General features: G+C 39.9%; 2 protein-coding genes across 5 annotated transcripts; both read left to right on the top strand.

Moving 5' to 3' along the window:
- Window positions 1-888: 888 nt before the first annotated feature.
- Window positions 889-28,067, top strand: cpeb4b (cytoplasmic polyadenylation element binding protein 4b). 4 transcript variants are annotated; one of them, XM_058087108.1, is made up of 11 exons: window positions 889-1,273; window positions 1,927-3,149; window positions 13,589-13,679; window positions 17,687-17,737; window positions 19,478-19,501; window positions 20,033-20,203; window positions 21,310-21,399; window positions 21,474-21,592; window positions 21,686-21,800; window positions 22,914-23,095; window positions 24,039-28,067. In XM_058087108.1, the coding sequence occupies exons 2-11, from the start codon at window positions 1,974-1,976 to the stop codon at window positions 24,264-24,266; spliced, it is 2,247 nt and encodes a 748-aa protein (XP_057943091.1). In that variant the 5' UTR covers window positions 889-1,273; window positions 1,927-1,973; the 3' UTR covers window positions 24,267-28,067. The 4 variants fall into 4 exon arrangements, with proteins under 4 accessions (XP_057943091.1, XP_057943093.1, XP_057943092.1 ...); XM_058087110.1 differs by lacking the exon at window positions 17,687-17,737; XM_058087109.1 differs by lacking the exon at window positions 19,478-19,501.
- Window positions 28,068-29,287: 1,220 nt separating this feature from the next.
- On the top strand, window positions 29,288-59,083 carry nsg2 (neuronal vesicle trafficking associated 2). Its single transcript, XM_058086809.1, has 5 exons — window positions 29,288-29,500; window positions 30,448-30,597; window positions 42,710-42,820; window positions 56,628-56,738; window positions 58,240-59,083. Exons 2-5 carry the CDS (start codon window positions 30,469-30,471, stop codon window positions 58,438-58,440), a joined length of 552 nt encoding a protein of 183 aa, XP_057942792.1. The 5' UTR covers window positions 29,288-29,500; window positions 30,448-30,468; the 3' UTR covers window positions 58,441-59,083.
- Window positions 59,084-60,948: the final 1,865 nt, after the last annotated feature.

The raw sequence follows: 60,948 nt of genomic DNA, 5'->3' as shown, positions 1-60,948 counted from the left end.
AAAACCTAATTTAGCTCGTTGAGTGACAGTAATGAATGCTTACAAATGATGATAAAGGAGGATGACATAAACCTCATATTTTGCTATTATGAGTGCTTGAAATACTGCGTAAATTATTTGCCTTAGTATCCCTGAATTGGCCGCACAGTGGTCTAGTGGATAGGATGTCCGTTTGGACATGTGGAAGATGTTGGTACGAATCTCCGATGGATATCTCTTGTGTGGAGTTTGCATGTTCCACTTGTGCATGCGTGGGTTTTCTCCGGGTACTCCGGTTTCCTCCCACATTCCAAAAACATACACATTAGGTTTTATCTGGCACGCTGGCTTACTCCCACATTCCAAAAACATACATATTAGCTTAAGTGGCGATTATCCATAGGTATGAATGTGAGTGAGGAAGGTTATTTGTCTATATGTGCCATGTCCATGTTGCCTCTCGCCAACAGTCAGCTGGGATAGGCTCCAGCATACCCCCCACGACCCTAATGAATATCCCTGAATTCAAAACATGAAACTAAATTATGATATTCCTAAAGATCTGATTCCAGTGTAGATTTTGCCATTTGTCAGATTAAAATATTAATAGAATAAAGTACACTGCCCCCTTCAAGTGTCATGTTTTTTACACGACTGATTCGTGAAAAGACAGGTCGTGCTGAGAAAAAAAAATTCCATCAGATCATTTGTGCCCTCCTTGTGAAAAAAAAAAAAAAATCATGGGTGTATTGTTCATGTAGCTTTGGGCGGGTGGTAGGCGGGGTCAGAGCAAAGCTACCGGTTTTTCAGCCAATAAAATGCCGAGGTGTGGCTCTCTGTGGGCGTAGACGCGAGGGAAGGGGCGGAGACACAAGCGGAAGTGTGTTTCGGCTGATCCTTCACTGTCATTCGGCCACGGTCGGCTTCAGTAGAGGGGGGGCAGCCAAAGCACACACACATACACACACACAAGGAATCAGGCAGATAAAAAAAATACTGAAGCGAAAAATGAAACCGACCGAATAAGGCTTGTGACACATCCGTATCCGAGTGCATTTGACGCGTTGCCACGAAGCCCTTGGATGACACGGTCCACAGTGGAGGCATAGCGGTGTCATTGAGCAGGCAGGACACGTCAAGAGAAGGGAGGAAGAGAAAAAAAAAAGCTGACCGACAGCACTCAGCTTTTTAAATCGCCTCTGCCTGCATTTAAAACATCCTTCCAGGGACGACACCTTGCTGTCAAGCGGACGGAAGGTTCTCGACAAAAGAGGTCGGAGGTGGTGATCAGAAGGTGAAACATTTATATTCGACCGCAGCCAGCTAGCATGCTAAGCTAGGAGCTACCTTGCTATGGCTATTAACCTATATTAGCTAGTTAGCTACATTTTTTAACCGGTTGTCAACCTTTTCTTTGTCATCTCTCTTTGATCAAAAATGATTACTACATCTTTACGTTGCGTATTTAGCCCATGAAAGAGGAGAGTCTTGACAGCTGTCAAACAAGGTCGTACGTTTTTTTCAGTTATATCGCACACGTCATGATCGTTAGTATTTTAAAATGACTTCAATGTATTTCCTTTTTTTTTTTTTTTTAATGCATGGCGTGTCAGTTTGCGTCAAGGAAACGTCTCCAAAAAGCAGAATGTGTCGCCTCGTCAAAGCAGAGCTAGGAACTAAAGCAGCATATTGGCTGCCAGCAGCTCAGCTGTCCGTGGACAGGTTGGCAACGTCATGCGGTTATAATTAGCCGGAGATGTATAATGTTTGCTTAGCACACAAGCGTTAAAAAGATAGAATGTTCAGGGAAAAGATGGGCCCATTGGGCTGTGAGATGGTTATCACGTATCTAGAAATTCTATGAATGGGTAAAGCAAAACCGGTATAGAGATGTATAAGTCTGTAGTGACTGCTAACCGTGCATGCTGTGTGCTCTTTTCTCCATAGGACCAAACGATCACGGGATACTATTTGTGTGTGGGGGGAGCAAACAAATGGGGGATTACGGCTTTGGAGTCCTAGTTCAAAACAACACTGGCAACAAGTCCGCATTCCCGGTCCGGATCCACCCGCATCTGCAGCCCCCACACCACCACCAAAATGTGTCGCAGAGCCCTGCTGCGTTCATAAACAGCACCACAGCCGCGGGGAATGGCACCACGGCGAGCTCACCCTGGCTCTTCCCGGCCTCTGCCACCCACAGCAGCGTGCAGGACGAAATCATTGGGGGGCCTGACAAGCCCAAAGCACAGCAGCAAGAAATGCAAGAAACGCAAGAAAAGCAGCTCTCCCCCGGGAGTCACCAAGAGGGCGGAGGTGGCGGCGGCAGCATCATCATCTCAGAACTGGAGAAGAGCCGGTCGGAGGATGGCAAGACGGACAACGGCGCCCCCGACGCGGGGAAAGATAAGCAAATCCGCCTCGAGTCTCCTGTGCTGACAGGCTTTGATTACCAGGAGACACCTGGTCTCGGGGGCCCGGTTCAATCCAGTACCACGTCATCGTCACTCACTGGCTTCAACAACTGGTCGGCGGCCATCCCGCCGGCGCCGTCAACCATTATCAACGAGGACGTCAGCTTCTTCAACCCTGCCTCTGCCAGCAACGGGCCTCTGCTGTTCCAGAACTTCTCGCATCACGTCAGCCCGGGGTTCGGCGGAAACTTCTCCCCTCAAATAGGACCAGCCGGCACCCTCTCGCAGCACCACCCGGCACCCCCGCCGCACCCCCACTTCCAGCATCCACACAATCAACACCAGCAGCACCGGCGCTCGCCCGCCTCGCCGCACCCTCCTCCGCCCTTCCCACACAGGAATCCGGCCTTCAACCAGTTGCCGCATTTGTCCAACAGCCTGAGCAAGCCTCCGTCCCCCTGGGGGCCAGCGAGCTACCAGAGCCCCTCGCCTTCCCCGGGCTCCTCCACCTCCTGGAGTCCCGGAGGTGGTTACGGAAGCGGTGGGGGTGGCTGGGGTGGATCTCAGGGCCGAGATTATCGCAGAGGGCTCAATGGCGGTATGACCCCTATCAACTCTATCTCACCGCTGAAGAAGACCTTCCTGAACAACCACGTGGCCTCCCAGAAGTACCCTCGCAACAACCCCGGGGGCTTCAACCCCAAGTCTTGGATGGATGATGGAGTTGGACGCAGTGATAACATCTTCCCATTCCAGGTATGTCTAACCTTCATACGGCCCATCCATTTATCCATTATACATTTCCGGTAAAGCATAGGGATTATACATTTGACTTTAATGCCTTTCAATTACTACATTTTGAAGAATTAGGACAGTTGTAAGCTTTTACTCCTGAACTACTGCACACTCTACTGTCTTTGACCCCATAAGTCGGAGGAACTGGAAATTTCTCATACAGCTTTCGGGTGTTTAGCCGAATTGCAATGAAATTTGATACACATCTTTCAGGGGACTGACAATCCTGTAAAATTTGAGCAGTGTTGGTTGGGAAAATATGGCCGCCATCAACCAACCATTTTTGCATGGGCACGGCCGGTACTCGGCATTGACCCTTTGTCTACTATATTATTGTAAAGCTTTGATGATGTCTGTATTACATGTCACGTACGCTATGATGTTGTCCAAAGCATTTTGACCACAATCTATGAGGGATGGCACATACATGACAATTAAACAATAGCCCACCCCATTTAATGTTAATTTGCTACGGTAAAGGTGATATTGCTGTTATGTATAGACATTGGGAGATTAAATTAACAAGGCGATTCACACTTATAAGTAAGGTTTTTTTTGTGCTTCTTTTGGAGTCGCTTGCATTGCTTGTCCGTGATGATGACTAATGTGCTTGTGTCACTGCAACGTTGCAGTGTGCCACATATGCGAGCTGAGGGGGGGTTTATCAAGGATGCAGAGAAGGTTATAGAATAAAACCAGCGAGATCATACATTTTTTTTGTGAATATTTGTGTTTCACTCCTTTCACATGACAAAGTCTCAATATCATATTCCCAGAAATGGAGCCTAATGATTTTCTTTATTAATAAACAAGCATGAGTCTGTTATTAAGCAAGTCCACTCATTAAATTTTTATAGGAAAGACTTAAGAGTGCACAAATAATTGTAAAAAGGGTCTGATTAGAATTGACGGAAAAGGCGTAAAGAGAGCATGAAGAAAAATTCATTGTATTGATCTGCCATGGTGATTGATTGTGTAGGTCATTACAACGAGGGCGGGGCCTGGGGGATAATGCTCGCCATAGGCCCCAACCTCAGCCTCATGACCTCTCTAAGCACTGTACATAGCCATTGTTCCTTTTTGTCTTAATTTCCTGGTAGTGTTCTGTCAAAGTCAGGTATTTGAATTCATTTGAAATAAATATATATGCTCTTAAAGTGAGTGGACGATCACTTCATTCGTTGCCTTAGCTGCTGATGCCCTAACGGCTCCACTAATTGGCCTCAAAGACCACCATCTGTTGAGAGTTTAAGTTAATTTTATTCAAAAGTTTTACACATGCCAAAATTAAAAAAAATTGAAGCCTTAAAGTTGCCCTTGCAAGACTAAAACAACTGCTGTGAGACTTAAGATCAGTGAACATCTAAATTAGAACCTAAAGAACTGTGATGATAACCAAAGAGCCGGCAATGGACCTTATTGCAACGTAGCATTAGCTGGGTAGTCCAACAGCAAATACAATATGAGCTATGAACAATAAAACATTGGGTATGACGTGAGTATTTTGTGTATATATTTATATGGATACACTCCTGCTACAGTAGGTTACTTTTTTTGTTGTGGTGTTTGGGTCGCTTTTTTTCTTCAAGCGATAGATTGCATCTATTTCCTGTATGACTCAAGCCTGCCACAATAGCGTTAAAAGTCATACAACCGCATACAGCTTTGATGTTAAAAAAAAAAATCAACGCCTAGTGGGCCAGATTAAGATGCTTGGCGAACCTGATGTGGCCCCACAGTTTGCCCACCCCTAATCTACACACTAGATGCTGATCTTTAGAAGAAGTGTGATGATAACCACAGAACAGGTGCTGACCGGAAAATGGCCCGTATTTTTTTAATCCCCAGGTTGACCAGTTCTGACGTCTCAACATGTCCTTGCCTTGTTGATGTTATTGTGTTTATTTTTTATTTTTTATGAACAATAATATAAACTCCAATAATCCTGCATTCAACTTGACTCCTGACACAATGAACAATCTCGTCATGAAATCCCCTGTTGTAGTTTAAGCTAAAGCTACTCCCATCTGCAGTATGTGTGTCTCTCTTATGTGATGAATCAGATCAAGCAAAGTGGCATTGTCCTTCTGCCCTCTTCATAGCAAGGACACATGGAGGATGGGCACTAAATGACCTTACTGTGTGCGTGCGTGTGCAGAAGTGCTAGAAATTATGCAAGTCTAACCCACTTACAAACAACAATTGTGACACGCAATCTAGAGTTTTTCTCCAATAGATTGGTACCTTTTTGTAATTTAGTTCAATTACTGCAACGGAACATGAGCATGCGTTATTTATTTTAATAGAAGAATAGGACACCCAAGATATATTGGAGCCTACATTATTGAATTGGAAAATGTGCCATTGATATGATACATTTTTTATTTCCTCGATATAATTACTGAGGAATTGTTCACACCTTTAAATAAAGTCAAAATAAAGCTGTGTACTATGGGTAGTCATAATGCACTTATAATCAAAATAAAGTTGGAATATGCTGAGAAAAACCACAATTTCACAAAGAGAATGATGTAATTAAGTTTAAAAAAACAACACAATCTATTTGTGTGTCTGACCTGATAAAAATTGTGATTGTGTTGCTCAGACACAGTTGCTAGACATACATTGCACAAGGCAGCCACCAGTTTGGTAACCACTGTAGCATTTATCCAAGCACGTCTACATTAAATGGAAAACATGAGGAAGTGTCGCCACGCTACCTTGTTTTTCGTCTTGAGCCTTATGTAGTTTCCTTTTTAGCACTGACTGACACAGCACATTTAGGGCTCCCTCACACTGGGCCATGTCAACTGTGCCAAAACCTGGTCACTCACAGTGCTCTACAGGTCAGCTTATGTGTGCCAACAACACAGAATGACAGTAAATGTACTCATTGTGTTGCGTATTTTGACTTATTTTTATTACTCGAGGTGGTTGTATCATTAACTGGTCCATATAGAAACAAGACATTAGTTTTTGGATGATTTTTGTTTGTATATTTGTCCGTCTTTTTGTTGTGTTGTGGCTGTTTATCCCAAAGTAACAGGAAGAGCCATGCAGGGCACACCATGTTCCTGTACTGTAGCACAAGCTGCAGTATAAGCAGGCGATGCTGGTGTTATTAGAGCAGATTTAGTATTTGGGCTGGGCTGTGGGCCAGCGACACTCCTGCTAACTGCTATTAATGCAGCTAGTGCCAAGCTTTTACCCCACCACCCCGAAATGTGTGCGCTGTTGTTTAATGTCCTATATATTGTTGTCTTTTCGTGTCTCGCAGCACACACACTCCTTCCCAGAGAGCTGCTGTTGTGTCAGGTGTTGTGTACTGTAAGCCAAGACAGGATGTCGTCTTTAGAGAACCACCTGGTCAACTGTTGGTTAAAGCTTTGGCATCCTCACTGTAACTTTTGGACGTGGTGCAAATATAGTGTGCATTCATATGCATTTCATTCAAATGAGTGTTACAAAACATCGAGCTTCAACACATCAAACCTTATCATCCACTTGAAATGGCAGCATCACAACAACACAAGGGGCCCGGGGTTTGTTCCTATCGCCGTGGTGTTGTTTTCCACAGACGACCCGAAGCATCCTATTAGAAAAGTTAGCCAATTTGAGAGTGTATTTCATTATATGGGTTAAGGTTTGTAGCTTTTCATACAAGACACTGTGGAACTTTAATTTTATATCGTTTTGTATCATCATATCATGATACATCAAAAAAATATTGTGATCTAAATTGTCCATAGGTATGAATGTGAGTGTGAATGGTTGTTTGTCTATATGTGCCCTGTGATTGGCTGGCGACCAGACCAGGGTGTACCTCGCCTCTCGCCCGAAGACAGCTGGGATAGGCTCCAGCACAACACAAGGGGCCCGGGGTTTGTTCTTATCGCCGCGGTGTTGTTTGCCACGGATGACCCGAAGCATCCTATTAGAAAAGTTAGCCAATTTGAGAGTGTATTTCATTATATGGGTTAAGGTTTGTAGCTTTTCATACAAGACACTGTGGAACTTTAATTTTATATCGTTTTGTATCATCATATCATGATACATCAAAAAAATATTGTGATCTAAATTGTCCATAGGTATGAATGTGAGTGTGAATGGTTGTTTGTCTATATGTGCCCTGTGATTGGCTGGCGACCAGACCAGGGTGTACCTCGCCTCTCGCCCGAAGACAGCTGGGATAGGCTCCAGCACAACACAAGGGGCCCGGGGTTTGTTCTTATCGCCGCGGTGTTGTTTGCCACAGACGACCCGAAGCATCCTATTAGAAAAGTTAGGCAATTTGAGAGTGTATTTCATTATATGGGTTAAGGTTTGTAGCTTTTCATACAAGACTCTGCGGAACTTTAATTTTATATTGTTTTGTATCATCATATCGTGATACATCCCAACAATATTGTACCCCGCTTCTGGCCCGAAGACAGCTGGGATAGGCTCCAGCACCCCGGCGACCCTTGTGAGGAAAAAGCGGTAGAAAATGAATGAATGAATGAATGATAAGGTCCATATCACCCAACCCTACTCTCCTTCTATGAAAGCCTGACCCAGTAGATGCCAGGTACTTTCTGAAGTTGAGTAAAGGACACTGTCCACTATATGAGGAAACTCACTCAATTCACTTGGCTGTGAAGCTCTGTCTGAAAACGGAGGTGCTACATTTTTATCAAGCACACATCCTGGTTGTTTTCATTCCATTCCACTTCACATGGAGTCATTTCACCAATTAGATGTTCATTTCACTGCAGACCTCACTTGATTGAAACAGGATAATGTTGAATGTTTAAAAAAAAAAAAAAAAAAGCTTCATTCATTAGAGATAGCTTTTCATCCTTTATCCATGACATGCACATGCAAATTCCCTTGCACATCTACGAGCACTAATTCTGACTGAGCCATTAAGCTGCAGAAGGCCCGAGGTTTCAGTCATTACCCCTGGTCTTTGTCACGTTGGTGCTAAATGAGGGAAATGTTTTTAGACTAATGAGGGGCCTGAGCCGGGCTGCACACAGCTCATACTGTAGCTCTGGCTCATACGGCTTCATTGCGCCCTTCTCACACCCTTGACAGAAGCAGTACATGTGTGTGCACATGCCTATGGCTGCACGGGCCCTCATTAGTCCCCGCCATATCTACACATGTGTCCGAACAAAGCAACAGAAGACAAAGCAGTGTCTATGTGGAAGTGTCTCTATTTATTTCAGCAGCTTGCATACAATGAAGTGAGTTCAGCCTAATCCCTGAGTAATCCCCAAAGCAGAGGAAGGTTTCTGTTTCTCCATTACATGCACAACAATTACCAGCACTCGGCTAACAATTGTTAATAAGTTGTTTTTGACAGTTGAGGTGTTAAATATCCTAGGAGGGCTTTGAAATATTTTGGCCCGCTGCAGCCATATTCACAGGCATCAAAAGCCCAACCTGCTTCCCCTTCCTGCCCCCCTGGTAAGGCAGGCAGGGAGAAAAGACCTTTTCTCTTTTTTCCTTTTCTCCATCATCCTCTTCTTTTCATCTGCCCTTTTGCCTTCTCTGTTTTGGGCTTCCTTTCTCTCCTTGTTGTTGAGGATGTGATTAAAAACACAATAAGAACGAGTGAAATGGACAATTTCCCGCCAATTTAAATGTAGATGTAGAGGTCAAAATCTTTGTATTGTTTCTCCCTGTTATCCTTTTATCCCTATGTTAGTTATTTACCTTTTCATACAGCCTCCATCTTTCACTATAAATCCAGGTGACATGAAAGGACAATGTTGGAATGACTTATCCGTAGCATGCTCTATTGAATAGTATATTACAGTACACGATATGTTTTAGTAAGTTTGCCTACAAGTGCAGCCAGCTAGCATACAGCATCAATCGGCACCATCATCAAAAGTACATATTACTATTACTTTAATATTAAAAATGTTATAATTCAGTCAGGGATGCACGGCGGTCGTGTGGTTAGCGCGCAGACCTCACAGCTAGGAGACCCGGGTTCAATTCCACCCTCGGCCATCTCTGTGTGGAGTTTGCATTGGCGACTCCGGTTTCCTCCCACGTTCCAAAAACATGCTCCAAATTGTCCATAGGTATGAATGTGAGTGTGAATGGTTGTTTGTCTATATGTGCCCTGTGATTGGCTGGCGACCAGTCCAGGGTGTACCCCGCTTCTCGCCCGATTACAGCTGGGATAGGCTCCAGCACCCCCGCAGACTAAGTTCAGTTTAATTTTCAGTCCCACTACTCAAGTTTAAAACTTGCTGTTAATAATAAAAAAAAAGTGTACCAAATAGTTTTAAAACTGTAAAATATTAAACCAGGACTTCAGCTCCCTGGGCTCTGCCAGGTGCTTTACCCTTGGACCTCACCCAAAAAGCTTGCTCACTCAGTTTAAACACTTGCTGTTCTTGCTATGGAAAAAACTGACATCAAGTGTTGGCAGCTCTGTGTACTTCATATTATGGCTGGTCAGTGTATATTATTTACTCTTATTTCTGAGTATAGTGGCTCACGTTATATACTCATCTCCAGAGAATACTTGGCATCTTGAGTTTTCTAGGGAACATGAAGTCCTTCATTTGTACAAATGCATATTAAAATAATAATAAATACCTTTATGAACAATACTTAATTGTGTTTGTTGATGTCACTCGTTTTTTTTTTTTCTCGTCAAAGTTGAAATATAGTATTTAGCAACTTTTGCTTAAACTTGCTTTAGTGGCACTTGTTGTAATAAAGACATCCACTGCAACACATGGTGGAATCGGTCTTTGAGATCACCACTTGTAATAAATGTTGCTTGTATTTGTTTGCACCCGGTGACTAATGTAGGCATGGCGTCTATTACAGATGCATTCTTCCACATTGGTGAAGCGTCTTTTGGACAGAGATCCTGCAAAATTGCGGCATCAGAGTCACAACAGTAGCTGCGGAATTTATTCACCTGCTTTTATACATAACCTGATATTGTCGTAACTGAATGCTTTCACACAGCGACACGGCATCAGATAATCATCACATGTGTGACGGCGTCATCATCAAACAGCAACAATTGCATTCAACACAACAGTGCAGGCGAAGCATGTGCTGGGTGTTAATTTACACTTACCTTACAACATCTTCACCTCTATAAAAAGGAGACCTCTTATGCTTTGTTCACTTTTCTGAGATATAAATGTAGGTAGAATGTTGTATTCTTGTGTTCAGATAATTTTGTAAGGTTTGCGCATTTGGAAGTGAGCCCTGAAAAAACGCTCGGTTTCTGAAGGCGTGGTAAAACCGCCCCTTTTGTGATGTCACAGAGGGGTGGAATTCCTTATATGGGCGTATCTGTAATGAGCATATGGATAAATGCTCTGCCCTCCAAACAGTCAATACAAAGGGACAAAAAATGAGCATTACGGTCCCCTTTTAAAGCACTGAAGCTACCTCCGAAGGTGGACCATGGTCCGATTGACTTCACCACACCCACTTCATGTCAGAGCTGTATATTCAGAACAGTGGCACGGGAAAAAAGACCATGTCCCTTTTTCTCAGTGTGAGAAACGTTTGATGTTTATCCACACTTTCCGTTCCTAAGACGATAAATTATGGTCGTTATTGAATTTTATTGAACATGTGACCCCCCACATTCGAGTTCATGGTGTATCATTGTACTGTGTTAGCTATTGTTCTCCTGAAGTGGCTTTGCCCTCAAATTGTTTCCAATAGCCAGGGTGTGACTGACCTGTGTGATGCATGAATAAACGCACACTGAAGATGTTGAGCATTGAAGAATTGATTGTCTCGACAACATCCACGTTGACAAGTACAGCTTTTGTGTTAAGAGTATCTGGATTGTCAAGGCCAACCATTTCAGTGAAGCTTTGTGGACAAAAGTGTGGCCTATAATATTTCTTTTTTATATTCTCTTGGGTGTGTCGTATATGCAAGTGCTGATGTTAATACAAATTATACAACAATTGTAGTTTTACATGCAGAAAACAATATAAAATGGAGGATATAAATGATGAATGAGAGGGATTAATGAACGTCACTTTTACCTGGTTGGCTATTGACTCACTAGTGAGGACTGGAGAGGGAGGAGGTAAGGAGAATGCCACATGAAAGATAACCTTCTTGGCTGTAAATGTCTTGAATTTAATAATGTTTCTCACCTTCTTTATTGCTTGCATTTTTCTTTGGCTCCATGGTGGGTTATTTTGCATCTCTTTCTGCAGTGTTTCCATGTTTAATTTACTCCACTAAGTACTGATCACACTCCCTAGTGCTCCAGAGGACTTGTGAATACATAGGTCCGCGTTAACTGAGTGCAGGCAGTATGCAGCCCATATAAGGAAGCCTGGATTGCATTCACGTCAGTAGGACTCGGCGTTAGAACCCTTCAGAACACTTCAGTGCTCACTTCCCGAATGTGCAACTCTCATTATCTGATGCTTTGGTGTCGTTTAACACTAGACACTAGAATACGACATTGTAACAACATTTATAGGTCAGAAAAGTGGAAAAAAACATAATAGCCCCCTTTTTAAATACTACGCTGCTTACTTGAACTGGTTTACTAGTTCATGTGCATGTTCAAATGAAATAATACCATTACCATTATGACTTTGATTTTATCTCACTAATGTTTAATATTGGCTTGTGTTATGATGCAGTTGAAGTCAACCCTTCGTCCGTATTAGTCGTGACCAAACAGTCAAACCACCATGATGAAGCAATTTTAGTCACCACACTGAAAGAAGGCTCTGAGAGCACATGACTGAGGAAGCTTTTAAGACATTTCTGCTTTTCAGAGGACACTCATGATTGGGGCAGTGGCTGGAAAAAATGAAGAGACACAGGCAGCGAATGAGGCATTTTAATCATGTGATGTTTTGACATACCAAACATAGCAAATTGTACATAAATTGTGAAAGGAAGTAGCTGTCATGCTGTGTGGCTTTTCATGAGAGGGTGCAATATTAACAATTCATATACTGGACAGTGGCTCGCAAAAGCATACATTTTTATCCCAGTGTATATTCTTAGGGGACAATACTATAGAAATGAAATTTGAATATAACTACAACTATATAACTACATAAAGGAATTGGTGTACAGCTTGTATATCAGTATACCGTCTATCCACAAAATAATGGCTGTTGTCATCTGGAAAGGTTGCTTGGCCTTGATATGTTAGAAATCTCCCATACGGCTCATACTTTGCTTCACAAGGTCACCGTACATGTTGGAATTCATGTTCCCCTCATTGAACCGCAGCGCCCTAGTGCGGGCACCACTCATGCAGCCCGGACCATGACACTACCGCCACCATGCCTGACTGTAGTCAAGATGCAGTTAACTTGGTACTCACTTATGTCGCCGGATATTTAGACATGAATGGCTCTTGTCATTTTCAGTGGATATTAAATCTAAATTATTAGAGCCCTGTAGACATGAAATAACACCCCTATAGTCACCTTTACATTCGTATTACCCAATATAGTCGAGTAACTAAGCCATTGAAGACATTAATAAGACAAAATAAGTGTGCGTTGCTGTCATGTTCCCCAGGAGAGCTGAGTGACGGGCAGAAAATAGTTTTTTTTTTTTACTAGGGATTATTTTGCCTGTTGTGACATAATTCAGATCTGCAAAAAGGTCTGTTGTTGTCATCCCGTTTTTTAGTGCCGTTTGTGTCTCACCAAACATTACAGTAACATTACTGACATCTAGTGACCAGTGCAGAAAACTACATATCATTCACAGCGTCTTTGAATGAGTCTTCTGAATGTCTTGCATACAGCGGTGTGTAAAAGTGCTTGTCCCACACTGTAGAAAGTTTAATTTTAGAACTGAGTTGTGTTGTCATTGGCTAATATTTAAATTTGTAAATATTTGTAAAACACTCTGAAACATTTAAGTGTGACAAACATTCAAAAAATATGAAATAATGAAGGGGGCAAGAACTTTCTCACGCCACCGTATGTACATTTAGCCATAGGCAAAAAAATACACAATTTTGCAAATGCTTGCTGAGACGTGAGGGGTGTGCTCACCTTTTGTGAGCGCAGACTTGACTGAGAATGTGTGCACACATTGCATGGGTGTGTGTGTGTGTGTTTTCATGCATGCGCACCCAAAGAACAATTCCCAGTATGGTTGGTATGCCATAGTTTTATGTGACAAAAGCTATCGCCCAACAGCCGTCACGGCTCCTGCTTGTTTGTTTTGCTGCCAACCTAAGTACCACCTTCCAACGCAGAACAGTACACAAAAGATCTTAAAGATGAAATGACACACAAAAAGACTGGTCTGGTAGCTCCTTTGTCATTCCTGCAGATGACGTTAATGACACCTTTATATTCCAAATGAAGCCATGTAGCAGCTTGATGAGAATTTAAGCAACTTTTTTTCTGTATTCTCTTTAGGAACGCACCAGGTCGTTTGACAGCTTCAACATGAACACTCTGGAGAGCTCCCTGATTGACATCATGAGGGCTGAGCAGGACAACTTGAAAGGTAAACATAGCGCCTGTCACTTGTGCAAACGTTGTTCATGACATACATTACACAGAAGCAAACACCACGACATGACATTGTACTTTTTTAAAAAAATGCATACAGTGATAGCTATGACAAGCACAGATGGGAACTATGAGAGCGCTGACACTCACTTTGTCACTTTGACCCTGTGTGTCATCTTTAGTTGAAGTCCTTGTTTTTGTTGACTCTTTCTTTGGGTCAAAACCCAGATCGCTCTATTGTAATTTGGCAACGATCACACGCTAACTGACTTTAGTTATTGATTGCAAGAGAGCAGCCAATGCCAGTTATTGACTAAATGTTGTTATGCAACACAGCATAAATAGGTTACTGGATTGTGCATGCATGTCACATGTATTGTTTCATGTTCTAACTGACAGTAATTGCGTACAACCGGGGCATACAAGTATTGATTTTTTGGAGGCAGGGGGTGGAAATGCATGTCGGTAACAGTTTTGGTATTGATACTCTATTCTCAAGGCATTAGTGCAGTTGAAAGAGTTTCCTGGGAGGGTGGCATGTTAATTAATGCTTTATAGGCCATGAAACTTAAGCCTTAATCGTGTTTTCTGCTGGGTTGTCACTCTTGAATGGGAAGCTGTTTTTTTTTTCTAAGAAACTATATGCCTTAAGCTCAATTAACTTTTCTAATATTACGGAGATTACACAGTACAATAGAACCAAGGTGTAATTTACAGATAGGAAATAATGTGAAGTACTACTGAAGCGATGATAATGATTTTGACTACTTGAGAAAGTAGGAAGGAAAACATAGCTTTCCAGTTGATGCCAGCTTGTTTGGTCACTCCCTTATCAAACTTGTTGCCGTTTGACTTTTCTTGTTTACTCACTTGGCCTAGCTGTCACTGGTGGCAGCTAACTAGCTAGCTAGCATTATCCACCTATACGTGTACTGGACTCTAAACATGTGACATTTTGTTTTTAAGTAACTATCATTCTGATGCCGTCTAGTGGCGTTTTATCAATACTGTAAGGTTAAGATATGGTATAATGTTTTAAAAAAAAAAAGCCAAAGACAAAGCAAACAACACAATAAATTATTTTTTTTTTTTAGGTGATTTCTCAAGTTTTATTAACTTTTCCGAGAAAATATTGTATGTGTACCCCTTTTGTCCTGTAAGATTGTGTATTTTTACATAAGAAGAAAAGCCTGGTGTGTTTTGTAGCTCTAACAATGCCATAATAAATGAGCTCCACAAGTCATTCCCACCCCTTATTTATTTCAGCCTCATGCCCACTGTGCTCGGCCAGCTCCAGCTGTGTTCTTAATGTTGTGCTGTCAAAACTCCGTAAATCTTTCCTTAATAATTAATGTGAGAAGGCTACTTTGCTGCGTTTTGGTGCGTTTGCTCAAAGCCATGGTGCTGCCGATAGCATGCTTTTTTGTGTCTGTTTTTTTGTGAGTGATCTTTAAGGAATAATGCACTTTTGGGGGGAATTTTGTCCATCATCTACAATCTAAAGATATAAAAACAGATAAAAAGCAGCAGCTAAGAATGCACATAATGGGGAGACAAGTACTGTTTCCGTATAATGTGTCATATTAACCAAGCTACAGCAACATTGCTATTATCATTGTTATGCTGATTGAACTGCATTACATTACAGTGGAATTTCCATTTGTTGGGCTAATAAACACATATCTTATATTAATGGAATATTGACACTTTGCCACACCACACCGGCTAGCTACTAGCAGGTTAGCGACAAACTTCACCACACAATAGCTCAGAATTCCTCAGGCTACATCTTGGAGCAGTCGCTACCACTGATGTGTTTTGTTTTTGAGTTTGGAAAAGTTAATGCTAGGTGTCGGTGTTTGTTTCCGTGTTGCTATTTCCAGTCATGCTCAAAGTACCAAAAAGGACCAAAAAGTACGACGTAATACTGTATAATGTATTATCATGAATTCACCTGTTGCAACATGGGTACAGCATGTACATAAAACCATAAAACCGTGTTGTAGGGGTTTTTAATAGCGGTCATTGTTTGCGGTATAGGTGTGTCCCATTATACGCAGTAATGAGCTGCTTCTTTTTAACTATTCAGGAGATTTTGGAAAATGGGCAAAATTTTGGGCTAAAAAAAAAGTGCAGTTTTCTTTTAAGGGTATGATGCAGTTATGTTCACTTAGCATTGATAGCATCTTGCTGTAATATTATCTCTTGTTTGCTGGGAGGAAAGATCAATCCAACAAATCAGTTTCTCCTCTCATTTCACCCCATTTTCCTCTTATTTATCTTCAGGCATCTTTTATCAGATTGTCTGTTATGACAGTGCCTCTTTTCTTTGCTGCTTTCACATGATACATCACGCCAGATTCAGCCTCATATCCTCGTTGCCTGTTGCAGTCCATTCTGTAATTAACATCCAGGTTTTTACAATGTTTCTAACCCCTTGTGAGTCACTCACATATAAACTATTCAGTATTTGCCACATTTGCTGCATCATGCTCTCTCTGAGACCAACATGCAGTAGCAAATATAATAAATGTTACTGGCTTTTGTCATTTCAAGCCACCATTGTGGACAAAGGGCGAGAAATAAAAGCACAGGGCCCAGGCGAGACAAACTGTCGTCTGTAGTTGTGATTTTGAATTGCTTCCAGCATTGTCTTGACTGACAGAAAGGAACCTTCTGTTCTCCCACGCCACGCACATACAGTACACATACACAAGTATGTTTGTGGCCGCTTGTGCATGCGTGTTTTCCTCAACATTACTGAACATGTCAAGCTTGGCAGCACGCGAGGTGGGTTCACGCAACGGGCATGCCCACCCTGTTGACACTACCCCCCTCCAAGTGCTAGCATGCATACTTCGCATGAAAGATTCAAATCCAATTTGACAACTTGTGCTCACATGGATGTATTTAATTATGCAGTTCTGCAGTTTAGCCCGTGTTTGTAGTTCAACCTCGCCATGTTTGTGAAGAACATGCTCAAAAACGCATCGCGGTCCATCCTGTTTTTTTTTTTTGCTAATCTAGGTCTTGTTTCATGTGCTGCAACTCCTGCATACTGTGTCGTATCTGCACTGTGGGGGAGGGGCCTTCAGACGTCCATGTGACAGAGGCGTTGGAATGCACCAATCACAGGACGCTCGGTGTCCGTACAAACAATGGTTGTACTATTTCAGCTTTTTCATCTCATTATCCCCCCTTTGCGAGGCTTGCATAACTTTGAAGCTTGTTTGGCATCAAAACATGATTTTTTGTGTGTTGTTTATACAGGCTATGTGTGTGTATGTGTGTGTGTGAGAGAGAGAGATTGCAAGAGATGGCCCTGGCAAGCGGGACATGTGCGATAGGAAGCCCATAGTGAGAGATGCTCAGACGGGGAAATGGAGGTCGATGAGACCCAAACAAGTAGCCTCTAATGAGATTGATGTGGAGGCAACTCTTGGTTTGCTCGCAGCTGCCAAAGCCAAAGTGATATCACTCCTAATGAACTCCAACAGCCATATTTAAGATATATTCAAATGGCACCGCCCATCGACAAAAGAAAATTGAATAAATACGGTTGTCACCTACACTCTTGATTGGGTTGACCAAAACCCATCATGATTATTATGATTTTCTCGATTATGCAAAGTAGACGTGTCGCATAATTATTACTATTGCTAAACATGCTAGTTATTATTGGTAACCGTCACCTCGTAAAATAGGGTAGAAATAATCCACAAAATCAAACTACACTTCCTTAGTCCGACATGACAGATCACGCACTACTACCCAACATGGATGTCTAGTATGAAGAATGCGACTGCTTTCCTGCCAGTTATGGCATCTTACACAATACACATAAACAGAAAAATTGCAGTAAGAAAAACTTACTGCAATGACCCCTAGTCACAAATAATTAAGCTTTTGTGCAATCATTTCGACACTAGACTATTAAAATAAACAAGCACTAGTCGGGGCTGTCATGTTAAAAATATTACCATTGTGTGTCTCCCTGTGCAGGTCGTCTGGGGTTCCCCCATCCTGGCGGGGACAACCCACTGCCCCTCAATGGTACGTATCCTGATCGACTAGGAGTCAAATTTAATTGCCACTGTGCTTAAAGGTCCTACATTATAGTATTTTTCAACAATTTTAAATAAAAAAAATATATCAGTTTAAAAGTTATTTAACTCGGGCCATGCTAGGAATACGCCTTTTTGTATGTGTTCCTATTAATGCTACTAAGCTGTACACTTGTCCAATATAATAAATAGATGCCATATACTGTATCACATAACATTAAGAAGCGGGACAGGAGGACAACGCTCGTGTGGATATGTGAGCTACAGCGCTAACATGACTTAAGCGTTAATTTAGGTATGAATTCTGACTTCTGACACTAGAATTTGACTTGGAACGCGTCATAGGAATCAAACTCGATCATAACCAATCAACCAACTAACCAATCTTAACCAATGAATGTTGTATTTTGGTGTGTCTTTTATTCTGTTTACTTGCTTTATTCGACTTCATTGTGTCTTTGAGTATTTTGAAAAGCGCTATACAAATAAAATGTATTATTATTATAACAGGAGGATCACCTGTACTTCGTTAGCCTGCCAAAATCTCTGTGGAGATGATGATGACAACCCTTTGCACATTTTCAGTGCAAGTCATTTTTGTTGACATGCATCATTTTAATATTGTGATTATTCGTTGCTCTCTGGTCTCTGGGCCATGTAGTTTGTTCACAAGATGTGCAGGTCACATGGCTGGATCACATGGTCACGAGCTGTCATAGAGCCGTGAGACAGATGGTGCCAGCGGATATGCAGCACACATCTCGTTCGCTTGCTCTCACCCCCCCCCCTTCATCATCATCATCATCATCATCATGCAATTTTTTTTTGTCATCAGCATGCTTTTCCGTGTTTTGCAATCTTATTTTTCCTCATCTTTTTATAGAACTCTTTGGTCCATTTCAATCCCCCCCCCCCTCTTTGACCTTCCCCTCCAGAGTAATGTCCATCTGGGTTGGAAAGTTGACTGCGGGAGCTGGGGATTAGTGTTTGTGTGTACCGCGGCTTCTTCATCCTTTCTGTGTTGCCAGTCCTTTTATATTGCCGCTGCAATCTCTCACAATGTCTCCTGGACTACTTGTGAGGGCTGCTGGGAACAGATTGTGCTTTCAAATGGTGGCTGATAAGCACTCTTGTTTGCCCCCCCCCCCTCCCTTCCCATCTCTGTACAGGCAATGATCACAAATCTTAACTGTAACGGATACAGTAGAAACTTCTTGTACGAGAAGAAGAATTGCCTTGTACGACTTCATTTATCATTGTCCCATCATAAAACCAGTATAATAAATCACCGCCCTTGCAAATTTGATGATTTTTGGTGTTGGTTGAGGATGGGGGATTTGAACCTACAGTATAGATCGTGTTTTATGGTTCTATGGACTTACAGAATGGTGGAAAGTGAATGAAGTGAGGTTCCATGGGTGGTAATTTGGTAATTTCCAAGCAGGTGTTGAATTTCAGTTGCCTGTTTTTAAGTTGATGACATTTTGTCTTTGTTATGCACATTTGAACAGGAAGAGGTTATGATTTTTGATGACTTTTTAATGCTTTATCACTGAAATATTGCAGGCATTGTTGCATGATAAATGTGTGCCCAAACATGGTGGCTGCTGCTTTTGTGGAAATTCTAATGCATAATATAGTGGGCACCATCTCTCCGCTTGGTACGCTTATTGATGAAATGCATTGTGCGCTTTTCATAATCCCCACTCTTGTTTGATTTCACACGCAGCCAGGAGTTATAGCAGGAGACGAGGTAAAAACATGTCAAATTTTGTTCACATATGCATGCGATAATGTGATTGTTGGGACACTGTAGGTTGTTAGCATTTAGCAGAAATGTAGCACTATAGCTCAGCTGCACACACACACACTTACACGTTCCACAGTGCAGCACACAACACTGTAAGCTGAGGCTGAGGCTAACTCCCTGGCATAAATCTTTATAAAGCAGCTCAGGGCAGGTTGTATTGGAACAGGCATAGGCAAGGCAGGGCTTAACCCGTACAACGTGTGCACACATACTCACACATATACGCACGCAATCCTCTTGTAAAGCAACGCAGACCCTCACCGACAGGGAACTTGTGTTTTTTTTTGTGTAAACTTGCATGCTTGTTTAGTTTAGTTATCGTGTTTTTTTTTTTTCTTCACAATTTCGAACCGTTTGGCAGACGGTGAGGTCGAGGTTAGAGACGCAGCCAAATGTGGTGTATCAGATTAAGCGTTGTTTGTGCTCTCCTCAGGAAATAAATAAACCCTCATCCTCTACTTTTTTTACTTTCAGGCCATTCTTCCCTCTTCCCCATGGAGGATGGATTCCCTGATGACGAGCGTGGTGATCAGGGTCTCGCAGGCCTCGGCTCCCCACACTGCTTTCCACACCAGAATGGGGAGCGTGTGGAGCGCTACTCACGCAAGGTTTTTGTGGGAGGATTGCCCCCAGATATAGATGAAGGTACACACAAATTCATAATGTGACATGAACCCCTTAATGTGTATAAGAAATACATCTTGATGTTGCATGGCGGGTCAAAGAGACCGCTACGTCACAGTGAAAATACTGCAAAACACAAAACCGACTAGTCTTTTTATAGACTATATCTTTTTATATATTTATATCTTTTTATATAAATTATAACTTCATTCAAATATTAGTTCCTTTTTCTCCTATAGTTAGATATTTGTGTACAAATTTTGTACTAATTATTGGACTTTTTGCGTCTTAAAATGTATATTTGATCTTATTTCAATCATGTCAGGACTGTTGTTAAAATTATGAGATTATTGTATGAAACATTTTCTTAAATTATTACTATTAAGGATTTTTTTTTGTAATATTAAAGTAATATTTTGTAAAACAAATCCAATTTTTTTTGTAAAATTGTGATTCTCAGAATAGTAGTAGTGATTCTCTTGTAATTTTTTTTTTTAACATTATGACTTAATTACTTTACTACTTTTTTTTTCCTCCAAAAAGTTAACATTTTGTTACATGTAATGTTACATATTTACATTTAAAAATGTAAAAAAAATGTAAAAATTGCGACTTTAGTGTTATGATATTAGGCCTATTTTCTATAAAATTTATGTTTACTTGCGTAACATTTTTTGACTTGAATTCAATATTAGGATTCTTTTTCATGTAAAATATATATTTTTACGTTGGAATTATGACCTTATATTGATAATCAAACATTTTCCTTGTAAAACATATTGTGTATTTGTATTTATATTTTATATATATATATATATTCAAATGTAAAAATGATCACTTATGCTCTTGTGCCTATAATTTGATATGGTATACTATTATATATATATATATAGTTGACTATTTATATCTGTGTTTCAGTATGTATAACATATGATTGTAATTCTACTGTTTCTTTTTAGTGTGGGCTTTCACACAGTAAAAGAGTGAATCTTGAGTGGAATGTCCTTGCTTGAAAGAAAACATGCATTATTCATTCAGAAAAGCGCAGTAAAATGTAAAATAGGCCATTCCCGATAAGCCCTCCTTTTTGAAAAGCTGAACGTTAGTTTTCATTTGTTTTCTTTCAGATGAGATAACTGCCAGTTTTCGACGTTTTGGACACCTGTTTGTTGACTGGCCTCATAAAGCCGAGAGCAAGTCTTATTTCCCCCCTAAAGGTATACATACGCACGTTACCCCCCTTGTGTATGTAGAAAAGCCTTGACCTAAATGCAAGCGTTTCCTCGAGCAGGCTACGCCTTCCTGCTCTTCCAGGACGAGAGCTCCGTGCAGGCTTTGATTGATGCCTGCATCGAGGAGGATGGCAAGCTGTACCTGTGTGTGTCCAGTCCCACCATCAAAGACAAACCGGTTAGCATCCCTGCTTTTTGTTTCCTAATTAGCTTGACTTTTGTTGCAAAGTTCTACTTTCGATTGAGATCTCTGGAATTGGGTGTGCGACAGGTCCAGATCCGCCCGTGGAACTTGAACGACAGTGATTTTGTGATGGATGGATCGCAGCCCCTGGACCCCAGGAAAACTATTTTTGTTGGAGGGGTCCCTCGCCCGTTACGTGCAGGTAGGACACTTAAACTCCTGGTAATCGGAATTCATGTTTCCCGTTAATGAACCAAAGCTCCCCAGTGCCAGCAGCACTCATGCAATCATGCAACCCCAGTCCAGGATTAGCTACAATTACTATGCTTGTGTTAGCCAGCTATTCATTCATTCGTTCATTTTCTACCGCATTTTCACGGTGGATGCTGGAGCCTATCCCAGCTGTGCGGGGTACACCCTGGACTGGTCGCCAGCCAATCACAGGGCACAATTTTCCAATTTAACCTAGCATGTTTTTAGAATGTGAGAGGAAACCGGAGTACCCGGAGAAAACCCACGCATGCACAAGGAGAACATGCAAACTCTAGTGTGGAATTGCTCAGGTCTCCTAGCTGTGAGGCCTGCGTGTTAACCACTCGCCCACCGTGCGGCCCACCAGCTATTCATATTCTGTAATAATGACAATGGTTTGTTTATTTAGTTACATTGAAACACATGACATGGTACAATAGTGGTACTGGACCGCTAATTTAGGCTGTTCCTTCTATGACTGGATTTGATTCCTCCAAGGCTTCCTTTCTTTGATGGACAGAATTACTGGGCGCAGCCAAGGCCTTGAGGGGCTCCGCTTTTGTGGTTGCAGGACTGCTTTTTTGCAGACGATGTGGTCCAGCTGGCTTCATAGAGCAAAAAAATTCACATTTTCTAATTTCTCTGAAGAAATCTAGTTGTTCTAGTTCTGTGTGTTCCCTCGAACCCTGCTAACCTTTTAATCCATCTGTGTTGCTGGCTTAAAGCGCTCAGATCTGCTGACCTCATGAACTTAATGAATGTAAGGCTGAACGAGAGTGCGCAGGATTGGCTGACATCAGGAACGACGAGCACCTGTCGTCAAAAATGAAAAACAACAAGCAATGATAAATCATAAATTAAATATGAGACTAAAAACTATTATGAAAACAACAGTAAACATATGTTTTCCTGTTAATGACCTATATTAATATTCAAAAAAACTCCCTCACCAGCCATGAACCTCAGTGGCTGACACTGCTGCTGTTATTATTATGATTTTGCATCACTTTTTATTTTTTAATTTCACGTTTCCTATGCTTGTACCTTATCTCGCCCCCTGCAGTGGAGCTGGCCATGATCATGGACCGTCTGTACGGCGGTGTGTGCTATGCCGGCATCGACACAGACCCCGAGCTGAAGTACCCGAAAGGAGCAGGGCGGGTCGCCTTCTCTAATCAGCAGAGTTACATTGCTGCTATCAGTGCTCGCTTTGTGCAGCTGCAGCACGGAGAAATCGATAAACGGGTTCGTGGAAAGAAATGTGACCTCGGTCTTGCCTCACTTTGCTCTCATGTTTTCCTTTCGACTGTCTAGATTCTACTCGGCATTATTTCCTTTCTTAAAAAAAATGGTACAGAGAATAATGACAAAACATCAGCAGCCATACTAATCAATTACATGATTGATTGTATTATGGGAATTTTTGAGAATTGATTTATTGCATCTTCAAGTAGCCAAGTCAAAATGGAGTGCAGAGGCACTGTTGACACGGTCTTAGTGAGTTTACTGTAATGTCATGTTAGATTTCGGAACAACTCAATATGTTATTATTCCCTAATATATTCCTTATATAGACCTATTATGTATTATTTTTCCACTTTTCTGACCTAAAAATGTAGCTAAAATGTTGTATTCTCGTGTTAAACGATGCCAAAGTTTCATGTAACGAGGTTTGCGCATTTATTTGGGATGACTCAAAACGCTGGGTTTCAAAAGGCGTGGTTAAACTGCCCCTTTGTGATGTCACAATGTCAAGAGGTGACATCACAGTTAAGAAGCACTTTGGGCGTGTGGCCAATCAGAGTGGAGTGGGCATGCCCAGAAGGGGGTGGTGTGGGTGTAATAAATGAAAACAGATCGTTTTCGCCGGAAGCACAAATCAAAGGAAAAACAGCTGAATAGGTGTAGATTCTGGAAAATCTAAAAAAGTTTTCTGTGCTGGTTATTGCGTGTAGCTGCTCTGTAGGAGTCCACAACTCAATACAAAGCGTTGAAAAATTAGCATAATAGGTCCCGTTCAACATAAGTCCTAAAACATGAGTCGTTTAGCCTTTAATACATTTAATACATTATAGCTATTAGCATAACGATACAAAATATAATGCTAACATAAGGACACTTCATTGGAACTAGTGCTGCAAATTTTCCTAAAATATCCTAATTCCCTAACTCTCTGCTTTGCCTGCAGGTGGAAGTGAAGCCATACGTGCTGGATGACCAGCTGTGCGACGAGTGCCAGGGGACTCGCTGTGGCGGCAAGTTTGCGCCATTTTTCTGCGCCAACGTCACCTGCTTGCAGTACTACTGCGAGTACTGCTGGGCAGCCATCCACTCGCGCGCTGGACGGGAGTTCCACAAGCCGCTCGTGAAGGAAGGCGGCGACCGGCCTCGTCACATCTCGTTCCGCTGGAACTGAATGCCACGACGCCATGACGACGGCGCGGCGGCGGAGGGAAGCAGGAGGGCAAGGTAGTGCAGGAGTCACAAATCATTTTAACAAATAAATGCACTTTTCTGTTGCTGGTTCCTTTGTGCTCAACAACTATTTTTAAGTTAATATTTATATTTTCAAGAGAGAAAACAGGAATATATCAAAAGTATGTCCAGCAAGGAAAAAAAGTTGTTTTCATTTTGTTTTTTTTTTTTTTTTTTTTTTTTAAATATTGTCCCCAAAAATGCTTCTATAGGAACGTTGATGTGTTATGGTACTCTGCTATTCAATTGGCATGCTGTTCTTACTCTGTGGTTTTTTTTTTTGGGGTATGAAAACTCTCCCCCCGCCCTCAAGCAAAGAAAACTATTTTAAATTTGACGTTTTGATTTTGTAGCAGAGCTCTTATGAATTGAAAAAGATGTTTCTGAAGAAGAGTGCACTTATTTCAACAGCAGTATAGCAGACCCTTAGTTCATAACCAAAGCTGTTTTAATATCTTAGCATCACAGAAATAGAGAGAGGCCACACTCTTCTTGTTTTTTCCAGTCCCAACAGAAAAAAAAAATCTCATAATTTGTGGTTTCGATCTCCAAACTTGACATGCAAAAACTAATACCTCAAAAAAAAAAAAAAAAAAACTCAGCTGCTAACATTTTACCCGTGTTCTCTCCCTTTTTTGGGGGGTGGGTGGGTGGGCGGAGCTACGATGTCACTGGCACACTTCTGTACTTCGCTAGCTTCGTTGCCTCCATATGTTTTGTTTTGTATCTGTAATATGGTACCAGCGCAAGCAAGAGTGCATTATGGGAATGTATCGCAATGGGCGGGAGCCCCCCCAACCCCCCCCAAGCTAACCCGCTAATCCATGCGGGCCTCGTTATTAGATCTATTAGAGGTCACATCCTTCCACACTGGAATAGAAATATGAAAAACGATCTGGTTTAGTAGCCATTTTACCGTTTTTATGGGGCTACAACCACATTTAGAAAAGTACGTCACATGTTTAGCGGGGGTGGGAAACCATACGGATTTTTTGTTTTTTTGTTTTTACAAGAAAGCCTCATCCCACCCTTGCAATTTTTGAATTATTCTAGGCATTTTTTGTTAGCATAAATAAAAGTAGTAGTACCACTACTGCTTCTACTACTACACACTTTAGGTCCAGCAACCAAAGATGGCTGTGTAGTAGTAACTCATTTCCTGTTTGTAGTTGATTTAAAATAATAATAATAATAAATCAGCCCCCTTTTTATCCTGCCGTCAAAACCAAAGATTTGGCCTTAAAAATACAAACGGCAGTAAAATCGCATCAAAATATTCACTTCCTTCTCGCTATTTTCCAACATGACAAAATATAAAAGTGCACATTCACACGGTGAACATATTGCTTTCTAGGGTGCACTCACACTGGGCAAAGATTTGACTAGTGCCTGGACGTATCATCATCATCATCATCATCATCGTAGTATTATCAATGCATTCACTTCCTCCCGCCAGTAATGAATAACCTTGCACAGTAGAAATAAGGAAACCTTGCAGTAAATGTATTAGAAAGTGACGACTCCAACTCCCAATAAGTGCAGCAAGCACAGCGTGAGTGCCGAGCGTGATGTGATGGGCCTAGTGTGAGTGTGCCCCCCTCACCCCCCACCCCCAAAAAATTCCCCCCACTATAGATGTTTCCAACACTTTTGGGAACAATTGTTCAAAATGAGATGAAAATTATTTTATACATGGCCTGCTGATTTTTTGAAAGTGTTTTCTAGCTAAATTATTTTGTCATGCACATATAAAAATTTATTATGCACTCCTTTTCTAGATTTTTTTCTCTTTTTTTTTCACTTTTCCGACAGTCATTTTAGGCACATTTTTCACAGATGGGGAAACTCCTTTTTGCAATACCTCAATTTTTTCACATTGTGAAAGGTAGCTTTTGTACTTTTGTTACTGAGAGATCTGCATATATGGAAATGTTCATTTTAAAGAAGATTAAAAAAAAAATAGAGCTGAGTGATTTCAAGATATATAATATTATTTTCAATTATGCTTTTTATACATTTCAGTGCTGAGGACTCTTTAACAACCTTAAAAAAAATGTGTGTTGATGCGACTACTTCACAGAGAAGAGACCAAAGTGTATCCGCTCTTTTGGTCTTTCAGCTTTTCCTACACTTGATGTTTCCAGTCTAATCATAATAATAATAATAATAATAATAATATTAATAATAATAATAATAATAGCATGGCGAGAAATAACTAAAAAAAATGACAAAAAAAAGTGGTGATCTTAAAATTTGATGTGACTTAACAACTGCGAAAAATCTGACACTTAACGCTGAATCTCGTATCACAAGAATGGATGTTTGGTGTTTAGATATTTTAATATTTGATGAAAAAAAACGTATATAAATATATACATATATATATATTCTTGCCAACTAGCACCTATTGTAATCCTTAGCATGCATGGCGACAAAAAAAAAACACAAAAAAAACAGAAAATGAATTAGCTATGAAATAAACTGTTGTGATGTGCACCAAATGTTTCTCAGCTATTGTTAAGGATAACCTCCCCGTAATCCGTTGTGCCCCCATCTCTTCTCTCGCACCCCCATTGGCAGACCTCAGCGGGATGCACAAAACAGAAGCTATTAGCGTGAAAGTTAGGTTTTGTTTTTATGGTTTTTTTTTTGGCAGTGAAGCATCCTTCTAGAACACTGTTGGGGGAAAAAAAAACAACAACTAATAAAGACTTGATAAATCTTACACAGACCTACATGGAGGAAGGGGAGTTTTAAGACTTGAATGTGGTAAAAAAAAACTTAAAAATAAAGACAAAAAAATACAATGTTGCAAGTTAACTTTCAAGTTGTTATGTGCAATACTTCTTTTGAACCTTTTTCCAGATGAAAGACTCTTTGCAATGTAATTCTTTAAGAAAAAAAATGCCATTTTTAATTATTGCAGACATTTAATTAAAGAAGATGTTAATATGTTTTTTCACAAGTCATTTTCTACTGTTTAATGTAATCCTTTTCATGCTGGTGTTTGTAAAAAAAAAAACAGAAAAGAAATCCAACTATTTGTACTAATATAAATAATTGAAGTTATTTTTAAAACATTAAAAAAAAAGGTTTTTGTGCTCATTTTGCTTATATATATTTTTTTGGTTTATTTGAAGCTACTGTGATTGATTGCATTGTAATTATTAGGTCAACAATGTATTTAGCTGTTTATTGGTATATTTTTAATTGGAATGTATAATTGATTTTTATAATTTTGATCAGATTTTTTGTTCTATTTTTGAGGTGAAGCTTTTAATATGTTCAAAGTGTCTAGTTTTTACTAATTGCTATATTGTGCTCCACAATATATGGTTCACATTTTCTGAAGGAAAAGAAATATTTAAATATTTGTCTGTTAATGTTACTTAATGGCAAGATTTCAATAGTTTTTAACTGTGTATGGGAAGGTTGTTGTATTTATTAATAGCATTTTTTTACTTAAGATATCACCTTAATTTTTATTGTCATTTCACTTTATAAGTTCCTATTTTTGTATTTTCCTTTCTAATTAAGTTATGTAATACGGATATGTCCATATTTCTAGGAGTTGGTCTGTAGAAGTGCTAGTGAAAACAAAAAGAAAAATCTAATGTTATTTAATTGTTTGCGGCCAACTATTTATATAACAGTATGCATAATTTTAAAATATTTGTAATGTGAAATGTTGAATGAAATAAACCTTAACTGTGATGAAAATGTGTTGTGTGCTTATTTATATTACTTAATGTTTGTATTTTGTCTTATCAGTACCGTTTTATTGTGTAGCTTGCATAAAGAGGTCAGTGATTCTTAGCCTTTTCATTGCAAATCAACGTACTGCATCACTAAAAGCATCATCGCCCTCTCGCGGTGGCGGCAGGAATAGCACCATTCTCAGAACAAAAAAGAAATCCCAGCTTTTTTTTTGCCTCAGTTTTTATGTCAACTGTTGTCAAATGTCAACTTTCTTGCTTCAAGGACGAATACGGAACTAATTTTTTTTTTTCATACAACTTTAATGATACTCTTTAAACCGTGAAATTACTTTTTAAAATCACCTCACATTGGTGGTTGTACCTAACCAATTTGACCACCAGATGGCGAACGCAAATCAAATATTAAATCTGATATTTCCGCCATCATGAGCGACAGTAAATTTGCTATTTTATCGACTTTTTGCGCATAAAACTAAACATTTTGAATATGTAGAAACAAGACAAATTAGTTTTGATCAGGCATATTTATATGCTACTAACTTCCGGGTTGAGAATTACCAGGTGGCGAACGCAAATCAAACGTTGAATATATATTTTGCCATTACGAGAGACAGCAAATGTGCTATTATATCGAGCAAATACAAAGTTATTGACCGAAATGGAAGTTATTTCCCTAAGAAAACCCGACTCAACCGTTTACATCATAGTACTTTGTAATTGTTAAATATTACGAATGTTTTTTGTTTTTGTTTTTTTTTTTTACTTAGAAGCACTTACAGTGCATCCGGAAAGTATTCACAGCGCTTCACTTTTTCTACATTTTGTCATGTTACAGCCTCATTCCAAACTGTATTAAATTAATCTCTTACCTCAAAATTCTACACAAAATACTCCATTATGACAATGTGAAAAAAGGTTTTTTTGACATGTTTTGAATTTATTAAAAATAGAAAACAAAAAAATCACATTTACATAAGTATTCACAGCCTTTGCTTAATACTTTGTTGATCCACCTTTGGCAGCAATTACAGCCTCAAGTCTTTTTGCATATGATCCCACAAGTTTAGCACACCTACTACTTTCAAACCAGCTAGGTCTACTTTACGGCGGGCCCCTGAAGGCAACATGAATTCAGCTCCCAAAAGGATGAAAAAAAAACAGGCTGGGTGTTGTTGTATTCCACAGACTAGCAGGATTCGGGATTAGGGGGGTTGGACCGTCTGCTGCTTGGAGAAGACCAAGCAGTGAGTTTGTGTGTGTAGCGGTGGAGCGTCACATCTCTCCCGCAGCATCAGCATCAGCATCACCTGCTCCTCCTCCTCCTCCTCCTCTGTCTTCTACTGCTGCTGCTGCTTGTGGTGGTGCTGCTTCTTCCTCTTCCCTTCAAGCAGCACACACACACACACACACACACGCCGCTGCAGCAGCACAGGAAGGACCCACCGACGAGGACTCTGTAAGTGTCTGCTTTTGCATGTGCTTGTTGTCTTGTGTCCATGTGTTTATTTCCACGCTATTCTACCACATATGTACACAGTACTGTTAGCTAGCTTCATGTAAACATATCATGTAAACATATCAACAACCTACATCTCAACTGGCCGCCTTGCTAAAAAAAATGAAGCAATTTTCCTCACAATTGACAACAAAAATCATTTAACACTCTTATCCACCAATAATGTTTTCTGCATGCTCTTGTACATATATTCATTCCTTATTATGTATTTGATGTAGTATTTATATAAATATATACAGTATATTTTGTCTGTTTGTTGTGATCTTATGTTTTTATATTTTAGCATTTTGAATGATTTATGTGCTTGGATTTATATACTTATTCATAGGTAGCTTATTAAATTCATTGTTTTGTGTATATAGAGTATATATATTGTCAATAATATATAACGTTTTGTTTAAATGTTTAATTATTCAATGTGTAATTATTAAATTACACTTTTATATACTTTGTATTTATATATTTTATTTTTATTTGTATCAGTAATTTTCATAGTAGTTTAATAATATTTGTATATTTTTTTATTTATATATAAAAATAAATAAAATCAATAATTAATAATGTAATAGTTTAATTTTATAATTCATAATGAATTATTTACATAAAAATTAAATTAAAATGATTAAAATTTTATGTTCATATTTTATTTAATGTATATGTTTTATTAGACAATTATTCTAATTATTCAGATTGCATCTGGTCTGTTTTAAATTGTGCGAGTAAATGTTGATATAGCACTCCCACTCATTTTATAACAATAATAAATATATAAATAATAATAAATAATAAATCTATGAGCACCATTCAAGAATTCAAACTCAATATAAATGAAAAAAAAAAATACACAAAAGTTCATGTTCATGTTTTTGTTGCTAAAAATCCTACAGGGGACTTGGAGGATACACAAGATGGTGAAATTAGGGAGTAATCTTCAGGACAAAGGGGCCAAAGTGGTGTCCGTGGAGGATGGCTTCCAGAATGTTCCCCTCATCGCCCCCCTGGATGTGGGCAGCCTCCAGAGCCAAGGCCCTGACAAGGTGAGTGGCCACCTGAGCCCCCCCCATCACTTTTTCTTTCTCCGCCAACGTGAAATGTCAACGTGTCTGAACTCACTAATGTCGTCTACACGCCTTCATTCACACATTCATTCATCTCCGCTGTCATGCGTCCACATCCTTTGTTTTCCCAGATGAGATTAGGAAGCAGATTTGGCTGCCAGACAGACGGCCATTTGTCATGTCGACATCCCATAGTCAAGTGCGCCGCTGCTTGTTAATCCAGTTACCATGGTGACTTTTCAACAAAGGGGAGACGGCTGTCGTTTGCATAGGATTGGCTGATGATTTGACTTTCCTCATCTCTCGCCCCCAAATGGGCAGGAAGATCGTTTACTGTACTGGTTTCAGTACAGTGGTGTGTTTGTCCCATAGAACAACCGTATGAACGGGGTGAGCCCTTTTGTCAGTCAAACTGTGGGTGGAGGCGGGGGCGCTAGCATACATACAGAGTCCAGAAGAGTGCAATATATTCTTAAATATTTTTTTTTTATTTGACTTTTCTTAAAAAGTAATCTTGTCTGGTTCCCGTTGACCAGGGGTCTCAAATTCAATTTACCTGGGGGGGCCACTGGAACTAGGGTCTGGGTGAGGCTGTGCTGCATCAGGTTTTAAAAAAACAAAACAAAACGCATTTATTAAAAACAGAATTAAAAAAAAAGTGTTTTTAAAGTGTAGCTAACATTAAACTTTCATATCAAGGCGGGGGCTCAAAGTAGCGTCCCGCGGGCTGCGAGTTTGAGACCCCTGCTATACATCATGTCCAAATAAACAAACCAGTGGCTTTCTTGGCTCTTTCATGGCTATATCACATCATGTACTAAAAAAGCCTTACTATATATCATGTCCTAAAACATGCAAAACATGCCTTACTACGATATGTCTCAAAAAATGCCTTACTATACCTTATGTCCAAAAACATGCCTTACTATACATCATGTCCAAAAACATGCCTTACTATACATCATGTCCAAAAACATGCCTTACTATACATCATGTCCAAAAACATGCCTCACTATACATCATGGCCACAAAAATGCCTTACTATACCCCATGTCCAGAAAAAAGCCTTACTGTGAGTCATGTAAAAAAAAGAAAAAAATGCCTGACTATCATGTCCACAAAAATGCAAAAAAGCCTTACTATACATCATGTCCTAAAAAAGCCTTACTATATATCGTGTCCAAAAACATGCAAAAAAATGCCGTACTATAAACATGCCTTACTATATACCTTATGTCCGAAAACATACAAACAAATATGCAAAAAAGCCTTACTATACATTATGTCCAAAAACATGCCTTACTATACCATATGTCCAAAAACACGCCTTACTATACATCATGTCCAAAAACATGCCTCACTATACATCATGGCCACAAAAATGCAAAAAAGCCTTACTATACATCATGTCCAAAAAATGCCTTACTATACCCCACGTCCAGAAAAAATGCCTTACTGTGAGTCATGTAAAAATAAGAGAAAAAAATGCCTTACTATACATCATGTCCACAAAAATGCAAAAAGCCTTACTATACATCATGTCCTAAAAAAGCCTTACTATATATCATGTCATAAAACATGCAAAAAAATGCCTGACTACGTCATGTCCCAAAAAATGCCTTAATATACATCATGTCCAAAAACATTAAAAAAATGCCTCACTATACATCATGTTCAAAAACATGCCTTACTATACCTTATGTCCAAAAACATGCCTTACTGTACATCATGGCCACAAAAATGCAAAAAAGCCTTACTATACATCATGTCCAAAAAATGCCTTACTATACCCCACGTCCAGAAAAAATGCCTTACTGTGAGTCATGTAAAAAAAAGAGAAAAAAATGCCTTACTATACATCATGTCCACAAAAATGCAAAAAGCCTTACTATACATCATGTCCTAAAAAAGCATTACTATAAATCATGTCCTAAAACATGCAAAAAATGCCTTACTACGTCATGTCCCAAAAAATGCCTTACTATACCTTATGTCCAAAAACATGCCTCACTGTACATCATGTCCAAAAACATGCCTCACTGTACATCATGTCCACAAAAATACAAAAAAGCCTTACTATATATCATGTCCTAAAACATGCAAAAAATGCCTTACTACGTCATGTCCAAAAACATGCAAAAAAAATGCCTTACTACGTCCTGTCCAAAAACATGCCTTATTATACATCATGTCCAAAAACATGCCTTACTATACCTTATGTCCAAAAACATGCCGTACTATACATCATGTCCAAAAACATGTCGTACTATACATCATGCCCAAAAAATGCAAAAAAGCCTTACTATACATCATGTCCTAAATAAGCCTTATTATACATCATGTCCAAAAACATGCAAAAAAATGCCTCACTATACATCATGTCCAAAAACATGCCTTACTATACCTTATGTCCAAAAACACGCCTTACTATACATCATGGCCACAAAAATGCAAAAAAGCCTGACTATACATCATGTCCAAAAAAGCATTACTATATATCATGTCCTAAAACATGCAAAAAATGCCTTACTGCGTCATGTCCCAAAAAATGCCTTAATATACATCATGTCCAAAAACATGCCTTTCTATACCTTATGTCCAAAAACATGCCGTACTATACATCATGTCCAAAAACATGCCTCACTATACATCATGTCCAAAAAATGCAAAAAAGCCTTACTATACAATCATGTCCTAAAAAAGCATTACTATATACGTATCATGTCATAAAACGTGCAAAAAATGCCTTACTACGTCATGTCCCAAAAAATGCCTTATTATATATCATGTCCAAAAACATGCAAAAAATGCCTCACTATACATCATGTCCAAAAACATGCCTTACTATACATCATGTCCAAAAACATGCCTTACTATACATCATGTCCAAAAACATGCCGTACTATACATCATGTCCAAAAAATGCAAAAAAGTCTTACTATACATCATGTCCTAAAAAAGCCTTACTATATATCATGTCCTAAAACATGCAAAAAATGCCTTACTACGTCATGTCCCCAAAAATGCCTTATTATATATCATGTCCAAAAACATGCAAAAAAATGCTGTACTATACATCATGTCCAAAAACATTATGAAAAACTTACCACTTCCACATGGATAGGGAGGATAACTATTAACAGTTATTTAACGTTTAACATGAACATGAATCAAACGTAATAATTTTTTCTGGGTACATGATACCATACAGCATCCATATCAAACTTGTGCGGGCCGCACTAACATTAAACTTTCATATCAAGGCGGGGGCCTCAAACTAGTGTCCTGCGGGCCACATTTGGCCCGCGGGCCGCGTGTTTGAGACCCCTGATCTAAATGCAGCCTGTGGCTATACCTGTATGTGAATGGGAATCTAACCTTAGGAAAACAGTCCCCAGTGTATATACATACGTAGTATTATTTGTGACAAATGACAAGCAATATCTGCTAGCAGCCGCCCATTTGTAGTTTGTGACATGACATTTAAGAAGCTGTCAGTCATTTTCCAGCAGCCTGCCTCACATGCAGACGGCCGTGTTGTGTCATCTCCTCCATATCATCGCCAGACACCAGCATATAAAGCCCAACCCTCGGGATTTGCCGGGGTATTATTGTCGGCCACGTTTGACAAAAGAGGCAGAGGAGAAGTGAAGCGTCTTTCTTCTTACGTCTTTTCTTGTCGACACGCCGGCTGTCAGCCGTTGCAGATTTTTTGTTGTCTGCTTTCCTGCCCGTGAAAACGTATTTGTTTGGCCGCGTAAGCTGCTTAAAGTTGCCTGCATGCACCAGACGTAATCACATGCAGCAAAGTCTTTGTTGCCGGTTGAGAATGTACTGGCGTATTTTCCCAAACGGCGTCTGCAGGTTGTTTATCTACACAACTGCAGAGAGTACTGGACATTTATTTGGACATTTGTACAAATGTTTTTGTTTAGAGTGGAGCGATATGATGGTAGTGTTTGTGTGCGTTACAGTAGCCACGTTTACATGGACCCAAATATTCCAATTACATTCGGTTTATTTGCTCAAACGGAAAGAATCTAACCTTTGTATACACCTCATTCCGAAAGAAAAGGGCCAATCCCAATGAATATATAATGGGATTCACAAGGGTGGAATATTCTTTTCCCCAATCCGATTGAGGTATCTTGTACCCGCTCAATCGGAAAGTTGTCAGACTGCGTTCTTCTTCGTGATGTTTTTCTTCTTCTGTTGTTTATTGGCGGTTGGCAAGCAGCTTTCGTGTGCATTAGCGCCATCTGTGGAACAGAATCTAAACCAGGGGTCTCAAACTAGTGTCCTGCGGGCCACATTTGGCGTGTTTGAGACCACTGTATTAAGGGCTGCATGGCGGACAAGTAGTTAGCGTGGCGGCCTGGCAGCTAGGAGACCCAAGTTCAATTCCACCCTTGTGAAGTTTGCATGTTCTCCCTCTCGGGGGGACTCCGGTTTCCTCCCACATTCCAAAAAAAAAACATGCTAGGTTAATTAGCGACTCCAAATTGTCCATAGGTATGAATGTGAGTGTGAATGGTCGTTGGTAAAGAGACTATGGGGGTGTTATTTCAAATTTAGAGGGCGCTAATGCTTGAAATGTATTAATGTAATGTAATGTTTTTTTCGCAATTTTTTTAGTCAGGAACAGATATTTTCCTGAAACTTAGGTTAATTAGTGACTCCAAATTGTCCATAGGTATGAATGTGAGTGTGAATGGTTGTTTGTCTATATGTGCCCTGTGATTGGTTGGCGACCAGACCAGGGTGTACCCCCGGCCTCTCGCCTCCCGAAGACAGCTGGGATAGGCTCCAGCACCCCCCCCCCCCATGTATGAGGATAAGCGGTAGAAAATGAATGAACTTTATATTGACCCTATCCATCTTAGAATAGGCTTTCATACCAAGATGGCAGAACTACAAATGCCAGCCCCTTAGACCATAGTCTGGGTCTCCAGGGATGAGTGCTGCTGGTTCACTTAAGTGAAAGCATTTATTTGCATTCCCCAGACATCTCAGGTGTAAATCGATTTCTACACCCGCGGAATGAAAAGCAGCGGTGTTTAGTGTTTAGGTGGAACTGCACCGAAAAAACCCGTCGAGCGGTTAAACCTACTGCAGAGTTGCTGGACTCAAAACAGTAGTTTCAATGAAACTAGTCCCTTATTTGTGGTTTTTACAATCCTGATTCCAGCATCCCTGCTTAGATGGAATCTAATCTAATACTCATCTGCCCCAGCACATGTAGGCCAAAACCATATTATAGTAGTGTATATGTGTGTGTGTATATGTGTTTATGTGTGTGTGCGCTATGAAGGCATCCAAGCAAATATCCTACAATAACCCTGCAGTCGGGCGGCATGGAAACAGCTTTTCAGAACTGTGCTGCAGATGTTGGGGCATACCGGTCTAGTCACGTGACCCACTAGACAGCTCCAAACTGGCTTCAGATCAGATTAAAGCAGATAAAGCCAAAGAAAACAAAGAAAGCAGAGGACATTATTGGACCACCACAACAACAAGGTCGTTCCTGTTGGCCTCATTGATGGCCTCTCATGCAAATGGGAGTTATAATATCGGGTTTATAGCATTTTTACAGGCTAAAAGCCACATCAGGGCCGGATCAGGTTTTCCAAAAAAAAAAAAAAAACGCATTTATTAAAAACTGAAAAATATACAAACTTTTTCAGTGCTTGATATGAAAGTTTAATGTTAGTGCGGCCCGTATGCTGTATGGTATCATGTACCCAGAAAAAATTATTACGTTTGATTAATGTTCATGTTAAAGGTTAAATAACTGTTAATAGTTATCCTCCCTATCCGTGTGGAAGTGGTAAGTTTTTGGCTATTTAAGTTTAAAGGAAATAACTTGAAGGCTACCGTTTAGGTCGCTAGCTCTCTAGTTTTGTCATGTCTACAGGGCTCTAATAATGCTTTGTTCATTTTAATCTGAAAAAAATAATTTGTCTACCCACCAACTATATGTGGTTTCTTAAGACTTTATTATTTGCCGTTTTATTATTATTATTATATTTATTTATTACTTATTGATTGATTTTTTGTGCAGAAAAACAAAAATGAAGATATTTGAGAACAGTGGAATGTTTTATCAGAGCTTTTATTGTAGAAAATCGGAACCAAAGCACTGAAAAAGTTTGTATATTTTTCTGTTTTTAATAAATTCATTTTTTTTTTTTTTTTGGAAAACCTGATGCGGCCCAGCCTTACCCTAGCTCCAGTGGCCCCGAGGTAAATTGAGTTTGAGACCCCTGCCCTAATATAAAGTTAACATCAATTAATATTTTCTGCCCAATTCTGCATATCCGTATTGTCTTTTAGCTTATGGTTTAGTTTTAGCCCTTGACTAAACGGTTTTAATTTCCCCAGTAGCAACATCAATAATGCTCTCCTAAGATGAACTCAAAGTTAATTAAAATTAAAAGGAAACTTGTCATTGGCACATTTGTTTAAACGCTACTGCCCTATTTTGGAAATGATGTTCAATTTTGTTCTAAGTCTGCAAGCAAATGAAATAAGCTTTGAGACAGCAAGAGATAAAACAAACAAACAAAAAAAAACATCCGTAGGTGACTTCCACGCTGAGGCTTTCCCCGAAATTCTTTCTTTGAGGATAGAGCATGAAACTTCATTCCGGGTGATGAGTGCTTTGAGGAATAAAAACAAATATCTCTGACAGCGATTCCACAGGGAATATCACATAAATAGACACACACGCATCCTTTTATAGTGTTTCAGTGTCATATTTAAAGAAAATAGGTGAAATATTTAGTCTTTTAGTGCATTGACAATTTCCTGTCAGTCACATCAATATGAAATATGATCATGTTGGCATAACACAATTGCGACTAATTGGCTTTCTGGTTATAGATTATTGCTGCAAACTGCTCTACTGAATGAACTCATTGAAATGATGACATTAATGACTCATTCAAAGGTCATAGATTACAATGAAAGCCTAGCATTGTGCTGCTAGCGGCTTAAGAAGTACTAAGAAGTACGTGTTCGTTGGTCATTTACATATTATCTGATACCAACCGCTAAATAGGTATTTTTGTCCTTAAATCAGTACTTAAAAAAAAGGAAAACATATACATTTCATATCAGACTAGCCCAGGCTAGCTGTAGCTACAGATATAGATTACCAATGAATAGTGGCTTCACTTCAGTGTGAAGTGCTTTGGGTTCTGTGAATAGCGCTATAAAATCCATCTGTTTTCTATGCCGCTTATCCTCACTCTGTTCGTGGGTATGCTGGAGCCTATCCCAGCTGTCTTTGGGCGAGAGGCGGGGTACTCAATTATTATTATTTATTCATTCATTAATTTTCTACCGCTTTTCCTCACAAGGGTCGCGGGGGTGCTGGAGCCTATCCCAGCTGTCTTCGGGCAAGAGGCGGGGTACTCAATTATTATTATTTATTCATTCATTCATTCATTTTCTACCGCTTTTCCTCACGAGGGTCGCGGGGGTGCTGGAGCCTATCCCAGCTGTCTTCGGGCGAGAGGCGGGGTACTCCATTATTATTACTTATTCATTAATTCATTCATTTTCTACCGCTTTTCCTCACGAGGGTCGCGGGGGTGCTGGAGCCTATCCCAGCTGTCTTTGGGCGAGAGGCGGGGTACTCCATTATTATTATTTATTCATTCATTCAATCTTTTTCTACCGCTTTTCCTCACGAGGGTCGCGGGGGTGCTGGAGCCTATCCCAGCTGTCTTCGGGCGAGAGGCGGGGTACTCCATTATTATTACTTGTTCATTAATTCATTCATTTTCTACCGCTTTTCCTCACGAGGGTCGCGGGGGTGCTGGAGCCTATCCCAGCTGTCTTCGGGCGAGAGGCAGGGTACTCCATTATTATTATTTAGTCTTTTTTTTAAACCCTTGTAAATGTAATTTTAAGTCAAACAGAATTGTGTATCCATGTTAGCGTCAAACGAGCCTAGCAGGTTGTCCAAATGAACGCAGATTGGACTCTTTCTTCGGTCATAAGTTACCGATTTGACCACCGTAATTATGAAATGCAAATGTTGGAAGCAGATGAGCATTAGAAGTGAAAACCCGCAGGCAACCACAAAGAGATTTTTCCATAAAAAAAAAAAACGCTCCTTGATTAAATGGACTGTCACCAGAAAGCAGTATTGAAAAATGAGCTACTTCCAATGGAATAATAAGCAATTTGTATTTCCCCTCCTTATTAATTGTGTCATTTCTACGAGTGTTCCTTTACATTAGGCTTTGTTGAAAGACTTCTTCTTGCTCATGAATTCAAATTTCAGCCTGAACTTTTTTTGTTCTCTGTGTTTTTACAAGAGACTGATAGCTGAAGGCGGCACGGCGGTCGAGTGGTTAGCGCGCAGACCTCACAGCTAAGAGACCGGGGTTCAATTCCACCCTCGGCCATCTCTGTGTGGAGTTTGCATGTTCTCCCCGTGCATGCGTGGGTTTTCTCCGGGTACTCCGGTTTCCTCCCACATTCCAAAAACATGCTAGGTTAATTAGCGACTCCAAATTATCCATAGGTATGAATGTGAGTGTGAATGGTTGTTTGTCTATATGTGCCCTGTGATTGGCTGGCGACCAGTCCAGGGTGTACCCCGCATCTCGCCCAAAAAGACAGCTGGGATAGGCTCCAGCACCCCCTGCGACCCTCGTGAGGAAAAGCGGTAGAAAATGAATGAATGAATGATAGCTGAAGGGTCGGTGCAAGAGGGGCGGCCATGATTAATGGCCACTTCATTAAGGGAGATGGAGAACGGGTGCTTGTTTTGTCAACTTTTAGGCTCTGGGGGAACGAGTTTGAGAAAGTTGGGAGTTAAATAATGACATTATTTTTGTGGGGGTACGTTGTTAATAGACATTGAAATTGTTGTATTATATTTGGGTGTCCTTTCTCCCCAGATTGTAGACAAAAACAAGCAAAATGTGCTGCTAGATTTTCTCACCTCAGGTCCAGACTGCGTCTCTCTTGGTCACTGGTGTGGGTGATGATAAGAAAAGCTCCGACTCCCCCCGACAGAGAAGTTGTTTGGCACTATCTGTTGAAATGAAATATACACACCTCTAATACAAGACTTTCTTATCTCTCAAATGCTTTCTTATCTTTGCGTCAATGCGGTGTAAATCTGCGGAGCCTATTAAGGTGGACTACATCCTGGACTGTTTGCTGGGGTCATAGTGGTTGGGTGTCGTTTATTGCAGTGTTTTTCAACCTTTTTTGAGCCACGGCACATTTTTTTTTTACATTGGAAAAATCTTGTGGCACACCACTAACCAAAAATGTTCCAAAATGTCACCACGACCTCACACGTGCATCAATAAGTCTATCGGAGGAACAAGGTAGGTGTTGCCACACGGACCAATATTACATTGCTCTGCCAGTCTTTACACCACAGACACTCCACAGTAGCCACGTTTTTACATCACCACTTTTTCTCTTTCCGAATGACCTTTCGGGAAACAATGGTATCCATGGAAAGGAATATTCCAATCTCTTGTCTACATGCGCCGTGAAAATCAACCAGAATAGTCAATGGGTCATGCGTAGTAAAACGTAAACATCAACATCACGTGATACCGACTTCCCCGAGTTTTTCTTTCACTTGTTGGAATAACTCCGTATTGCCAGTTTTTCGTCTGTCCAGTCTTGAAATTTAGTTTGAATCAAAAACAAACTTTGCTTAGTCCAGTGCCGATTGCTGGCCTCCATTTTTAAAAGTGAAGAACGTCTGGATCTGCGTGTTACGTCATATCTGAGCATGCGATGAAGGAAATGTGCTGAACCCGTCCCAGCTGTCTTTGGATGAGAGGCGGGGTACACCCTGGACTGGTGGCCAGCCAATCACAAGGCACATATAGACAAACAACCATTCACACTCACATTCATACCTATGGACAATTTGGAGTCGCTAATTAACCTAGCATGTTTTTTTTTTGGAATGTGGGAGGAAACCGGAGTACCCGGAGAAAACCCACACATGCACGGGGAGAACATGCAAACTCCACACAGAGATGCACAACGGTGATTCGAACTCCCGATCTCCTGACTGTGTGGCCAACATGCTAACCACTCGACCACCGTGCGGCCCCATTATTAAGCATATTCATTCATTCATTTTCTACCGCTTATCCTCACGAGGGTCACGGGGGTGCTGGAGCCTATAAATAGACAAACAACTACTGGGAGGAAACCGGAGTACCCGTAGAAAACCCACGCATGCACCGGGAAAACATGAACTCCACACAGAGATGGCTGAGTGTGGAATCAAACTTGGGTCTGCTAGCTGTGTGGCGTGCGTGCTAACCGCTCTCCGTCCGTGCAGCCGACCTTTAAGTCATTTTATATTAATGAGATGAGAAAATTTGTGACAGTGTCATCCAAAGTTCAACGTTTTTTAATCTAAATTGTTTAAATGAAGATGTTTTCTAAGGTTATCGCTGTGTTGATAATGCAACGTAAGAGAAGTGCGGCAATAAAAACAACCTTAATACTCGCCGATATCCACTTTTCCTGACTCACAGCACTATTATTGCCACTAAATTACAGCTTCTCCATTTCCTGTTTCACACGTTTTCTTGCAGGAGTGTTATATGTGAAGATGGGTTATGTTGTTTTCCACCACGGCTTCCATTCAGGTCAGTGGTCTTCAATTCCGGCCACGTGGTGGAGTGTACTGCCTGGTAATCTGTTTGATGATTCCTACGGGACAAAGTCTTATTACCTCACCAAGTGTTGGTCACTTAGTTATAGCTTAGCTGTTGGTGTTTTTATGGGCTGAGACTGAGATGCTATCTCAGTATTCCAGACGGAGTTGCATTTTCTAGTTTGGGATGTTGTTATCTTGAGTTTGAGGTTCCACATTTCACATTCATGATCCATCGACAAGGGCTCTATTCATCTCTCCTCCATATTCCTCCCATACTCTCATCTTTGTCCTCGTGTGGCTTCTGTTTTCCAAACGACTTTCTCTATGTGTTGTGTGTGATTTTGTCCTTGAGCTCCTGATGAGATTTCATCCAAGTTCAATCATTTCTGTTCATCTGCTTCACTGCGAGTCACGTTGGATTTTTTGGGGGGGAAGCACAGCAAAATTCAATATATGACACACCTAATCTCAAACAAGGCATAAAAGATTTGCACCTCTACATCAGGGGTCTCAAACACGTGGCCCGTGGGCCAAATGTGGCCCGCAGGACACTACTTTGAGGCCCCCGCCTTGATATGAAAGTTTAATGTTGGTGCGGCCCGCGCAAGTTTGATATGGATGCTGTATGGTATCATGTACCCAGAAAAAATGATTACGTTTGATTAATGTTCATGTTAAAGGTTAAATAACTGTTAATAGTTATCCTCCCTATCCGTGTGGAAGTGGTAAGTTTTTGGCTATTTAAGTTGAAAGGAAATAACTTGAAGGCTACCGTTTAGGTCGCTAGCTCTCTAGTTTGCGAGTTAGCATGTGTCTCAAGACCCTGCAGTTGCGCAATATGTTGTAAATAAAAAGAGTATAAATGTGACTATAGTCGTGTTTTGTCATGTCTACAGGGCTCTAATAATGCTTTGTTCATTTTAATCTGAAAAAAATAATTTGTCTACCCACTAACTGTATGTGGTTTTGTAAGTTTTTATTATTTGCCGTTTTATTGTTATTATTATATTTATTTATTACTGATTGGTTGATTTTCTTTATTCTTGATTTGTTTATTTATTTTTCATCTTATTTTGTGTAGAAAAATAAAAAGTAAGATATTTGAGAACAGTGGAATGTTTTATCAGAGCTTTTCTTGTAGAAAATCGAAACCAAAGCAAAGTTTATTCATGTTTCTGTTTTTAATAAATGCGTTTTTTTTGGGGGGGGGGGAAACCAGACTCCAGTGGCCCCCAAGTAAATTGAGTTCGAGACCCCTGCTCTACATGAACTATTTTAAAAAGGATCAGACAACAGTTAGACATGGAAACTCCACACTAACTCTGAACTTAACCTGTAATCCTACTTTTACTAGCAACCCTACCCTTAGTACTAACCCTAACAATAACCATCAACTCAACTCATACAATTCTTGTGTTGCTGTGCCCACAGGTGGTGGTGAAAACCCGCACAGAGTACCAGACGGAGAAGAAGAGGCTGAAGGTTCCCAAAGTGGAGGAGTTCACCATCAGCTTTACAGATGGCGTGTCTGAGAGACTTAAGGTAAAATAAGCAAGGGATTACTAATAATGATTGTGATATTACTGCAATTTAAGGATTTCTTGTGTCCGTCTCTTTAATTTGAAAGATTTTCCCATCGTCATTAAGTAGTGATTCGATTTTTATTGAAGTCAAACCAAGCAAATATTTTTTTATCTTTTGAAATAACCACTTCCACAGTCACCTTGCAGCCTCATTTTGCAATTACAACACAAAAAACCTGTTTATGACTTAACACTATTAGAGCCCTGTAGACATGAAATAGTAGTTTTTTCTTTGTTTACATCACATTGCTCAGACTGCAGGGACATAACAGCTGCTAACTAGTTAGCCTCTCCAATTGATTAGGTGGTTAGCGCACAGGCCTCACAGCTAGGAGACCCGAGTTCGATTCCACCCTCCGTGTGGAATTTGCATGTTCTCACCCTGGAATAGGCTCCAACACCCCCCGCGACCCTCATGAGGATAAACGGTAGAAAATGAATGAATGAAACTTATGGAGTGGGGAAGGACAAAAAAAAGACAAAAAATTACCGCTTCCACACAGAATGAGAGTATAATCTTTTTCTCTGTGTCCATGCAGTGTGAAAGGTATTGTAATCTAACATAATGTGTCATAACATTACTGATGCCTAGTGACCGCAATGCTCCAGTATGTTTGACTTTTCTTTCGATATTTTTGGACTAATAATAGGTCATAGTCAACTGGGAATTTATTTTTTTGAAAAACTGCAATATAGTGAGGGAGCGAGGGATCACCCACCGTGTATGACATATTTTTATTTAATTTCGGACAATCTGTCTATGACCCACCCAGAATGGATCCTCAAGCCACTGTTGGGTGCCGACCTACTAGTTATGAATCTGTGCTCTAATGGATGGTGATGGACGGTTAGTCATCACCACGCATGCACACACACACACACATTTGCACACCTCTGGAAAGATGATGAGTGCCGGAGTGCGTGTGAATCACATAATTAGGCTCCCGAAAGCGCCCGTCTCTTCTGTTGTTGTTAGGGGAGACCAAAGAGAAGTCATGTTGTCATGGTAGCAAAGAAAACCTCCCTCCATGGCAACTCTAGGATGAGAGCGAGCAAGCAAATGAATGAGAGGAAGGAAGGTGTGTAATCAAAGGTGTCAAGGGATTTTATTTCCAAGAAATATTCATTTTTTTTTATATTATATTTATTCTCATTGATTTAGAAACAGGATGTTATTACTACTTGTAAATAATGGAGTAAGATCCAAAAATACCATTATGGTACTTACTGTGGTATAAACATCTACAGCATTTTCCTATGGAGAAATCACATGTCTGTTGTTGAATATAAAGTAGATGAAAACGCTTCTATATGGTGCAACTAATTTAGTAATCAAAACACAGCGTGGCAAATTGCTGACAATTACACAGCTGCCAAGCTACTTTTCTATAAAGTCTATTTAAATGGAAAGCAACGAAGCAATCATTCTAAGTGAGACAATATTTCCATTATGGCGTTTATGGTCATAGTGTGTATTCATAGTTGAAATGGGAAGAACTCTCAGGGGAGAACTACATTTGAAACACTTATATGCTAGGACTACGTTAAAAAGCCATAACATTTCAGTATGTGGAATCAAACTATGGAATGGATTGAGTAAGGAAATCAAACAATGCACAACGATGAGCCAATTCAAGAAACAATACAAGCAGTTGATGTTTGCTAAATACAAGGATGAAGAGTCTTGAACCAGTCATGATGTGCTATATATATCACTATATTGACACTTACTATGGTACCCATTATGTCATTGGATGGTCATATCACCTCGTACTTCGATACCTGACAAAAAAAAAAAAAAAAAAACAAAACAAAACAAAACCTTAAACTGGTGAATTAATGAATATTGCCAAAAATAAATCTACAAAAAAACACTGACATTATATATATAATATTTTTTTTAATACTTAAAATATCAATTTACATGTATTTTTTTAATTCTATTAGTTTACTTATTTTTATTACATTTTTTTAATATGAAAAATAATTTTATTACTGGCTGCACGGCGGAAAAGTGGTTAGCGCGCAGACCTCACAGCTAGGAGAAATTGTCCATAGGTATGAATGTGAGTGTGAATGGTTGTTTGTCTATATGTGCCCTGTGATTGGCTGGCCACCAGTCCAGGGTGTACCCCGCCTCTCGCCCGAAGACAGCTGGGATAGGATCCAGCACCCCCGCGACCCTCGTGAGGATAAGCGGTAGAAAATGAATGAATGAATTAATGAATATTGCCAAAAAATAAATCTACAAAAAACACTGACATTATATATATAATATTTTTTTTAAATACTTAAAATATCAATTTAGATGTATTTTGATTTCTATTAGTTTACTTATTTTTATTACATTTTTTTAATATGAAAAATAATTTTATTACTGGCTGCACGGCGGACGAGCAGCTAGGAGAAATTGTCCATAGGTATGAATGTGAGTGTGAATGGTTGTTTGTCTATATGTGCCCTGTGATTGGCTGGTGACCAGTCCAGGGTGTACCCCACCTCTTGCCCGAAGACAGCTGGAATAGGCTCCAACACCCTCCGCCCCCCCGCGACCCTCGTGAGGAAAAAGCGGTAGAAAAAGAAAGAATGAATGAATGAACCTTAAACTGTATTATGGAAAGCAGGAAGTGAACAAATGTAACAGTTACTGACTGTAAAAGTACCAGATGGAGGTGTAGGATTTAATAAGCTTTGCTTCTTCCTACTTCTTTTGGACATGTGGAACTGTGAACTGATTATGTGATGCATTCAATTGTAATCTGATGCATGTTCAAATGAAATAAAACCATTACCGTTACAAAAGTTGTACTACATACAATATATTGTATTACACAAGTGGCATTTTTAGTCTCTGCATCCAGATTGTGGATGCAATCCTAAACTCTAGCTCTCTTAGACCAGGTCCCAATATCGACATAAGATTGAGAAATTCCAAGTCTGGTATCTAACTTTTCTTTTTTGACCTGAATCTGACCTTATTGGGATTTAAATCATCAGTAATTACTCGCTGTATGGCGGTGTCTTATTCCTGAATGGCTCCTTAATCGGGTTATTAATGTAGGAATATTGCCATGCCAGCGTTAGTTATCAGACTTTTCCAGAAATGTTGTGGTCGGATTACTAAGGGGGCTCGCCTTGCCTTCAGCTTTTGTTAGACAGAAATGCAACTCGAGTCGCTGTGATTCTGTGTGATGTCGCTTTTTTGGAGGGGGGGGGGGGGGGGGGGTTCAACTGAACCGCTGGCTTGGCTTCAACTGACAGCGCTGATTTTGCCCACGCACACATACATGTCACAGTGTGTATTTGCGGATCCTTGCACATCTTCGTCTCTCCTCAAAGCTTTGCAGATTGTATTGATGGATGATGGAGAGCTCAGAGTGGCTCTCTAATCCGCCCTCGCTGGCACCGTCGACTCCTCCTTCCCACCTTTCCGCCCTTTTTTCATGCACCTCCCTTTCTATTCCGCCTGTGCTTCCTTTGCCCCCCATTTGTCTCTTGTTGCACTCTCTGCAGCATGGGACACGGCCATGACGGTGTTACGGCCATGACAGTCTTCCAACCTTTTTATCACAGATATAATCAAGAAAAGGAAATATTGTAGTAATTTGGCATAAAGAGAAGCCAACCAATGGCGCTCAAGTGTCATTTCCCTTCCTCCACCCAACTCCATCCCTTGTCGCCTGTGTTACAACCACCCCCCCCCCCCCCCCCCCATCCTCTTCACTCTCCCCCCTCTGTCTTTCTGATTACTCTCAGTAGACATGCAATATTCCCAACTGCAGTCCTCGTTTGTTAGCTCCGGAAACATTTGCGCCCACATTCTAGAGGAAAAATATAATAGAGTCTACATCATTTTGGTTCATTTCCAATCTGTTAATCATGATTACAAATGACTAATACTGTAAATGGACTAATTATATCATGGATGTTTGTTTACATAAACCGCAAAGAGGATTTTTATTAATAAGAAGCAGGTGTAAAATGTAGCTGACTGTAGCTGAATGTACAGCATTAACAGTTATTTAACCTTTAACATGAACATTAATGAAACTTAATAATTTGACCCGATTAGCAAGTTAGCATCGTACTCAATTCCATTCTGGGAGCAGCGTCGTAACTTTAACAACATGTTTGATGAGATGCTTTATCTTGACGTGTATTTTCCGTTTTATTCCAAATCATTTCCTGCATTTATTTGTAACCCGGCGTCATAAGCCTTTAGCTTCATTGCTAATCCAAAGCAAAACAAGGCGGGGTAACAGGGTAGGGTAATAGTGTGGGGCGGGGTAAAATCATGTTAATTGTGTCCGGTGTGCACACAGCTTTAAGCTATCAAGGTGGGGGCCTCAAACTAGCATCTCGCGGGCCGCATTTGGCCCGCGGCCTGCAAGTTTGAGACCACTGCTTTACAAGAATAGTTACTCAGAAAGCCTATGTGCCTGTAGCGATCTTGTTTGTATCCCCTCACGCTTTAAGCTGTCATTTCAACATTAAACTTTGGTATCAAGGTGGGGGCCTCAAATTAGTGTCTTGCGGGCCGCATTTGGCCCACGGCCCGCGAGTTTGAGACCCCTGCTTTACAAAAATAAATTATGAAAATTATGCAAATGTTACTATAATCATTTCTACCTGATGTTAAATGACTAATGTGGACGGCTCCGAAAAAAATGTTCGGGTGATTAGTTAGTCTGGCGTGCTAGCATGTGCAGGATGGTAGTAGCTCTGGTCCAAAAACAATTATGCTGTAATTACCCTCCAAAAGCGGCATCGTAATCCGCCTCCAACACACACACAGCAAAGCCGTCCATGTGTTTTTTTTTTTTTCTTTCCAGGTAGGATGTAATTACTGCACCGTGCACAGTCGCCTTCACTAATAGTGTGTTCGAATCCATTGTCAGCTCCCAGTTAAACGCCCACAGTGATGCGGAGTCACACCATCGAAGTGAACAACATTTGATTGATACGGTTGGACGTGTTCTTTGCATTATCTGACTTGTACATTTAAAGATGCTGCTGCTATTTTATGTGAAAGTTAGGTGCTGAAGCCATTTTGCATCCTTTTAGGAGGCTGGTTAGACGATTACCAAAGGCTCCTTTGAAATGGACTTACTTCCTCCTCTTTTTCTTTGCCATTTTCACCCTCATCCTCCTTTTTTTTCCCTACTCTTCTTCATTGTGGTGTCATGCCAAGCCAGCAGTCAGTATATCAGTATAGCCAGCCGCTATTGGCAGGTAATCACACGCATCATATTGTTCAAAACTGGCTGCTGATAAAATGAAACGGCCAGATGTGATTGCAAGATCCTGAAGGCCTACTTGGCAAAATACGCAAAAACACACAACAACATCAGTGGTTGTCGTCAGTGTTGTTTTAAGTGCAACTTCTTTTTTTTTTTTACCCAAGTTTTGGATACAGTTGCGAGCTACGAGGAAGCTCACACGCTTATTAACCCATTGGTAACCGCAGGGTGTCATTACTCAAAATATAACGGTCTGACTCACCATGTCATCTTGCTAAAATGCTAAATTCATCATGCAGCCACTTAACACTCAAAAGCTCGGTAAGAAATATACAAGGCAAGTACCTATACACGTTTAAAATAAAACAACAGATTTTAACTTCATCCCATAATGCATTTTTATTCCAGCAAAGCATTTTTTTATTCGCCAAGGGTGCTGCAATGACGTCAGCCTACCTCTGGGCTCCTCTGGTGGACAGAGGCACCTTTGCAGCACCTGTCTTCTTACCTATTTTTCTTACCTTTTTTTACATGTTTGTTTTAATATGTATAAGTTAAGCTTCATGGTTCACAAAAGCTTTACAACAGGGGTCTCAAACTCAATTTACCTGGGGGCCACCGGAGCTAGGTTCTGGGTGAAGCCGGGCCGCATCCGGTTTTAAAAAAAAAAAAAAAAAACGCATTTATTAAAAACTGGAAAAAAAAATCTATAAAAAAACTAGCGTCTCGCGGGCTGCATTTGGCCTAAAGTCAAATGCGATGATGAAACATTTTTGGCCCAATTTTGACTCTGTACTAAATGATGTTATGAAAACATAACATTATAACATGAGTCATGTAATTGAAGGCTAATAGACAAGCTAATAGACAGTATGTTTTTGTCATTTTGGACTCAGCCTTCTGTGCTGACCTGTCACCATGAAAGTGGGCCATGAGGATAATCCCTGCATGATCACATGACCTATGTCATTTTTTTTTAGGCAAGACTCAGCAAAAAACAGACCTACAATACATAAAATATACAGTATATATATATATATATATATATTACTAATTAATATATGTTACTTAAGCAGCTACAGTAGGGTCTACTTCAATATATACAGTAGCTAATGACTTAATAGACAACAGTCATTGGTGATGCAAGGTTGCCATGGTAACCACAGCAACGGCATTGTCCTGATAACAAGCCATGACTTAAAGGGAATCAGGACCCATTTTACACAAAAGCTCTCATTACGCAAAAATAAAAAAAAATGATTTTGACGTTACAAGACCGGTACTAACACTGACATTTTACGGGAATAAAGTGTTCCGATTACAGTAAAAAAAAAAAAAAAATCAAGTAAAATCAAGTATTAAGTTAGAAATTTGGGACTAAGATTGTAATATTACAACCTAATGAAATCGCATTTGGCCCGCGGCCCGCGAGTTTGAGACCCCTGCTTAACAAGAATAGTTACTCAGAAAGTCTATGTGCTTGTAGCCATCTTGTTTGTATCCCCTCACGTGTGACAAAAGCCCTCAAAAACCATGTGATCAGGTGACGCTGCCGTTTCCTAAAGCCCTGGAAAGCAACCAAAGCTATTTGTCAAGGTACAGATGTCCCTCATGTCAGCTGTCAGACAGACCTGACGGACAGCTCCTCAGGGTCACGGTGAAATGCAGACCGAGCTGAATACCATGGCCGAATGAATGGCTGCTGCACAAGCAAGATTTGGGATGATTTATAAATCCATATGGCTTCTCTTGTGCTCTGTAATAAGTGTCAGGGATCACGTTGCTGATTTCTCACCTCTTCCCGGAACTTCTCTTTTATTGACTGCTGCCGACCCCGCCCACTTCCCTGCGCTCAGTGCTGCTTACAGAATGAACATATGAAAACAGCCCCACTGGGAGAACTGCTGAATCATTACACTAATGAATCTTGTCTTTGATGTAAACAAACTGGTTAAACGTGCACTTAGTACGTGTGTGTGTGTGTGATAGAGGGAGGACGTGTCCATCAATTATCATCTTGCAGGCAATATCTTCATCCAGCAGAGCTGACTAACAAATGGAGCCTCTTCTTGCATACTCAGGAGTCATAATTAGCGCTTGTCGCTTGCTGTTGGAGTACATTAAAAGAATTATTATATACGAGACTTAGGTCGCAAATGTAACATATTAATTTCAATATTAGAATACCTTTCACACTGCATGGACACAGAGAAAAAGATTATACTCTCATACTGTGTGGAAGCGGTAATTTTTTGTCTTTTTCATTCATTCATTCATTTTCTACCGCTTTTTCCTCACGATGGTCGCGGGGGGTGCTGGAGCCTATCCCAGCTGTCTTCGGGCGAGTGAGGCGGGGTACACCCTGGACTGGTGGCCAGCCAATCACAGGGCACATATAGACAAACAACCATTCACACTCACATTCATACCTATGGACAATTTGGAGTCGCTAATTAACCTTTTGGAATGTGGGAGGAAACCGGAGTACCCGGAGAATTGAGGTGGAATTGAACCCTGGTCTCCTAGCTGTGAGGTCTGCACGCTAACCACTAGACCTCCGTGCCGCCCCATGCAAAATTGATATATATATTATATTGGTATATATATTGAATATTCTGACTTAATTCTTGTAAAATGGCATTTGTTTTTCGCAAAAGCAAAAAAAGCTTTCTAGAGCTTCCAGATTCTGCACCTCTTCCTGCACGCTTTCATGGATTTCCTGCTTTAATTTATTCCGCCTTCACAGCACGCCTACTCCTCTGTGATTGGTCACACTCCCAAGCGCTTCCGAGGACTTCCGGATACATAGATTCGTGTTGACTGAGTGCAGGCCTTATAAGGAAGTTAAACCTCATTAGCTTGCACTTCGGCATCGTTTAACACGGGAATACAACATTTTAACAACATTTAAAAAAGTATAATAAAAGCATTATATGTCAAATTTCTGACAGGGTTGGTGTTTGTGTCAATGACGCATCATCTATTTGAGTTAAGCCCAGACCCTCATCTCTTTGAAGTTAGGTCTCCATGGAGATAGTGTATCTTCTAATTGGCATACATTAGCATGATTAGCATCTGTATGGCTGTAAGTAAGCACAGACTGTCGCTACCAAGACGCATCCACTCTAGAGGCAACTTTTGATCCTTTAATGTCATATCACATCTTTAATGAGTCTTAACGCTGCAGGATTAGAATTCCAACACAGTCCAGCCGGTGACTACAACTATTATGACTCCTGACAGCAGGCTGGCACAGCTTAAGTACCTGTGGACTTATTTGCACTTTGAGTGACCTTTTACGTGTAATGGCCTCTGCAGTGAAATCACCTCACACAGCATGAGCTTAAAGGTCACGGCAGCATTTGTTGTAAAGCCTTGAGAAGGAGCCCCTTTCTCATGTGCACACCTTAGCTGATTGTTGTTTGCTGTTGGTGGCTGCGCCATTACTGGGAATTACTGGGAATATCTCAACCATACAGTCCGTCCATCCTCGAGAGATCTCGAACTGATTTGCATGATGCAGACATGCAAACATCTACGCATTTTTCCTACATTCCCTACTTTGCTGTTTTCAGTTTCCTTGTTTAACGCTAAAACAAGCTACCGTGTCACGACATCGGCATAAACCAGTGGTCTCAAACACACGGATAGTTTGAGGCCCCCGCCTTGATATGAAAGTTTAATGTCAGTGCGGCCCGCGCACTAACATTTGATATGGATGCTGTATGGTATCATGTACCCAGAAAAAATTATTACGTTTGATTAATGTTCATGTTAAAGGTTAAATAACTGTTAATAGTTATCCTCCCTATCCGTGTGGAAGTGGTAAATTTTTGGCTATTTAAGTTTAAAGTAAATAACTTGAAGGCTACCGTTTAGGTCGCTAGCTCTCTAGTTTGCGAGTTAGCATGTGTCTCAAGACCCTGCAGTTGCGCAATATGTTGTAAATAAAAAGAGTATAAATGTGACTATAGTCGTGTTTTGTCATGTCTACAGGGCTCTAATAATGCTTTGTTCATTTTAATCTGAAAAAAATAATTTGTCTACCCACCAACTATATGTGGTTTCTTAAGTTGTTATTATTATTATTATTATTATTATTATTATTATTATTATTATTATTATTATTATTATTATTATTATTATATTTATTTATTACTGATTGATTGATTTTCTTTATTCTTGATTTGTTTATTTATTTTTCATCTTATTTTGTGTAGAAAAATAAAGTTTAAAATTTGAGAACAGTGGAATGTTTTGTCAGAGCTTTTCTTGTAGAAAATTGGAACCAAAGCGAATTTTTAAAATTTGTTTTAGTTTTTAATAAATGCGTTTGTTTTTTTTTATTGGAAAACCTGATGCGGCTTGAGACAACTAAATAGGTGATGGTCAAGGTGGCCCATGCCTTGTTTTTTATAGGCTTGCAGCACATTGTAGAAATAGAACAATAGAGCAAAAGGAGAAATTTTGATATTTAAAACTAATAATAACACAAAGCTTTCTCTTTCATTGTGTATCACAGTAAAAAACAAAAGCCATAAAATAAAATGAGTAAAAGTACTCCAATTTGTTCATGTTGCCACATCTGTCACTCATGTATTTTAATATTATCATATCTTATTAGTATTTGAAATGAATGCTAGTTTGACCGTAACACACAGAACAATTTCCGTCCTTGTGCCCTCTTTCGAGTGGGTGTCAGGCAGGCTGCTGATGGCAAGATGAATGCAAACATTGTGTCTTCAGCCTTGTGTTCAATGCCTCCGCCTTTCTAAAAGAGGGAAAAAAGTCTCCATCTGTCCGCGGATCACAATGGCTTGCATTGCTGCTGTCATCTTTTTTTTTTGGGGGGGGGGGTGTCAGCTAGCTCTTCCTTATAACTCCCAACTCCCAGCAGAGAGAGAGAGAGAGAGCGGGGGTGGTGGGATGCAACAGACTGCATGCTTCCATATCTGGCATGTATCCTGCTTTTACAACCCATACACAGCTATACTTCATCAATACTGCATATGAATATTTAGACCAGGGGTCTCAAACTCGCGGCCCGCGGGCCGACGCTAGTTTGAGGCCCCCACCTTGATACCAAAGATTAATGTTGAAATGACAGCTTAAAGCTGTGTGCACACCCGACACAACATGATTTTGCCCCGCCCATACTGTTACCCTACCCTGTTACCCCGCCTTGTTTTGCTTTGGATTAGCAATGAAGCTAAAGGCTTATCACGCTGGGTACAAATAAATGCAGGAAATGATTTGGAATAAAACGGAAAATACACGTCAAGATAAAGCATCTCATCAAACATGTTGTTAAAGTTACGACGCTGCTCCCAGATGGAACTGAGTACGATGCTAACTTGCTAATTGGGTCAAATTGTTAAGTTTCATTAATGTTCATGTTAAAGGTTAAATAACTGTTAATACTGTACATTTGAATCTGAAAAAAATAATTTCTCTACCAACTGTATGTGGTTTCTTACGTTTTTCTTATTTGCTGTTTTATTATTATTTTACTTATTTATTACTGATTGATTGATTTATTGTCTTTATTCTTAATTTGTTTATTTTTTTTAAATTTTATTTTGTGTATAGAAAAATAAAAATGAAGATATTTGAGAAAAGTGGAATGTTTTATCAGATATTTTGGTGTGGAAAACCGGAACCAAAGTACTGAAAAAGTGTAGGGTATAGCAGAAGCAAAAGCATTGAAGATAGTTTTTTTAATTGATTTTTTTTTTTCAGTTTTTAATAAATGCGTTTTTTTTTTTTTTTTTGAAAACCTGATGCGGCCCAGCTTCACCCAGAACCTAGCTCCGGTGGCCCCCAGGTAAACTGAGTTTGAGGTCCCCGATTTAGACTAATTGTGGATAGTTGTATTAATATATGTGTAATAAGACTACTCAATGTGATTAATAATAATATTTCAAATGTAAAAGAAGATGAGTCGGCTTCACTTAAACGTGGGCATAAGTTCCACATAAAACCTTGCTTGGTGCAGTATCAATAATAGGAAAGTCATCCTTGCAAAGCAGCGCGTTTCTCCCCGTTGCCAACCAACAGTGTCACGCACTCAGCGCTCCTTATTGCTGCTGTCGACTCTCGTTAGGGACAACGTGTCCTGAGTCCCGAAACGCAGAGCAACCAAAACAAACCTCTTTCCTGCTTGTCTGTTATCAGGAGTCACACAGCAAACAGGATGACGGCTGCGTTGGGAGCGATAGTGTTGCAGGACGGCACATTCAACGGCACTCACGACGCAACTGCCGTTTGCAAGTCATACGAGAAAAATGAAGATGTGGGCGGCAAATGGTGGTGGATAACGACATCCTAACCACCCTAATGTCACCTTAATGTCAGACAAAACCTGCTGTCAAAATGTCAGACAGCTGTTGGGTCACATGACCAAAAAGATGCCATCAGTTGATTTGAAAAGAACTATTTCTGAAGCGCTACGATGACAAGTACAATGCTCCTCCTGACAGTTATTTATGATAAGCACCGCTTTGCATCACAAACACATAGAACACTTTTCAACAATCCCGATTTGTTCATGCACAGGAAATATAACACAGATAATGGAATCTCTCCTCTCACCGGTTATTAATGATAACCGCCACCTTCTTCACTAGAAATAAACAGAACAACTTAAAATAAGTCTTATCCTACAATCTTTCTCGTAAGCGGTTTAAATGTGTCTTAAATAATGATATTGCACCTCCTGCCAGTTATTAATAAAAAACACAACTTGGTATCATAAAAACAAATAGAACAACTTAAAATAATTTGGACACATGTATATGTATAGTGTGTTTACTTGTACTTATATAGATAATATAGAGATAATGGAATCTCTCCTCTCACCGGTTATTAATGATAACCACTACCTTGTTAAATAGAAATAACGAGAATGACTCAAAACAATTACCAAAGTCATATTCTACAATCTTTGGCTGGCGACCAGTCCAGGGTGTACCCCGCCTTACGCCCGAAGACAGCTGGGATAGGCTCCAGCACCCCCCGCGACCCTTGTGAGGAAAAAGCGGTAGAAAATGAATGAATGAATGAATATTCTACAATCTTTCCCGTACGTGGTTTAAATGTGTCTTAAATAGTGATATTGCACCTCCTGCCAGTTATTAATAATAACCACCACTTTGTATCATAAAAACAAATAGAACAACTTAAAATAATCCAGACAAATGTATAGTGTGCTTACTCATACTAATATAGTAATTATAATACAGATAATGGAATCTCTCCTCTCACCGGTTATTAATGATAACCACTACCTTGTTTAATAGAAATAACTAGAATGACTCAAAACAATTCCCAATGTCATATTCTACAATCTTTCCCATACGCGGTTTAAATGTGTCTTGAATAGTGATATTGCACCTCTTGCCAGTTATTAATAATAACCACCACTTTGTATCATAAAAACAAATACAACAACTTAAAATTATGTTGTTGTATGTACTCATGCTAATATAGTAAATATAATACAGATAATGGAATCCCTCCTCTCACCGGTTATTAATGATAACCATTAACTTGTTTAATAAAAATTACTAGAACGACTCAAAATAATCCCCAAAGTCATATCCCGCGAGCTTTCATTGAAGCAATCGATGCAAAACTAATGATATTGCGCCACCTGCCAGTGATTAATGGTAACCACCACCTTGTATAACGGAAATATTGTATACAAAAAGACGCAAAATACCGACTGAAGTCGTATCGTCTGCAGTAGGCTGTATCGACAAGAAGCTTAGTTTGTGTTAGCATGTTTGCTAAGACCACGCTCTCCCTTTATTTTGGTGACACGGTGTCTGGGACTTCACAGTGATTAGCAAGCCTTCATGTCATCGCTTTAATTTTTACGAGAGGAGGAGCTTCACAGTAAATCATCAGACGGCGTTGTGATGTCTCTTCACAGGTCGTCAGTGTTGAAGGTCACACAAGAGTGAACATGCGGCATGGAAGTAAACCATCACTCAGCCGCCGTGTGGCTGCCAAGCACCATAAACGCCGACCGAGTCTAACCATCACAGCCGTGCATAATTTGCTCTGACGGTCCTAAGTGAGAGCAGCCAATTGGAAAGGGCGATGACATTACTGTGGGACAAGAATTGCAGGCAGGAAATTAGAATTAAATGGAGGGCAACTTTTTTTTTTTTATATATAATTTGCCTGTCACACGCAAATACAGGAAGTGAACACAGCTGTCGGAAGGTGGCAGACAAAAACACAGATATCCCTTCACATCTCATTTGCATAATTCTAATTAAAACGCTCTTTCAGAGGCATCCAATCAGAGTCTGGAGTTGAAAGCTGGGGAGGAAACAACCCCCTTTTATATGTTAATCTTCTTAACAACAACATGTCTATCTTGCATGATTGACATGCCGACGCCTGACAGTGACATCACAGTACTTTTTCTAATCGAAGCAACTTCCTGGTCAAGGGTTGTCTTTCATGTTCTTTCTGAGTTCTTCCTGTCTAGCTAAATGGCGTTTGCTTCCACTGCAGGTGACCATCCTCATCATTTTGGCATTGGCGTTCCTCGCCTGCATTGTGTTCCTGGTGGTCTACAAAGCCTTCACCTACGACCACGCCTGCCCGGATGGATTCCTGTACAAGGTACACCAATCCCATACTGTGTCACGGTTTAGGTCTTTCCTAAAAATAACACGGTGAAAAGTATTAGCATTCTTCCTATGCGCCTGCACCGAAGTTACATAAGTTCTGATGTCACCTTGGCGCTGAAAGACAAATGCACCGCTTTCCTAAAGGTGCACTGAATCTATTTTGGAGCGCTGTAGGGATTCGGAATTGCCTTTGCACAGCAATCATTATCACCGCTGGTATTATTAAAAAAATAGAAGGTTGCACCCACACAAGTGGAGCTATAGATACAGTACTTTTAGTGGCACGCCATATCAAACAGATGCATTGAAACAATTATTGTGTAATAGTATTTGTAGGCAGCACGGCGGTCGAGTGGTTAGCGCGCAGACCTTGCAGCTAGGAGACCAGGGTTCAATTCCACCCTCGGCCATCTCTCTGTGTGGAGTTTGCATGTTCTCCCCTGTGCATGCGTGGGTTTTCTCTGGGTACTCCGGTTTCCTCCCACATTCCAAAAACATGCTAGGTTAATTAGCGACTCCAAATTGTCCATAGGTATGAATGTGAGTGTGAATGGTTGTTTGTCTATATGTGCCCAGTGATTGGCTGGCCACCAGTCCAGGGTGTACCCCGCCTCTCGCCAGAAGACAGCTGGGATAGGCTCCAGCACCCCCGCGACCCTCGTGAGGAAAAAGCGGTAGAAAATGAATGAATGAATAGTATTTGTCTGCTGTATACATGCTGGATGTGAGTACACGTTCACTTTCTAATGTAAAAATATTGTTAAGAACACAGATGATGTGTACGTAGGGGCATTGTTTTTCATATAAAGGGTCTTTGGATGAGAGCACTTCAAGGTCATTCTATTGAGTATTGTTGTTTTCAGTCATTGTATACACAGCAGCACTATTTGTACTATAGAAACGTAATGGTACCCGTGGAAACATTTGTTATGAACAATTGAACTATATGTGGCGGTGAAAAACATTGAATTTGTTCACATTTTAAACTAATATTACCAAAATGTTTGCAAGGGTTTACACCAGGGGTCTCAAACACGCAGCACGCGGGCCATATGTGGCCCGCAGGACACTAGTTTGAGGCCCCCCAGCCTTGATATAAAAGTTTAATGTTAGTGCGGCCCGCGCAAGTTTGATATGGATGTTGTATGTTATCATGTACCCAGAAAAAATTATTAAGTTTGATTAATGTTCATGTTAAAGGTTAAATAACTGTTAATAGTTATCCTCCCTATCCGTGTGGAAGTGGTAAGTTTTGGGCTATTTAAGTTTAAAGGAAATAACTTGAAGGCTACCGTTTAGGTCGCTAGCTCTCTAATTTGCGAGTTAGCATGTGTCTCAAGACCCTGCAGTTGCGCAATATGTTGTAAATAAAAAGAGTATAAATGTGACTATAGTCGTGTTTTGTCATGTCGACAGGGCTCTAATAATGCATATTATATCTAATATTTGCATTATTAACTATCTATTATTAACTATGAATTATCTCTCATCAGCACAAGCGTTGCATCCCGGCATCGCTGGAGGCATACTACGCCACGCAGGACTCCAACTCCAGGGGGCGCTTCTACACCGTGATCAGCCACTACAGCATGGCCAAGCAGACCACCTCGCACTCTGTCTCCCCCTGGCTGCCTGGAGGAGGGGCTGGGGGGCAGCCACACGACGCCAAACCCCCCAGCGATGAGGGGCACTGAACGCAGGCAAACACACGTACACGCATCCTAATGCATATATATATAGAGCGTGCCACTAGGGCGTTTAGAATGCATGCTGATATTCTATTAAAACATTGACTTTTACAATGATTTACTCCTTCTTGCTTATTATTTATTGACTGTTAATATATTATTTTTGATAGTAGTGTATGGATGTTTTGTATGTAGCTCTATCACTCAACTCTTCTGTCTATGGTTCATTTCCTTCTGTACTGTATACTACACACTTGTATATAAACTAATATATATACTATATACAGTACATACACATTGATGACGAGCCATGTCCTTTACTGCCTTTGCTGTGTACAACTTCAGGCATGCCCCCCTCAACGTGTATATTTCAATACTGTGGATTGTTTCTGTGTTCATTGGAAAATATACTTAACAGTATGTAATTACAATGATCGACTTTTCTGAACAATTAAAAACTGCGACTTTCTGCCGTGTTTCATACGTTTATGTGCAAGCTTTGTTTGACTTCAGTGTTGAAAGTGCTTTCTATGATCTGTTGTGATGTTTGTCCATACTAGTAATGTAGCGATACCTGGAATTAAACCCCTGTGCAACCCCCCCGCCCCCACACCTTTTCTCTTAGTTCAAATAAAAGATTACAAAACAACATTGTGTCTATTATATTAACATAAAGACTTATAATAATAGACTTCCAACGCATTCTGGAGCCTTGGTCTAAAGTCAAATGCGATGATGAAACATTTTTGGCCCAATTTTGACTCTGTACTAAATGATGTTATGAAAACATAACATTATAACATGAGTCATGTAATTGAAGGCTAATAGACAAGCTAATAGACAGTATGTTTTTGTCATTTTGGACTCAGCCTTCTGTGCTGACCTGTCACCATGAAAGTGGGCCATGAGGATAATCCCTGCGTGATCACATGACCTATGTAATTTTTTTTTAGGCAAGACTCATACTAGACTAGAATACATAAAATATACAGTATATATATATTACTAATTAATATATGTTACTTAAGCAGCTACAGTAGGGTCTACTTCAAACAGGAGATATATACAGTAGCTAATGACTTAATAGACAACCGTCATTGGTGATGCAAGGTTGCCATGGCAACCACAACAACGGCATTGTCCTGATAACAAGCCATGACTTAAAGGGAATCAGGACCCATTTTACACAAAAGCTCTCATTACGCAAAAATAAAAAAAAATGATTGTGTCGTTACAAGACCGGTACTAACACTGAAATTTTATGGGAATAAAGTGTTCAGATTACAGTAAAAAAAATAAATAAAATGTTTTCAAATCAAGTATTAAGTTAGAAATTTGGGACTAAGATTGTAATATTACAATCTAATAAAATCCTAACTGAAAATAAATAATCAAATAAGAATGCAGCTAGGACGGTCATTTCACAGGGCTAAATAAAACATTTTACCCGAAAAGTCTGTCATTTAAAAATACAATAAATTCATAACAATATGAGGTGAAAAGACTAAATAATTATATAAAAAATACAATTACAAAAGTAAAAGAAAGTAAAATAATTTACTCAAAATTAAAATAAATATAGAATTTTTCAAGAAAAAATGCAATTGTTTGAAGAATCAAGTTAGAATTATATGTAGACAAAGTTGTCATATTACAGGAAAATAAATCATAATTTTAGATTCATAAAGTCATAATATGAAAAAGAAAAAATACTTTTATATTTATGAGAACAAATCAGCAATTTAGAGTCAATTAAAAGAATGATTTAAACAGCGCAAAGACCTGATATCATGTAGGAAGAATACAATAAAAACAATTTTTTACAGACTTAACTCAACATTTTTGTTCATATTACAAAAAAAGTGACAATTTCTGTTGAATTAAGTGGTAATATTCCTATAATAATAGAAAATAAATCACAACTTAAGTGTAATAATGTTAGGATTTTTGGAGAAACAGTTTGAATTTTATGATTTAAAAAAGTTGTAATATTACCAAAAAAGAATGAAGTTAAGAAAACACTAGAACAAATACAATATCACAAGAATAAAGTGTGCATTTGATCAGAAAAAATGAGTAATAATTCAATAAAAGTGTATATTTTAAGAATAATATATACGTGAACGGCAGTAATATTCCAAGTGGAAGCCATGGCAGCCAAAAGAGCGTTTGCGTTGCGCTTAAAGACGACTTTGACATATTTCATTCTGCGCCATGGCTTATAAAGCTCTCAATCCTCCAATAATGAGGAGTGTGCGTGCACTTTGAGGGTGTTTGTGCATGTGTGTGTGTGTGTGTGTGTCCGTGCTGACACAAATCTTCCAAGTGATACACGGCTTATGAGTGTGCGTGACTAATAGAAATAGAAGATAATCCTTAGTGCTGCTTGCGTCTGCAACTGGCTGCTTGTGAAAGGAGGAAAGAGGCTGATATTGCGTCTTTCATCACCACCGACCCAAAAAAAAACCATGGAAGACACACATAGGAGTGATAACGACTGAAAGTCAATTCCAA

The sequence above is a fragment of the Doryrhamphus excisus genome, chromosome 11 (assembly GCF_030265055.1).
Source record: "Doryrhamphus excisus isolate RoL2022-K1 chromosome 11, RoL_Dexc_1.0, whole genome shotgun sequence".
Lineage (NCBI taxonomy): Eukaryota > Metazoa > Chordata > Actinopteri > Syngnathiformes > Syngnathidae > Doryrhamphus > Doryrhamphus excisus.
Note: the sequence above shows the minus strand (reverse complement) of the source record. Positions and strands in the feature narration are given on the sequence as shown.

Excerpts from the sequence above, each read along its gene's own strand:
- nsg2 (XM_058086809.1), top strand. The coding sequence starts at position 30,469 with ATGGTGAAATTAGGGAGTAATCTTCAGGACAAAGGGGCCAAAGTGGTG. Across the intron at positions 42,821-56,627 it reads GCGTGTCTGAGAGACTTAAG|GTGACCATCCTCATCATTTT; the intron begins GTAAAATAAGCA and ends CTTCCACTGCAG. Across the intron at positions 56,739-58,239 it reads CGGATGGATTCCTGTACAAG|CACAAGCGTTGCATCCCGGC; the intron begins GTACACCAATCC and ends ATCTCTCATCAG.
- cpeb4b (XM_058087108.1), top strand. The coding sequence starts at position 1,974 with ATGGGGGATTACGGCTTTGGAGTCCTAGTTCAAAACAACACTGGCAAC. Across the intron at positions 3,150-13,588 it reads ATAACATCTTCCCATTCCAG|GAACGCACCAGGTCGTTTGA; the intron begins GTATGTCTAACC and ends TATTCTCTTTAG. Across the intron at positions 21,593-21,685 it reads CCACCATCAAAGACAAACCG|GTCCAGATCCGCCCGTGGAA; the intron begins GTTAGCATCCCT and ends GGTGTGCGACAG.